At 35.1% G+C, this 60,948-nt stretch overlaps 8 protein-coding genes across 16 annotated transcripts; 3 read left to right on the forward strand and 5 right to left on the reverse strand.

Moving 5' to 3' along the window:
• Positions 1 to 6,744: 6,744 nt before the first annotated feature.
• On the reverse strand, positions 6,745 to 7,556 carry LOC109176185. Its single transcript, XM_019325629.1, has 3 exons — positions 7,405 to 7,556; positions 7,214 to 7,318; positions 6,745 to 7,141 (listed from the first exon to the last, which is right to left on the reverse strand). Exons 1-3 carry the CDS (start codon positions 7,501 to 7,503, stop codon positions 6,953 to 6,955), a joined length of 393 nt encoding a protein of 130 aa, XP_019181174.1. The 5' UTR covers positions 7,504 to 7,556; the 3' UTR covers positions 6,745 to 6,952.
• A 14,291-nt stretch (positions 7,557 to 21,847) lies between these two features.
• Positions 21,848 to 28,304, reverse strand: LOC109176187. Of its 2 annotated transcripts, XM_019325631.1 has the most exons (4): positions 28,242 to 28,304; positions 28,025 to 28,129; positions 27,771 to 27,921; positions 21,848 to 22,040 (listed from the first exon to the last, which is right to left on the reverse strand). In XM_019325631.1, exons 1-4 carry the CDS (start codon positions 28,278 to 28,280, stop codon positions 22,024 to 22,026), a joined length of 312 nt encoding a protein of 103 aa, XP_019181176.1. In that variant the 5' UTR covers positions 28,281 to 28,304; the 3' UTR covers positions 21,848 to 22,023. The 2 variants fall into 2 exon arrangements, with proteins under 2 accessions (XP_019181176.1, XP_019181175.1); XM_019325630.1 differs by lacking the exons at positions 27,771 to 27,921; positions 28,025 to 28,129; positions 28,242 to 28,304 and adding exons at positions 22,270 to 22,374; positions 22,488 to 22,621 and having other exon boundaries at positions 21,848 to 22,194.
• A 3,087-nt stretch (positions 28,305 to 31,391) lies between these two features.
• On the forward strand, positions 31,392 to 34,689 carry LOC109176195 (mitochondrial amidoxime reducing component 2-like). Of its 2 annotated transcripts, XM_019325644.1 has the most exons (9): positions 31,392 to 31,591; positions 32,614 to 32,763; positions 32,922 to 33,098; positions 33,190 to 33,278; positions 33,348 to 33,412; positions 33,571 to 33,673; positions 33,756 to 33,866; positions 33,970 to 34,133; positions 34,610 to 34,689. In XM_019325644.1, exons 1-8 carry the CDS (start codon positions 31,483 to 31,485, stop codon positions 34,087 to 34,089), a joined length of 924 nt encoding a protein of 307 aa, XP_019181189.1. In that variant the 5' UTR covers positions 31,392 to 31,482; the 3' UTR covers positions 34,090 to 34,133; positions 34,610 to 34,689. The 2 variants fall into 2 exon arrangements, with proteins under 2 accessions (XP_019181189.1, XP_019181188.1); XM_019325643.1 differs by lacking the exon at positions 34,610 to 34,689 and having other exon boundaries at positions 33,970 to 34,287.
• LOC109176194 (transcription factor TFIIIB component B'') lies at positions 34,421 to 39,238 on the reverse strand. Of its 4 annotated transcripts, XM_019325641.1 has the most exons (15): positions 39,107 to 39,238; positions 38,782 to 38,867; positions 38,600 to 38,655; positions 38,318 to 38,485; positions 38,033 to 38,106; positions 37,890 to 37,956; positions 36,914 to 37,113; positions 36,758 to 36,818; positions 36,200 to 36,676; positions 36,013 to 36,113; positions 35,784 to 35,830; positions 35,444 to 35,645; positions 35,160 to 35,304; positions 34,969 to 35,081; positions 34,421 to 34,757 (listed from the first exon to the last, which is right to left on the reverse strand). In XM_019325641.1, the coding sequence occupies exons 3-15, from the start codon at positions 38,643 to 38,645 to the stop codon at positions 34,611 to 34,613; spliced, it is 1,848 nt and encodes a 615-aa protein (XP_019181186.1). In that variant the 5' UTR covers positions 38,646 to 38,655; positions 38,782 to 38,867; positions 39,107 to 39,238; the 3' UTR covers positions 34,421 to 34,610. The 4 variants fall into 4 exon arrangements, with proteins under 4 accessions (XP_019181186.1, XP_019181187.1, XP_019181184.1 ...); XM_019325642.1 differs by having other exon boundaries at positions 34,975 to 35,081; positions 38,600 to 38,867; XM_019325639.1 differs by having other exon boundaries at positions 38,600 to 38,867.
• A 630-nt stretch (positions 39,239 to 39,868) lies between these two features.
• Positions 39,869 to 43,895, reverse strand: LOC109176249 (uncharacterized protein C57A7.06-like). 2 transcript variants are annotated; one of them, XM_019325709.1, is made up of 11 exons: positions 43,494 to 43,895; positions 43,228 to 43,369; positions 42,639 to 43,117; positions 42,306 to 42,524; positions 41,890 to 42,216; positions 41,416 to 41,766; positions 41,225 to 41,305; positions 41,051 to 41,131; positions 40,577 to 40,948; positions 40,282 to 40,413; positions 39,869 to 40,169 (listed from the first exon to the last, which is right to left on the reverse strand). In XM_019325709.1, exons 1-11 carry the CDS (start codon positions 43,809 to 43,811, stop codon positions 40,014 to 40,016), a joined length of 2,658 nt encoding a protein of 885 aa, XP_019181254.1. In that variant the 5' UTR covers positions 43,812 to 43,895; the 3' UTR covers positions 39,869 to 40,013. The 2 variants fall into 2 exon arrangements, with proteins under 2 accessions (XP_019181254.1, XP_019181253.1); XM_019325708.1 differs by having other exon boundaries at positions 41,051 to 41,134.
• A 1,397-nt stretch (positions 43,896 to 45,292) lies between these two features.
• LOC109176285 (choline/ethanolaminephosphotransferase 1) lies at positions 45,293 to 50,713 on the forward strand. Of its 3 annotated transcripts, XM_019325750.1 has the most exons (20): positions 45,297 to 45,446; positions 45,773 to 45,935; positions 46,362 to 46,371; positions 46,449 to 46,499; positions 47,246 to 47,323; positions 47,419 to 47,494; positions 47,600 to 47,622; positions 47,703 to 47,803; positions 47,894 to 47,988; positions 48,098 to 48,166; positions 48,387 to 48,456; positions 48,810 to 48,873; positions 48,955 to 48,995; positions 49,088 to 49,172; positions 49,481 to 49,543; positions 49,678 to 49,736; positions 49,832 to 49,884; positions 50,167 to 50,239; positions 50,344 to 50,379; positions 50,482 to 50,713. In XM_019325750.1, exons 2-19 carry the CDS (start codon positions 45,799 to 45,801, stop codon positions 50,363 to 50,365), a joined length of 1,170 nt encoding a protein of 389 aa, XP_019181295.1. In that variant the 5' UTR covers positions 45,297 to 45,446; positions 45,773 to 45,798; the 3' UTR covers positions 50,366 to 50,379; positions 50,482 to 50,713. The 3 variants fall into 3 exon arrangements, 2 of the variants coding, with proteins under 2 accessions (XP_019181296.1, XP_019181295.1); XM_019325751.1 differs by lacking the exon at positions 46,449 to 46,499 and having other exon boundaries at positions 45,295 to 45,446; XR_002053361.1 differs by lacking the exons at positions 49,832 to 49,884; positions 50,167 to 50,239; positions 50,344 to 50,379; positions 50,482 to 50,713 and having other exon boundaries at positions 45,293 to 45,446; positions 49,413 to 49,543.
• An 851-nt stretch (positions 50,714 to 51,564) lies between these two features.
• LOC109175523 (probable calcium-binding protein CML16) lies at positions 51,565 to 52,941 on the forward strand. Its single transcript, XM_019324790.1, has 2 exons — positions 51,565 to 52,212; positions 52,355 to 52,941. The coding sequence occupies exons 1-2, from the start codon at positions 51,955 to 51,957 to the stop codon at positions 52,580 to 52,582; spliced, it is 486 nt and encodes a 161-aa protein (XP_019180335.1). The 5' UTR covers positions 51,565 to 51,954; the 3' UTR covers positions 52,583 to 52,941.
• Positions 52,942 to 53,668: 727 nt separating this feature from the next.
• On the reverse strand, positions 53,669 to 59,807 carry LOC109176016 (putative phospholipid-transporting ATPase 9). Its single transcript, XM_019325417.1, has 12 exons — positions 58,447 to 59,807; positions 56,688 to 58,015; positions 56,493 to 56,603; positions 56,096 to 56,372; positions 55,930 to 56,018; positions 55,735 to 55,843; positions 55,442 to 55,645; positions 55,193 to 55,318; positions 54,866 to 54,964; positions 54,580 to 54,771; positions 53,768 to 54,473; positions 53,669 to 53,734 (listed from the first exon to the last, which is right to left on the reverse strand). Exons 1-11 carry the CDS (start codon positions 58,846 to 58,848, stop codon positions 53,769 to 53,771), a joined length of 3,642 nt encoding a protein of 1,213 aa, XP_019180962.1. The 5' UTR covers positions 58,849 to 59,807; the 3' UTR covers positions 53,669 to 53,734; position 53,768.
• Positions 59,808 to 60,948: the final 1,141 nt, after the last annotated feature.

The raw sequence follows: 60,948 nt of genomic DNA on the forward strand, positions 1-60,948 counted from the left end.
TGGAGCCCTCATAGAAGAACTCCTGCAGATCCTGAGGCTCAATCGACCTGCCCCACCCATCTTGGGAAATTCACCAGGACAATCATCAGTCCAAGGTCAGGTCCCTGAAGGTCGTGAGGGAAGACCAGACAAGGGCCCTATACAAGAAAGTGAAGCTGATGAGGCTGAGGGAGAAGCTGTAACACATGTGGCTGGAAATCCAGTGGCAGACTGCCTATGGACTATAATCCCAAAAGAAGACTGTTGGATGGAGTGAGGCAATGAATAGCTGGACAGAACCCTGAGTTCTTCCCAAGGTACAAAAGTGAATTTCCAACTTTTGACTATAATAATCCAAGGCAATGGGTGCTTAGGTGTGAAAAGTTTTTGGTATTATCTCATATCCCTAGAGGGGAGGTAGTCAATCTGTTATATGTGCATTTATCTGGGAAGGTTGGCATATGGTTTGAAGGGTATATGCATGAATTGAGGGGGGAATTCCATTGGGCTACTTTTGCAAATGCCTTGTGTAGAGGTTTAGAGATAGTGGAGTCTCCCTTATGGAGGACTTTGCTGCCTTCAAACAGTGGAGTGGAGTGGATGGATTCACTGATGGTTATGAGAGCTTTAAGAGTCTTTTGCTGCAAGCTCATCCCTGTTTGACTGGGGAGTATTTCCTGGAAAACTATGTTGCAAGGTTAAAGCAAAACTTAAGGTGTTTTGTCAGGACTACCAAACCTGCCATATTGGAGGATGCCATCTGGTTGGCTAGACAATATGAGAAGGGGCTGAAGGGTAGTGAAGACCCTAAGACTGCAAAGTGGACACCCAAAGCCACAAACCCTAATAGATCCTACAGTTCCAATTCTAACCAAACACCAACCCACAACCTAAGCCTTACCCAAAGACCTGCTATGTCAACCCAAACTACTGCATCCAAAACCCCAGAACTCACCCAATTCATGAATTAGTTAAGGGATAAAAAAAGGTGTTTCAAGTGCTTTGATCCATGGCAACCAGGGCACAAGTGCAGTGGCCCCACTTTCAACATCATAGAGGACTTGGAAGTGGGAGAACACTCTGAAATGCTGGAAACAGGAGGGTCTAAGGAGGTTCCTGAGGAGGTGGAGGTATCACTTTGTGCTGTGGTAGGTGGTGAGAGGTTAAACACTATTAAGTTGCTGGGATTTATCCAGAAACAGCCAGTGGTTATCTTAGTGGACAGTGGAAGCACACACAGCTTCCTAGACCCCAAACTGATGAACCAACTGAGGAAGCAACCTGAAAAAGCTAAACCCCTGGAAGTGACAGTGGCTAATGGGGAAAAGTTGATAAGTGACTCAATTTGCCAAAGCCTCCATTGGTAGATTCAACAGGAGAGTTTTACCAAGGACTTCAGGTTGTTGAAGCTTGGAGGGTGTGACATGGTGCTTGGTATGGATTGGGTGGACCTATTTGCCCCTATCCAATTACACACCAGGCCACCAGGAATCTCTTTTTATAAAGAAGGCAGAAGAGTAGTTCTGAAAGGGCTAACTAAAAAGGTGCTGCTTAAGGTAGCCTCTGAAAAGCAAATCAAGAGGTGGCATAAGGAAGGAGTACAAGGTTTCCTTGTTCAATGCAATGTTGTGACAAATCTTCCATTACCCTCAATCACTTACCCAAACACCCTTAAACCACAATCTTTAAAACCAGAATTAGATATCCTTCTCTCAGAATTTTCAGATCTTTTCCAAGAACCAAAAACCCTTCCACCTAAAAGAACCTTAGACCACACCATACCCCTTGCACCAATAATTGGGTATAATAGTCTGATAGTCGTTTTTTACGCATGAAATAATGCCCAATAATTATTTTTAAATAAGTATTTCAAAGTATATTAATGCAATATTATATAGGAGATGTTAATGCATAGGGAAATAAATGTTGAATTTGTTTTAATACCAATTTTATTCATCCACGACTATTGTTTTAATACCAATTTTAATCCACGACTATTGTTTTAATACCAAAATTCATTACGTCGGTTACCCATCTATTTAAAACATCCCGAGATCTAAAAATTTTAAGGGCATTTTTATTTTTTTCAACTTAAGATTCCAATTTGAGCATAAATAAATGAATTTAAGCCCTAAGATTGATCCCACTTAGCAGTTCTTCTCCTCATCCTACCTTAATTTTAGGAGAAAAACTACGAATTGAGATAGACCTTAGGCCTTAAATCCCTTTATTCATACTCAAATAGGGATCATAATTTGAAAAACACAAAACTACACTTAATAATTTTATATTTCGGCATGTCTTAAATGAAGTGGTGACCGGCATGATGAATTTTGGCACTAAAACAATAGTTATGGATGAAAATTGATACTAAAACAATAGTCGTGGATAAAAATTGATAATAATTAAACATGTGGACTAAAGCTGTCATTTTGATAATACTCGTAAAATCAAAATTGGTATTTGCTCATATAAATTGCCTATACTACATACCATTACCAATTATTTGATTTTTATTACTATTACCCTTCAAACACACCCTAATTTTTTAAACCGCCGTTATACGTTGCCGTATATATGATATAATTTATTTTTATTTTAAAATTTTTTTTAGAGTATATACGGAATCGCCATGTATACCGTTTCTTTTTCCCGTTCTTGAATTTGTAGTTGGACTCCTCCCTCGCTTTCGGCCCTGGTATTCTACCCGCACCGCTCGCCTTCAGCCCAGCGGCGGCCTCGCTCATCCCTTGCCCCCATTGCTCCAGTACAAACACAAGAGGTCACCCAACTGAGAGTTTACATCAGGTTTACATATTTACGTATTTTGTTCTCTTGATTTAGGTCTATGTATCTGTACATATTTAGGCAATACAATTTCATTATCAAGAACTGTAAATCTGATTATTATAGATATTCATAAAGGGAAAACATGCAAATTATATCCTCAAAGTATATAACTTTAGCAATTCAACATCATGTGCTTACTACTTTTCAAAGTTACATTCCAGATTTTTGCATGACACTTGTCTTGAAACTATGTAAGCATGCATATATCTTGCTTGTTTAAGTATTCATTATCTACTTGTTTTCTTGAAGATAATCCACCTTTCATCTTATGTTACTCTCTGCTTTTCTAGGGATGATATTATCTAGTATAGCTCATTTAAGAAATGGGACCAATTTGTTCCATTCAATTTCTGCATCTGTTAGTTAGCTCATCACCATCTCCTGCAACCTTAACTCTGATTCAGGATTATTGGATCATTTGTTTGACATTTAATTTGCATTGGTTGAATGGTCCAAGCTGGAAATTGCTGCAACAGCATTCTAGTTGTAAATTTGTGTAATCCATAGATCTAGGTCCTGTTTGCTAACATAGTAATTTTTTATTGCAAAGTTGCTTTTTAAAAATTTTAAGCAATGCTCAATCCATTGGCTTTCACGGTAGTGTGTGTATTTAAACTCATGCATTCTTGTAAAGCAATGTTGGTCGATTGCCTGTGACATAGGGTCCGTTAAGGTCCAGCATGTCAGGAGATCAGCGAACTGCGTGGCTCATGTCTTAGCCCGAGCAACCGGTTCTTTGTCTGTCTGTGGGTTGATACCCCTCCGGATTGTATTTCGAATCTTTTCAGTTTTTAATGAATGTCTTTAGTCTGGTTTTCAAAAAACTCATGCATTCTAATTTACAATAATGGTATACTATATTTCTGCAGTGTTTCTTTAGTGTCTAGAGCTCCATTTGATACAAAAGCTTTTAATTTTGTTTTGATGATTTCTTTGTATTTTTTGTGTATACCTGCAATATAAAGTTCTTTCCAATGCCTTGTGTATGATCATGGAATTCTACTCTGATTATTAGATATGCACATAAAAGGAAAACATACAAATTATAGCTTACTGATCATGTTGAGTAATAGTTAATTATATAGAAGTTTATGTATTTCTGCTAACATAAATTTCTTATTGTTATAGGATGAAATTTTGAGCAAGGCTGATCAACGATTTAAAGGAAAAAACTGGAAAAAGATAGGTATTCACTTCTTTACCTCTCGCCTACCACTGCCACAAAGCCTACATAAATGGCAGGAGCGGATGGTGTGAAATTGTTTTTTTTCGTAGCTTGTGTTTTTGGGCAGCTTTGTATGTGAGTATAATTGTAATCCATAAAATCATGGTTAACTTTCACTAAGCTTAGCTTTAGTATTAACTAACTTATACCTCATTTTAGGAGAGGACCTTACTTTACCCTTGCATCATTGTAGTATAATTTATGATATGACACAAGTCTACCTTTAATATAATAGGATATTTGATTTTTTTTCTTTTCAGGGAAAATGGCTTTTAAGGAAGTTCAAAATGTACAGGTAATATATTTCAGCGTACCCTCTTTAAAATTGTGTTTGTGCCAATACTTGAATTAATTTTTTATTTTTTTTTCAAATAGCAATTCTTTACTCATACAGAGAATTCCAACATAAAATTACTCGAGGTTATTAATCAAAAACATTGTGGTAAGATTTACATATATTTATGCATTTTTAAAAAGAATTACTAGTAATATACTCTTTCTAAAATACTAATTTGTTTTAATAAAAATTGTAGGGGGCTGTCTCGTGTTCCAATCCCGAGAGCTGATGGGGATCATGCTTGCCCTGGAACAGAACTACTCTAATCATATCAAACTCTCGGCACAGGAGCTTCTTGACCACTTACCAAAAAAATTTCCAGATAAGTTCAAGGGTATGGCTAACGAAGGCCCATTTGGATGTTCACCCAAAACGATTACAGATTACCTCACCGAGTATGGTATCTGCAAAGAAGTGGATTATCCCTTCCTTGGCCGGCGAAGCCAAGAACATGAAGTGAAAGGAGTTGAAACGGTTTGCATTCAAAATATAAATACATTTTTATTTATACTTTGATTTTTATTTATTTATTTAATTTTTTAATTTTTATTTGTTGCAGTTAGTAAAATATAAAGTTAGTACAGTTATCAACACAATTAACTCACCAGAGAAGGAAGGCTATATAATTGAAAAAATTCAAAAACACCCGTTAATTGCACTATTGCATTCCGATCCAAATTTGTCTAGTCTCAAAAAAGGGGTAACCTATCTAAACTCAACTCATAGTTAATAATTTCATTTCTTAGTTTATTTGATTAATTATTATGTTTGATTTTTTACATTTTCTTTTGATTATTTATTATATTTGATTTTTTATATTTAATAGGAAATTTACGATGTTAAAGATGGGTCAGGGAGACATGCAGTTTTGATTACGGGCTACGGTATAGTAAATGAAATCCCGTGCTATGAGTTCAAAAACACTTGGGGTGCTAAATGGGGACACAACGGCTACGGCTTAGTAAAAAGAAATGCAGTTTATTCATTTGTATCTTTTGGAGGAGTGAAAATTGAAGCTCCTGAATGATTTACTAGTAGTTTTTGACATTAATTGCCATGTATCCTCTAGTACTAGCTTTCTCTAGTATTAGAAAGCAACAAATGATTTACTTGTAGTTTTTGTTATTAATTGACATGCATCCTCTAGTACTAGCTTTCTCTAGTATTAATTGCCATGTATCCTCTAGTACTAGCTTTCTCTAGTATTAAAAAGCAACAATCATTTTGTTTAGCTACAATTTTTATCAACATCTTTATTTCTACCAAAGGATAAACATGTATCTTCAATCCCTACATAAATAAATGAATAAACATGTTACACAACTTACAAAATAAAATAAAATAAAATAAAAGCAATTTTCATATAACAAACCTAATAAACTTACAATTTCATTATACATAGGAATCCTAAGAAATAGAATTAAAAGACAAATACAATTCATAATTCCCAACTTAAACAACAAATCAATAATTCCTAATTTCAAAATGTAATCTGCAATTCATTCTGTAATTTTTTCTAATTTGCAATAATCCTAAATCATTCTGCAATTAATTCCTAAATCCTAACAATTAACCTAATCTGCAATAATTCATAAATCTGCAATAATTCGTTTGAGGCAGAGTGGCAAACGTAATCTGCAAATCATTCTGTAACGTTTTCTAATTTGCAATAATCCTAAATCATTCTGCAATTAATTCCTAAATCCTAACAATTAACCTAATCTGCAATAATTCCTAAATCTGCAACAATTAACCTAATCTATAATTCCTAAATCTGCAATAATTCCTGACCGGGAGAGTAGCGAAGAAGAGGTAGAGGGCGGCGAACTGAAGAGCGGTCCAGGCAAGGTAGAAGACTATTATTTGACTTCTGAGCTTTTAATAACTTCATTCTTACCGTTGAGAAGAATTGAAGGGTTGCTATGGACTGTAGTGTAGGTGTGACCTGCGAGAGAGGGAGCCGTCTCTTCTTCATATTCCCGTCTTTCCGTTTTCGCTCTCTGTTATTCAATTTTTAAAAAAATATATATATATGAAGTATTAAGTACGAAGTATTATAATATATATAATATATAATATATAATATATTACTATATTATAATATATATAATATAAAAATTCAGCAGCAAAGGGATATGGTTGATTTTGTTGCCAAAGTATCTGTAAAATGAACATTAGAAGCACTTGGTGGATTGGAAATTTTAATGTTGAGGAGCTTTCTATCCAAGAAGTGACTGTCTACTCCTACATTTTTGCTTCTAATTGTTACTCCAATTAGATCAATAACAAAATAGACCATAATATTCATGATTCAGTTCCATCAATAACAAATAGACCATAATATTCATGATTCAGTTCCATCAATAACAAAATAGACCATAATATTCATGATTCAGTTCCAGCTAGCGATAATACTGACTAGATTACACTGATATAGTCTGAAATACCAAGCAGCAGCGGAAATTACAGCAAAATCCAAACAAAAAAAAAAAAAAAAAAAAAGCACAGTAGTAGTGGTGGTGACATTCCTAAAAATCGAACAAACGGTTGTGCTAAATACCTTAGTATTTCAAAGTAATAGTCTCAATTTTCAACTCATCTTCCCCTATCAAATCATAACCAACAGCTTCAAATGTTTCAACCACGTCGTTCTTCAGATTTTTGGCACAAAATGTGACAGAATACATTATACCTGCAACTTGCCCGCACAGTACCTTCTGTAGGTTCACAAACTCGTAAGTTTCTCCGGGCTGTTAAAAATTAAAGGAATTAGGGGGTGAGCCAGGTGGAAAAAAAATGTCATAATTTGTATGTATACATACCTGGCTATTCTCGTAATGAGTAAGAGCCAATTTGCAGAGACGACGAATCACAGGGCCCTGTTTTTGAAGGCTTTCAGATGAAATTTCACGTAGTACGTTCGACCACTAAAACCACAATATTCAAACAAATTAATCAAATGGGTGGATGGATTTGAAATGAGAGGGAGGCCACTGTAATAACAAACGCATACCTCAGGGGAATCACTCAAAGGATCGCCTTCGTAATGCTCGCCATCCCGTTCCGGGTTCTTTGCCGTCGGATCGGAGACACCAGACGTGTTAGCGGCCATGGCTATGAATGAATTGCAGGCCTTAGGTTAGGTTTTACTTATAGGAGGCGGAGTGTTTGCTGGGCAGGGCACGCGGGCAGCCCAATTTTTACTTACGGACTAATTTTTATGCTGTTTGTTTTTTATTTCATCTAACAAAATAGTGAATTATTATTATTTTTTGACAAATTTATACTTTTGGTCCCACGAGTATAAGGTAATTTTCACATTTAGTCCTTGATTATTAGAATTTTCAAATTTGATCTGACAATTTTTAAATTCTTACCACATTTGGTTTTTCAGATCAAATTTTCGATCACCGATAACTATTTTTCCGACGAGTGAATTAACTTAAGGGTAAATTTGTCATTTTTTTTTAATTTAAAAAAAATCATTTTTTTTTCCCTCAAAACCCTTTCTTCTCCAACCCTCATTCTCGTATGGCCTCTGCGCAGCTCCAAACAAAAGCTCCAACAATCCTCTCATTCTCGTCTGGCCTCTGCGCAGCTCCTCTTTTTAAAATTGAAAACAGTATCAAAATTCCTGTCCGAAATTTCCACTTTTGTTGATTTTAAAATTTTGGAATATGGATCCATTGAATCCTCTTTTTCTTCCCCTTGTGGTGGGTGATTTTGAAGTCCTCTGTGAGGCCTGCAGTATGCCATGGCCCTATATTGGGAAAACCTCCCCTCATCTGAATTTTAATGTGTGCTAATTAGTCTTGTTTTATGATGATTGTGTGATTATATCTGCCTTTCAGCTACATGGTATAATAAGAAGTGGGAAAAAAATGAGAAGAAGGATGGGGGAAGAGAGCTGTGCAGAGGCCATACGAGAATGAGGGTCGGAGAAGAAAGGGTTTTGAGCGGAAAATTGATTTTTTTTTTTAAATGACAATTTTATCTTTAAGTTAATTCGCTCGCTGGAAAAATAATTACCGGTGATCGGAATTTTGATTTGAAAGATTAAATGTGGTAAGAATTTAAAAATCGTGGTATCAAATCTGAAAATTTTAATAGTCAGAGACTAAATGTGAGAATGATCTCATACTCGTGGGACCAAAAATAAAAATTTCTCTTGTTTTTATTATTCTCTTTCTCACACTTCACCATAAATTTACTGAATTGGCGTCCATAAATTTAATGTATTTATAATATTTCTTTAAATCTACAACTCAAGCATCCCGGGATTAATAGCAGTCGTTATATCGTGGATCGCAGTGCATAATCGATTTTGCACCGCGCTCAAAATGGCGTCGTTTCTGCAGTTATAACAGAGTGACATTACAGTATGTCTAAACCGACACTGTCTCAAGTATTATTTTTATATTATCAAATGGAACTTCAGTTATATCAAAATGATACTGTAGTTGTGGGGAAATGAAACTACATTATATATAAAATGAAACTGAATAACATTTCACATATTTGAGTGTATATTGTACAATGAATGTGTAATTATATTGAAATAATCATGTAGTTGCGTTTTAATGAAACTATAGTGTATATAAAATAAAATTAAATAACATTTTCACATATTTGAGTGTATAAATATTGAATGAAACTGTAGTTATATCGAAATGAAATTGTAACTGTGTTGCAGTGTATACAAGACTCACACACCTTAAGTACAAAACTCACGCACATTAACATTACACACGCACGCACATTAAGTACAAATCTCAGGCACATTAAGCACAAGACTCACGCACATTGAATACAAACCTCACGCACATTAATCAACCACACGGAAAGGTAAAAATTAGGTTAATTATTTTTTAACCAAAATATTTCAGTTCGGAGACTGGAAAATGGAGACCTTAAGCTTGGCAGGCAGAAGAGTTCTGGTTCAATCGGTTCTTGTTAGTGTGCCTGTTTACACTATGCAAACTCTGGCACTGCCCACAGGTACGTGTAACGATATAGATAAAATTTGCAGGGACTTTCTCTGGGGATCGACTGAGGCAAGAAGGAAAGTTCACCCCGTCAACTGGAATCTAGTTTGCAAACCTAGGGAGATGGGGGGCCTGGGTCTCAGAATGGCCAAAGATTTTAACCTGGCCCTTCTATCCAAGCTAGCATGGCAAATGCTAAATAACCCGGAAAAGTTATGGGTAAAAGCGTTAAGTCAAAAATATATACAGGATGACAACTTCTTCACCGCAACTGTGCCTAATCAAGCTTCTTGGGGTTGGCGTAGCATCATTAGAGGGCGGTCTGTTGTGGAACTTGGAGCGAGGTGGAGAGTAGGTAATGGAGAGTCTCTTGACTTTTGGTCTGATTGGTGGGTTAATGACAAGCCCCTCGGACTGGAATTGGACATTGACGTTCCAGAAAATCTGTACAACATCAAAGTTAAAAACTTCATCAAACCTAACCGGAGCTGGGACTTCGAGGCTCTTCTGAACCTTCTCCCGGAGTGTATCGTAAACAAAGTGCGTGCCCTCCCTATTCCATTAGAGGATGATACTGCCGACTCCCTCTTCTGGCCGGATAATGCGTCAGGTAAGTTTTCTGTAGCTTCTGCCTTCTCACTAATTGCAGGTACTGAACAGACGAACAAAAATTGGGACTGGATTTGGAAGATCAACTGCATTGAAAAAATCAAGATGTTCCTATGGCTGCTGCACAACAAGAAACTGATGACTAATGAAGAAAGATGGAGAAGAAAGTTGACCGACAACAACTCTTGTCCCCGGTGTGGCCTTGAGATCGAATCTGCGTCGCACATTCTCCGGGACTGCTCGTTTGCCAAGGACTGTTGGGATCTAGTCACAGGGGAAGGGTGCATGATGGGGCACCAGTTCACACCGTTTGAAGAATGGTTAACATCCAACTGTACCAGCAACAGGATGATGGCGGATGGTAGCACTTGGGGAACTTTTTTCGTCTACTCTTTATGGGAAATTTGGAAAGCAAGAAACAATTTGGTCTTCAACACTCATTACATCAACCCACATCAGACGATAGCTACAGCACGTAAAGGCTCCTTGGAAGCCTATCAGTTCTTGGCGAAACGTAAAGGGGTGGTTCATGGTAATTGGAAGTGGATCTCCTGGTTACCACCTGAACAGGGGTGGAGGAAGCTTAATACCGATGGTGCCATGAAGGGTACTACTGGGCTGGCTAGTGCGGGAGGGCTCATCAGAGACGAAACGGGAAGATGGATCAAGGGCTTTGTAACGAAAGTTGGCTTGACCGACAGTTTCTCCGCTGAGCTGTGGGGCCTAAGGGAGGGTCTACGGCTGTGTTGGAGAGAGGGGTACATCAAGGTTTGGGTGGAAATGGACTCGGCGGCCGTGGTCTCCGTGATTAACAGAGGCAGCACGGCAAATGAACCTATTGGTTCCCTTATTAAAGATTGTTTAGACTTGATCGGCAAGTTCACCAATATTCGGATTTCTCACATAGACCGAGAGGGGAACAAGTGCGCAGATAGGCTGGCCAACATGGGCCAAACAACTAGCTGGGGCACGAACATCCTTGACAACGCCCCGGAAGAGCTACATGGTTTGCTCTACGCTGACACTATGAGAATACCGAACCTTAGAGTCAGATAATCGCTCTCTTTGAGGGCTTCAAATGTACCCAAAAAAAAAAAATATTTCAGTTCGATTAATGATTAAGAATTTTTTAAAATTTTCAGTTAAGAGTTAATTCAATTTGAAAGTGTCAATTAACTGAATTACGTGTGTGTTTTTTAATTTGTTGTCATTCATAAATAATATTATTAAACTAATTTTTGTATCATTTATGTATTGTTATTAGGGCTATTTTGTGATGTGAAACTATTAATCTATAAATTCTATTTATTAATTTTAAAATTTTTTAAATCTCACTAAGATATTTCAGTTAATTAAAAAAACGATTTAGTTAATTGTTAAAACATTTTAGAAATTTTGGTAATTTGATTCGGAATTTCGGATATTAACTAAATAAACATCCCTAGATTTCACAAGTTTTGTTTAGTCATTTACATAATCTTTTTTCTCCTCCAGAATGTTTTAGTCATTTTTTTTCAACTAAAAACAGTGTAAGAATATGTTAACGGAAGGCAATAAGATAATTTTTTTCCCTTTTATATTTTGTTATTAATCCATTAATTTAAATTCCTATCAAAATTCAAAAAGTCGCAAAATATAGTGAAAACTAAAAAACTAATTAGGATGTGATCACATCCTGGAGGCTATGGTTGAGTGGAAGGGACTCATTCACCCTTAACCAAAGGTCAGGGTTTGATCCTTGGCTTTGAAAATGGAGCAGTCTTAAATCTCCAGGTTAACTGTCCCACCCAAAGAGGTACCTACAATTCATCGATGAGATTAGTCACTGTGTCCGACGGTGAAAATCTTGGGTATACCGCAAAAAATTAGGATGTGATGATGTGATCACTTAAATATGAAACACAATTACTTCGTATTATTCTACATAGAAATTTGTACACGTACTAAAACGTGCGAAATTTGAGATTTTACAGAGTGGAATGGGCCCCACCCGAAAACCAAGACCTATAAACACAATTACTCCGTATTATTCTACATAGAAATTTGTACACGTAATAAAACGTGCGAAATCTGAGATTTTACAGAGTGGACTCATCATAATTCGTATTATTCAGGAATGGGCCCCACCCGACAACCAAGACTTATAAACACAATTACTCCGTATTATTTTACATAGAAATTTGTACACATAATAAAACATGTGAATCTGAGATTTTACGGCAAATTATGTTGTGCATCCGTATGCACCATCCATGGTGCATACGAATTCAAAAACGACATCGTTTTGCATCAAAACGTGCGTCCTACTTTTAAAAAAAAAAACAGTTTCGATTCCCAGCAACAACATTATGTTGTTCATTTTTTAGTTCATTCATTCTGAATTTTTAGTTATGAAATTATGGATATGTAGTTATGCAATTCTGGATTTATAGTTATGAAGTTATGGATGTGTAATTATGCATGGTGTAGTTATGCAATTCTGGATTTTATAGTTATGAAGTTATGGATGTATAGTTATGCAATTCTGGATATATAGTTATGAAGTTATGGATGTGTAGTTATGAAGTTATGGATGTGTAGTTATGCAATTCTGGATGTATAGTTATGAAGTTATGGATGTGTAGTTATGCAATTCTGGATGTATAGTTATGAAGTAATGGATGTGTAGTTGTGCAATTCTGGATTTATAGTTATGAAATTATGGATGTGTAGTTATGTAATTCTGGATGTATAGTTATGAAATTATAGATGTGTAGTTATGCAATTCTATTTTTTTTTTATTTTATTAAGTTAGACGTCAATACGACGTCGTTTTTGCATCCGTATGCACCATGCATGGTGCATACGGATGCACAACATAACGATTGGTATTATTCTACATTGAAATTTGTACACAAAATTAAACGTACAAAATCTAAGATTTTACAGAGTGGATTCATCATAATCCGTATTATTCAGGAATGGGCCCACCCGACAACCAAGACTTATAAACACAATTACTCCGTATTATTCGAATCGTTATACCCTACACCACGGCGCACATATTACTGTGCGCCGCGCGCCTCTCAAAACGACGTCGTTTTGGAATCGTTTTGGGAGGCGCGGTAAGAAGTTGCTGGGATTATGTGTATTTGTTCATACAATTATGTGTATTTGTTCATACAGTTATGTACATTTTTTATACAATTATGTACTTTCTTTTTATACAATTATGTACATCCGAATCAGAAAATTTGTGTGTACTATGTTAAGAGTTGATGTGTATTATGTTAAAAGTTTATGTTTATTATGTATTATGTTAGATTATGTGTATTATCGTTTAAAAAGAGTATGTATATTTTGTTATATAATTATGTACGTTCATGTATACAATTATGTGTATTCTAGTATAACATTATGTACATTTTTGAACAGGGGTTTTTTTTTAAAGAACAAATAACTGCCATTCACTGGGGCGGGAAATTTCAAAAAAATAAAATAAAATTAAAATGACGTCGTTTTGCATCTGGGCGCACAGTGCAACGCGTGCCGTGGTGTAGGATATAAATTGCCGTATTATTCTACATAGAAATTTGTACATGTAATAGAACGTGCGAAATTTGAGATTGTACAGAGTGGATTCATCATAATCCGTATCAATCAGGAATTGGCCCCACCCGACACCCAAAACTTATAAACACAATTACTTCGTATTATTCTACATAGAAATTTATACACATTAAACGTGCGAAATATGAGATTTTACAAAGTGGATTCATCATAATCCGTATTATTCAGGAATGGGCCCCACCCGACAACACAATTACTTCGTATTATTCTACATAAAAATTTGTACACGTACGTGGGAAATCTGAGAGTTTACAGAGTGGATTCATCATTATTATTCAGGAATGGGCCCACCCGACAACCAAGACTTATAAACTCCCCAGTTGAGCAAGCAACTCTGGTGTTTTTCTCGTATTTTAATTAGAGAGAGAGAGAGAGAGAGCGTGTGAGATGGCAGAGTTGAATGAAGGAGCTGCTGCTGAGGTAACATCAATCTTCATAAAAGCACCAATGACGGTAAATATGTTACCGGAGTATATTTATATAAGTATTGTCAAGTATTTCAGTACAAAATGTGTCCCCCTTTCCTTATCCATGGACCCTCTATTTATACTAAGTCCACATGGTACGTAACAGCGGGGAGACATTTCCACAGCATAATGTTATCCTTGAATTATAACTTTACAAGGTGGACACATTAAAAAATAAATTTTGAAAGAAAATTTGAACTAATAGTTCAAAATAAAAATCAAACCGTGGTCATATATACATAAATGTGAGAATCATAATAAATGAGAAAAAGAAAATACACTATTTGTAAATATTGTAATTCTAATTTTAAACTAATGTTAGTAGTTCTGATTTGAATTGCTGGTTCAATAATATTGGGTTCTAATTCTGAATCATAACCAAAAGCTTTCAATTAATGCAAATGTTATATATATATATATATATATATATGGGTCGTTTACTTCATTTCTCTGTTTTTTCATTTTCAGTTTTCTATTTCTTTATTTTTTTAGTTTTCTTTCTCCAATTCTCCAGTTTTCTAATTTTCATTCCATATTCCTCCAATTATTATTATTATTATTATACGCCAATAAAAACCTTTTCAAGAATCAACCCCAAGACCTCACGCATTGTTCATCTGTGATACTATTCACCTGTGTCATTCCTTCTCTCCATTTGGAGAATGTTGTTTTTATCCCTCCAAAATTGTATAAGAAGTGAAAGAATGGAGATGAGATTAAAATTGGAAGAAGAAATTTAGTAAACAACTTCTCCACTTTTTATTTTTTCCACTTCTCAATTTCTCCAATTTTTTGGAAAATCATCCATTTTTCCAAGTTAGTAAACGACCCCATAATGTCTGGTTTAGTAATAATTTGTTGAAAGAAGAAAAATAAATAAAATGGTTACTTTAAGAGTAAAAATGTTCATTTAATATATTGGGGGTGAGGTTAGAATAATTGAGGGGACTAATATGTATACATGGATAATTCAAGGATCAGAGGAAATGTGTTATAAACATATAAATTAAGGGAAAAAGTGCCATTTTCCATAAGTAAATATATAATGTTTTTTGTGTCGTATTAAATTCTGTACCTTACGAGTATGAATTCTGTACCTTATCGTTTTAAATTTTTAATCCAATGTTCATAATGCTATGTGTCCTGTGTTGTGATTTTGTGTTACCAAATTATGTATCTTGTTTCAATGTAAGATTTCCTTCTTGTTTTTGTAACAAGCTTTCTCCTTTTTGTTCTTGTAACAAGCTTTCTCCTTCTTGTTCCTGTAACAAGTTACTTCTTGTTTTTGTTATCTCCTTCCGTTGACTATTTCCCTTCCATCTTCATTCTTCATTGATTTCTTTTTGCGTATCTCCAGTTTGTTTTTATGATAGCAGCGCAGCCCTCATTTACTACCGTCTCCTGCCTCCTACTTTTATGAAACTCAAACTCACTCATTTATCACAACTACCCACCCTCATAAATGTCTATACCCTTAAGCTATTCAAACAATCTTCACAACACCCCTCCGGCCTCCCCACAGAGTACTAGGTTTCGCTGTGAAAACTCATTTTTACCACCTTTCACTCCCGAAAAACTAATGGAGTAATAGGACATGCTGAGAGATACTGTCAGATCACAAACAGTTCGAAGCTTCATTAGAGGATCTTGATCGACCGCTTGGGCCGGAGTTACGTGCCACCGGACGGCGACCTCAACCGGCCACAGGTCAACGCTGGTTACTTTCACATCCTCGCAAAAGGAGGATATGCACAGTAACTTTTAGTGGTGCAGAGCCTACTGCAAACAAGACTTCTCAGTTTTAGGAACCACCCAGCAGCTTTTCAGGTTATACAGAAGAGAACATTAATGAGCTTAATTTTAATGCATGGGGAACACCTGTAAGTCTGTAACCGGAGGACAACACACAAGTACGCTCTTTTAATGCATGGCCCAGCTGTTCTGATACAAATCTTTCTATAACCATGTTACTCCTTTATTTTTAAACTATAGAATCAAAAAGTCATTGAATATGGATTAAATATGAAATTTTAATACTTATAAAACTGTAGAGACTGTTATAAATATATATTATGCCGACATTATGAACTTTCAATGCGAAATGAAGGTAACGGTCATGACGATTATTGTTTGGTGTTACATATTATATTTATATATATGTTGGTATCATTGTATTAAGATGTTGTTGGTACTTGGTATAATGGAATCCTTACTCCTCTTTGACCACTATCTCTTGTACTATATTTTACTTTTATCTTTATGTTATCAACAGAAATGCTACAACCCATCGGTTAGGAATTAAAGGTCATCGGACATAATCTCCTACAACAAAGATCATTGACTTACATAACTATAGGGACCATTTTCTGTATCTCGTTATTTCAATCTAAAATTTATAATGCTACGTGGATCAATCCATGATATAAATTGCCTAAACAATGGGCTCTATCCATCCAACAACCAAAAATATCTTAAGGCTCCTATGTTGTTATGATCGAACAAGAAGAGCAATAAATATAAGGTAGTGTTTGGTTGGGGACTTTTAAGTTTTGATATCTATTATCATGTTTGTGGTAAATTATGATGCGGAAATGTGCCCACCTTGTAAAGTTAGCACGTTTTATGTCCATAATTTCTATACTGTAGATTCATGATTATAGAGCTATATGTTCATATAGAAGGAAAGATGGAAGGCTGACAAGAGGTATGCATTGATATCTCAACAAAAGATGGAAGCTAATAAGTGAATTGATTTTACTGAATTACTAACTCTTATTTGATATATTTTTTTGAATCAAACGCTCCCTCACAGAATTTGCATACGTGATTGAGTTGAGTTGAGTGTTGAGGTGAGCAAACAATGAATGGGGTTGTTGGAGCTGAGCGAGCTGAGGGTGGTTGATCATAGCTCTCTGCCATTGAAAATTCAACATGTACAGTTCAGTACATCACCTTATTACCTTCTGATCTATTAATTTGAAATGATATATATTAATTTTCCCTCATCAGTGCAAATATATATATAGATTATATTGATCTTCTTTGTCCTTCCATTGAATTCTCAATCCCCAGCTAGCTAGCTAGGTTGGGATTATTTTTTTCCCTGGACCAGCTAGTTAGGATAGCTAGCCACTTTTCTTTCCATTTTAATGATATATACATAATCTGCCTTCAAGATAGAAAAGATTTAAATTGAAGATCGAGTCCTGATACAAATCTTTCCATTATATTGATATCTTTTTAAATTACCCCAATCCTCATGACTGCATGCATTGATGACATCTTTAGCAGCAACTCCTTCAACTTTAACTCACTCTGCCCATGCAGCTCCGCCATCTCGATTCGATCTATATAATAAGAAAAGAAAACGTGATCATATTTAGGGTGTGTTTGCTCGTTCTAGTATTAGAATTGGATTGTAATGAGAATTAAATAATTCGTAATTATTTTTTTAAAAAACAATTAAAAATTAATTATTTTTAAATTAAAAAAAAAAAACTGCACTCCGGCCGGAGATGACCGTCTCCACGACCGGAGATGAAGAGTTTCTTCGTCTACGGCCATGGAGACGAAGCGTTTCTTCGTCTCCAGCCATGGAGAAGAAGAAACTTTTCATCTCCATGGCTGGGGACGGTCGTCTCCGGCCGGAGTCTTTTTTTTTTTTTTTTTTTTTTTAAATAATTAATTTGGAAGGATGAGTTGTTGGAAACCTTCGAATGGTTTGAAATTGGTTAGTTTAGGTACCCAATTATTGGTTTTTTTTTTAGGTTCAGTGGCCTAATTGAATTATCGTGTGCAGTTAGATATCCTATTTGACCCTTAATCTTTTTTTCTTACCCAACAAATTATTGTTTATATGTACGGATGATTATGGTTCGGTTCGAACAATTTTTTATTTTATTGCCAATTCAAAATTTATTTATTTATTATAAATTCTATTTCTTATTTTTAAAATAATACAAATTCAATAATTATTTTATTTTATTTTATTTCATTTTTTCGATTCTGAATGGTAAGTAAAAGAAATTAAAGTTGTGTTGTGCCTTCACAATTAGATATATTTGTTCTATATTTTCTTAAACATTTTTAACCCTAAGAATCTAAACTCCACTCCCAAGGTTCGGACCTATGACCATTTATTTGAAATGGCAATTGAATTGTCATCATATTACATGATAATTGGCTTAATCATATTATATATAATAATCATATAAAAACCAATTGCTGTTAAATCAAAGTAATTGTAGATTACTAGTATATATGTCCTCTAATGAAGGTGTGCATTCCTCAAAAAGAGAAATCAAATATAATCTTAGATATAAAATTACATTCCAAAATGTCATTGAAACGTAATGGATTGTCAACTTCAATATGACTGCGAAAGCCTAAGAAATCAATACTTTCCCCCACTTTTTTACTGAAATGAAGTTCGAAAGAGTAATATATAACACGTGTGATTGCAAATTAAAACAAACTCCCTTTGGCTTTGCTTACGATTCAGAACCGAAAAAATAAAATAATTATTAAATTTATTTTAAAAAAATAAGAAATAAAATTTATAATAAATAAATAAATGTTGCACGGGCAATAAAATAATAAAAAAAAATTGTTTGAACTAAATTGTGACCATCCATACATATAAATGGAGAAGAAAAAATAAATGAAATATTTAGTTTTAAGGGTAAAAATGTCTATCAAACATAAAAGGAATAAAACATGTCACTTTTAATATAACTAGGTGGTAAATGTGGATACATGAATAATTAGGAGGGAAAAGGTGTTAAAAGCATATACCTAAGGGGGAAAAAGTGTAATTTATAATAAATATTTGTTAAAAAAAATAATGTTTGACTAAAATTAATGAAGATGGTGCAAATAGCAATTTTCTATTTACATCACCTATAAAATTATCACACCTATTAAATAGGTTGTGTAAATAGTAATTAGGGTAATGCAAATAGAATTCCCCTTTTTTTATTTTTACTCCCTTATTTTTGATTATATATATAATTTAAAAGTAAAGGAGTAAAATAGTTATGGGTTTTGTAATTTTAAAAAGATCTGATTTCAAGACAAACATGATAATGGATATCAATAAGATGTAAAAGTCCCTAACCAAACACTACCTTATATTTATTGCTCTTCTTCCTCGATCATATAACAACATAGGAACGTTAAGATATTTATGGTTGTAATCCTTCATTGTTGCCTTGTTGGATGGATAGAGCCCATTGTTTAGGCAATTTATATCATGGATCAGGGTCCACATAGTATTATAAATTCTAGATTGAAACGACGAGGTACAGAACTTTATAGCATAAAATACACAAAATCACAACACAGGACACATAACATTATGGACCTTGGCTTGAAACGACGAGATACAGAATTTATACTCATAAGGTACAAAATGTCATAACATAAGACACAAAATATCATAACACAAGACACATTATATATTTACTTATGGGAAAATGACATTTTTTCCATTGAATTACGTAGTATATGTTTATAACACATTTTCTCCCTGAATTATTCATGTATTTACATTAGTCCTATCAATTATTTAAAAAGTGACGATTTTTCCCCATGATATATTAAAGAGTGAATTCCATTTTTGGTCCTACTGTTATAGTGGCGTTTCTAATTTTAGTCCACCTTAATTTTTTTTGCCACTTTATAACCACTATTATTGAATGTGTTCCACTTTTAGTCCCACAGTTAGTATTTCCATCAAGAGGCCGTGTAATCTAGGTGTATTTTAACCTTTCTTCTCATCCAAGATTATGTTTGACTAAAGAAATGAGAACATTAAACCTAAAACCTAAGAAACCTCGCCGGCCCATGTTGGAACGAACGAAACGATGTAGCTTTGGCTTCCCATTCTCGTTGTTCGAAGAGCCATCTTCAAATATCGGAGGAGGAGGACGAAGCACCTGGATTAAAAGAGAAGAGACAAACATAAAAAGACCAAAATACCCTTTGATTATATGGCCTCTTGACGGAAATATTAACGGTGGACTAAAAGTGGAACACATTCAATAACAGTGGTTGTAAAGTGGCAAAAAAAATTAAAGTGGACTGAAATTGGAAACGCCCCTATAACAGTAGGACCAAAAATGTAATTCACTCTATATTAAATGGATATTTCTATCCTTAAAGTAAACATTTTATTTTATTTATTTTTCTTTCTCCAACAAATTATTGATTATACGTAGGCATGCTCACAGTTTGGTTCAGTTAGTTTAAAAACTGGATCCTGAACCGTGAATCAGCGATTCAAATCAGATCATTAGCTTAAAATTAGAAGGAAAAATGTACAAATAGCTCATTGAACTACTTGGGAGATAGCAATTAAGCCACCGAACTCGAATAAGCTCCAAATTCATCCCTGAACCTAGAAAAAAGTACAATTAGCATTTTTAGCAGGTTAAGAACAAGTTTGTGTTGACATATGTATATTTTTATTATCCTACTAAGCATTTGACCCTCTTTGGATACCATTTTTTTTTTTATTTCTTGATGTGTCGGGTACTGTATTTAAAAATAATTTTTTAAATTTATTTTAATAATTTTATATAAAATAATTGTTATCAAAAAAAAATATCTAAAATAATTATTTTGAATTAATAATAATAATAATAATAAATAAAGCCTCCATGAATGGCCGGAGACGAGGCGGTCCCCACCACTTTGTCTCCAGTTGGCCAGGGAGAAGAAAGGGGACCCCTTCGTCTCCCGCTAGTCACAGAGATGAAGGGCCGGCCATGGAGACGAATGGATCCCCTTCGTCTCTGGCAGCGCTTTTTTTTTTGAAAAAAAAATTCAAAATAATTATTTTATTTATTTATTAACACAATTATTTTGTTTAAAATGATTAAAATAAATTTAAAAATTATTTATAAATACATTAGCCGACATGTTAGGAAATAAAATGAAAACATGACATCCAGAAATAGGGTCAAATGCTTGGTAGGATAATAAAAATAATAAAATATACACATGGCAACCCAAACATGTTGTTGAATTTGGAGCTTATTCGAGTTCGTTGCTGAATTGCTATCCCCAAATAGTTCAATGACCTAAAATTAGAATTACAATATGTCAATATTTACAAATAGTGCTATTTTCCCTTTACTTATTTTTCAAATCTGATTTAGATACATAATTTGTGTTCATAGACACAAAATTTCGCAACATAAGACATATAAGTTCGTAACATAAAACACAATTACTAATTTGTTCTAAATACAAAATTTATACTATTAAGATATATAAATTTCATAATTCAAGACAAAAAAAAAAACAGCTAATATTGCTGATAATGTTAATTGATTCGAGACAAATTAAAGTAACTAATATTGATGATAATGTTAATTGATTCGACTCAAATCTGATTGAGAATTCAACTAGGAGGTGGTAAATGAGGTGAGGAAGCCCCTAGTGATTTAACCCGACCATATGAAGTTAGGGAAGCTCGGTGAGTGGTGAAAGTCAGGATACACTAATGATAATACAACTATACAAGGGAGTCGTTCAATTTTCGGTCAAAAAAATTCAGCAGCAAAGGATATTGTTGATTTTCGTACAATGTAAAATGAACATTAGCACTTGGTGGATTGGAAATTTTAATGTTGAGGAGCTTTCTATCCAAAAAGTGGAGATCTACTCCTACATTTTTGCTTCAAATTGTTACTCCAATTATTAGATCAAAACGGGTGTCTGCCAATTTGCTCGCCAAGGTGAAGTTTAAAAAAAAAAAATAAAAAAAAAAAGTAGCAAAGAGAAACAATAACAAAATAGACCATAATATTCATGATTCAGTTACATACTAGATTAGATTGATTAGCGGAAATTACAGCAAGATTCAAAAAAAAAAAACAAAAAAAAAAAACAGAGAAGTGCTGACATTCCTAAAAACAAACCGTCGTGCTAAATACCCTATTATTTCAGGGTGCAACTCTAAATTTTCAACTCATCTCCTCCTATAAAATCATAACCACGAGCTTCAAATGTTTCAACCACATCGTTCTTCATATTTTTGGGGGAAAATGTAACGGAATACTCTATACCCGAAACAAGCCCGCACAGTACATTCTGTAGGCTCACAAACTCATAAGTTTCTCCTGCCTGCTCAACATTAAAGGAATTAGTAAGTAAAACAGAGAAAAAAAAAAAAAGAGTGGCATAATTTGTATGTATACATACATGGCTATTCTGGTAATCAGTTAAAGCCAATTTGCAGAGACGACGGATCACAGGACCCTCTTTTCTAAGCCCGTCAGATGAAATTTCACGTAGTACGTACTCCCACTAAAACCACAATATTCAAACAAATTAATCAAATGAGTGGATGAATTTGAAATGAGATGAGAGCAAATCGGAAGGGAGGCCAAATAAGTAGTACTGTAATAACAAAGGCATACCCCATCATCGCTCCAAACATCGTCTTCTTCATCCATATCATCAAACTCATCATCCAGTTTCGGATCCTTCGCCGTCGGATTGGAGACACCAGACCTGTTAGCAGCCATGGCTATTCCTCAAATCCAAACAAATACTCTACCCCTTTATTGAATTGAATTGCAGCCCATAGGTTAGGTTTTACTTATAGGCGGAGTCTTTGGAGTCTTTGCCGGGCAGGGCAAGCGGGCAGCCCAATTTTTACTTACTCCGTATTTTTTATGCTGTTTGTTTTGATTTCATCATCTAACAAAAGAGTGAATTATTATTTTTAGGGAAAATTGTAAAAAATGCACATCTATAATATGTCAATTATCAATGTCACCCTGAATTATGAGTGGTGTAAATGTTGCCCCTCAATTATCAAAATGATGAACATATAGTCCCTCTCGTAACGGACATGTGGTTTCACACCGTTGTCCATCGCTAGTACTTCAAATCGAGGGAGGAAAAAAAGAACTAAATTACATATTTACTCCGACTTAACGGTGTTGTACACTAACGGAGAACCACATGTCCGTTACGGGAGGGACTATATATGCACCGTTTTGATAATTGAGGGGCAACATTTACACCACTTATAATTCAGGAGTGCAATTGATAATTGGCATATTATAGAGAAGCATTTTTTACAATTTTCCCTTATTTTTATTATTCTCTTTCACACACTTCACTAGGGTCAGGGATGGGAATATGCTAGACCCCTTGTAGGGTCTATGTCCTGGCCTAATTAAGATTTAGTTAGGCTTAGCTCGTTTAGTAAAAAGGTTAGGCTTAAATCAATTCTAAAGCCTAAACTAAACAGGTTATGAGTTATATATATCAAGCTTGGCCTTTCAGGCATGTATATTTTATTTTATATCTAATATATTTTTATATTTACAATATAACCTCAAATATATATAATTATGACCAAACCTTAATCCTCCACCTCCAAAATCTCAATCTAAATTATGATTCAACTATAAACATTGCTGCTAATCCTACTATAAGTGTTCTTTTTTTTTTTTTTTTTTTTTTATTAATTGTTCTTACTATCATAATATTTAAGGCAATGTCGCAACTTAATTATGTGAGTTAATTGTTAATTATTTATGAGATTATATAGGATAACAATACAATTGAATTTATTTCTAAACAAGTTTACGAGCATGCTGAATTCGTGACTTGTTTTATTTTATTTTATATTTTAATGTTGTTTGCATTATGGTAATATACTTATGTAATTATGTATTAATTTTGCATTAGGTATATTTCTTAAATTATTTAGACATACTAAAGTTTTTAAAAAGTTTTAACATGTTGGTTTTAAATAGGCTCAAAATTTACATACTTTGAAACCTTTTTAATGACCTAAATATTAAACAGACTTTTAAAAAGGCTCCAGGACATGTTAGCCAATTGTAGGCTCAAACTTGAGTCTAACAAAAAACCTATATATAAGGTCAGGTCGAGGCCTAGACTTTTGATTTTCAATCGTTATGTTGCGCATCCGTATGCACCGTGCATGGTGCATACAGATGCAAAAATGATGTTGTTTTGACGTCTAATTTTAAAATAAAAATAAAAATCAGAACTGCATAACTACATATCCATAATTTCATAACTATACATCCAGAATTACATAACTACACATCCATAATTTCATAACTATAAATCCAGAATTGCATAACTACACATCCATAACTTCATAACTATACATCCAGAATTGCATAACTACACACCCATAACTTCATAACTATAAAATCCAGAATTGCATAACTACACCATGCATAATTACATATTCATAATTTCATAACTATTAAATCCAGAATTGCATACCTACACATCCATAATTTCATAACTAAAAATTCAGAATGAATGAACTAAAAAATGAACAACATAATGTTATTGCTGGGAATCAAAACTGATTTTTTTTTTATAAGTAGGACGCGCGTTTTGATGCAAAACGACGTCGTTTTTGTATTTGTATGCACCATGCATGGTGCATACGGATGCACAGCATAATTTGTCTATTGTAATAGTTCCACACCTAATTTTATTAAGCTTGGCTCGACTTGGCATATTTTCCCCTACACTTCACCATAAATTTACTCAATTGACAATTGGAGTCCATATATCATTTTTTTTTCTTAATGTATTTATAATATTTCCTTTTATCTACGACTCAAGCATCCAGGGATTAATAGCCATGATAACAAAGAAAACGAAATTGATTTTTCCTCATACAAAGTTGCTGGTATTGCTCTTTTAAAGGTAAACTAGGTTAACTAGCGTTGGATGGTTGTAATCCTCGGTTGTTGGATGGATAGAACCCATTTTTTAGGCAATTTATATTATGGACCAAGTTCCATGGCATTATAAACTCTAGAATGAAACAACAAAGTACAAAATTCATATTCGTAATGTCTAGAATTTTCATAACACATAATCACAACAAAGACACAGCATTATGAACCTTGGATTAAAACAAAAAAGTACAAAATTCATACTCGTAATTTACAGAATTTTTATAACATAAAATCATAACACAATATATATAGCATTATGGACCTTGGATTGAAACGACGAGGTACATAATTCATAATTGTAAGACACATAATTTCATAACACAAAATACAAAAAATCATAGCACAGACACATTATATATTTATTTATTTTTCAAATCCGATTTAGATACATAATTTGTGTTCATAGACACAAAATTTCACAACATAAACCACAATTACTAATTTGTTTCAAATACAAAAGAGTCAATACCATCTGGAGTCCTCCGAGTATAGTGATTTTGTCATGTTTGGTCCTAAACTTTTAAATTGACCACTTATGGTCATTCGACTTTCAAATTTTTACCATCCATGGTCCAAGTTAACCACCTATGGTCCTTTAACTATCAGGTTTTAACCACTCATGATCCTTCTAAGATATCGCGGCTGGTTAAATTTTGAAAGTTGAAGGACCATGAATGGTTAACTTGGACCACACGGATGGTAACAATTTGAAAGTCGAAGGATCACGAGTTGTCAATTTAAAAGTTTAAGACTAAACGTGACAAAATTACTATACTCGAATGACCCCATATAGCATTAACTCATAAAATTTATACTCTTAAGATACAAAATTTCATAATACAAAACAAATACACAAGGTACACATTGTAGTGGGAACCCTGATCTATGAAATAAGGATTGCATTTTTTATACCAACCTCATATTTGCACTTGGCTTTCATACTCCGAAGAGATATACATAAAACCATAAAATAATAGGGAGGCATGAAGACAAGACTTACTATACACGGTAGACAGTGCAAGGATCGGACTTCAGATCAATGTTCAGCGTTTAGGGTTTAAAATATCTATATCTATTGTAGTTTTTTGTTCAATTTTTTGTAAACCCCAACATCTACTTCATAATCTACTATCTCACTCAATCACAAAATTTTATTCTTTTTCATATTAGTTTGTGAACTTACCATTTTCTATACTATATTTTACTTATTTCTTTATTTATTTAAATTATGAAAATTAATTAAAATAAACATATTTACATTTAATTAAAATGATAATTCTAAACATTTAAATTAATTTTTGTTATTACTCTATTTATTTTAATAATTTTAATTTTAATTGTAATTAAATCATTCAAAAATATATATTACATAATTGAAATTTGTGAAAATTTTAAAATATAAATAATAAAATAATAAAAACAAACAAATTAAATGTTAAAAAAATTGTTGTGTTACTGCAAACAGATACGAATTTTTTTTTTTTTAAATAAGAAATATTGAAAGTGTCCGTCAGCTGGTGACCACTACCAGTAATACACGCACAAGATCAGCAGATTCTATAGATTTTCTCTCTTCCGGAGCTTACAAAAAACAATTACTCCAACTTCTCCTCTCTCTTCCAAATCATCACTCTCACTTTCAACTCATATTTAAAAAAGAAAATGAGAAAATCACTAGTGTGAATGCTCTTATCCTAAAGCTGCAAAAGTCATCAAATATAATTTTTACTTATTTTTTATTCTATTAATGCCGACACAAAGAGTTGCACATTATTTTTATTTTGTTTTATTTTTTTCTTATTAATAAAATTATCAGACGTGATCAAAGATTTACTTCATAGGAGTTTATAATCATTTTCCTTAGTATTTAAAATATTACTTTCTATCTACTCAAGCATCCAATAATTAATAGTCATGGTTCTTTCTATCTACTCAAGCATCCAGGGATTAATAGTCATGGTAACGAAGAAACCAAAATGAAATTTTCCCTCCGACAAATTAAAGTAGCTAATATTGTTGATAATGTTAATTGATTCAGGATATGATCGAGAATGCAACTAGGAGGTGGTAAATTGACTATTAAAATTTTTAATTTTAGTGTATCACTATTCAATTTGTATCACATTTAGTCCTTAACTATAAACATTTTTAAATTAGGTTCATGACTATTCAACTAATATCACATTTTGTCATGCCGTTAAATTTTTCGGTCAAAATTTCAATTATTTTTGTGTCTCTAGCAATCTCAAAGTTTCTTTTTTGATCCGATCAAATAATGAAAAAATCGTGACTTACATATTCTTAAGTACCCCTTGGCATGAAAACAAAAAAGGTTTGTGACGCTGAACTCAACTCCCGATAGATGAAAATCGGAAATACCTTTGAGTTCATACTCCTCCTCGATACATAATCGAATGTTTTTGTTTTGAAAAACAATAAAAAAAAAATTAAATATCAAATTCGAAGTGCCATGCTATTATTACTTAATATTATATTGACATTCATATATTCATATAACGAAGGCATAGTCTTTTTTTTTTGTCAAATAAAAACCTCATGGGCGCCAAGCGTGAGGGAATGCTGCACGTAGCGGCTAATAATCCTAAGTCACGGGTGAAGGGCTAATTTATTTAATTTTTATTTAAATAAATTTTATTTTATTTTATTTATAAATTTATTGATTTAAAATAAAAATTAAATAAATTAATCGATCACTTAGTCAGAATTTTGACCAAAAAATTTAACAATAGGACCAAATATGATACAAGTTGAATAATCATGCACCTAATTTGAAAATGTTAATAATCAAGGATCAAATATGATACAAATTGAATAGTTATGTATCAAAATTGAAAATTTTAATAGTCAAGGATTAAAACTGATACATATATTATAGTCGAGGGACTAAAAAGGATATTTTCTCCTTCAGGGCGCAACTCTCAATTTTCAACTCACCTTCTCCTATCAAATCAAAACCAAGAGCTTCAAATGTTTCAACCACATCGTTCTTCAGATTTTTGGCGCAAAATGTGACGGAATACGCCATACCCGCAACAGGCTCGCACAGTACCTTCTGTAGGCTCACAAACTCGTAAGTTTCTCCAGACTGTTAAAAATTAAAGGAATTAAGGACTGAGCCAAAGTAATTAATAAGTAATTATATATTAAAACAGAAAAAAAAAAACTGGCATAATTGTATGTATACATACCTGACTATTCTCGTAATGAGTAAGAGCCAATTTGCAGAGACGACGGATCACAGGGCCCTCTTTTTTAAGACCTTCAGATGAAATTTCTCGCATTACGTTCACCCACTAAGACCACAATATTCAAACAAATTAATGAAATTGGTGGATGGATTTGAAATGAGATGAGCAAATCGGGAGGGAGACCAAAAAAGTAGTACTATAATAACAAACGCCATACCGCATCATCATCACTCCAAACATCGTCTTCTTCATCCATCTCGTAATGCTCGCCATCCCGTTTCGGATCGGAGACACCAGACGTTTTAGCTGCCATGGCTATTCCTCAAATAATTGAATTGAATTGCAGCCCTGAGGTTTTACTTATAGGCAGAGTGTTTTCCGAGCAGCCCAATTTTTACTTAATTTTTACGATATTTGTTTTGATTTCATCTGACAAATGAGTGAATTATTATGGGATAAGGGTCAAATAGGCCCTCCAAGTACATACCAAAATTCAATTAGACCCTCGAACTAAAAAAACATTCAATTGAACCCTTATACTTGTTAAAAATGTGCAATTAACTAATTTGACCTATAATAACAAGTTACCTTCAAGTCACATGCCACATGGATGCCAAGTAAGATGACACATAGATTATTAATATTTTAAAACATTATTAAAATAATAAATCAAAATAATTGTATTTAAAAAAAAAAAAAAAAAAAAAAACACAGACTGCCATGGCTTCTTCGTCTTCTTCGTCCAGTTCCACATGGACGAAATAGCTTGCGGTTTTCTCCGTCCAGATTGGACGGAAAAACCCATCAGCTTCTCCGTCCGATAACAATACAGGCTGCGGTTGCTACTTTCTACTCGAGCTTGGCTGCTGCGTGGAGGTCACAGGTTGAAGCGGGTCTCGAGAAAGAAACTCCACGGATTGCCCGGAGCTAATTGGCTGCTGTTTTGGACTACCAAAGAATATTTGTTGTTGCTCTCTGCTGGAGTTGGGGAAGACATTAAACGCATTGGGCTGCTGCACAGAAGATACCGTGTTCGGGGCAGAAGGAACTGGGTCTGAGTTGAAGTTTAAGAGCAACGACCACACATTGACGACGAGGCAGAAAGCTTGATCGGCAAAGGAGAGCGTGTTCTTCTGGGGGGTTGAGCAGGAGAGCGAGGTGGCGATACTGATTGGCGATGAACTCGCAATCAAGGCTCTGGTTGGGAGCCACTTGGAGGATGCCGTACCAGTCCAAGTGGTGGTTGTTGATCCATTTCTCGCCGGCGAGGAGAGTGTCGACGATGGCTAGGAGTCCGAATCTCGGTCCAGGGTCGCAAACGATTTGCACCCTATTAGATCACGATTGTTCAATAGCTTCTCCGTGATTGACAGCCATCGGATTGCCTCCGCCCAGGGTTAATGAAGACCAGGTGCTCCATTTTCCGTCGGAATTTCGCGTTTTCCTCTTTGATTTACGGGAAGCTGGCAATTTTTTTTTTTTTTAATTTTAACTTATTTTTATTTTTAAATGGGATGCCAAACAATCAAAATTAACATGTTACCTGTTGGTAACCTGTTAAATATGTTAATTGCACAATTTTAATCAATTTAAGGGCTTAATTGAAGCTTTGTTTAGTTCGAGGGTCTAATTGAATTTTAACATATAGTTGGGGGGCTTATTTGACCCTTATCCCAATTATTATTGTTTTTATTATTCTCTTTCTCACACTTCACCATAAATTTACTGAATTAGAGTCCACATATCATTTTTTTCTTAATGTATTTATTTTTAATATTTCTTTAAATCTACGACTCAAGCATCCAAGGATTAATAGCCACTAGGTTTTAGTGATATGAGGAGTCTTTGGATCAAGGTACATGTTGCAACATACACCCAATATATACCAAATTTAGATAACTCGATAAAAAAATCAGTCACAGATAAAAATTTTAAGTTAATTATTTTTTAACTAAAATATTTCAGTTCAATTAATGATTAATTTTTTTTTTAATTTAAATTAAAAGTTAATTCAGTTTGAAAGTGACAATTAATTGGATTGCGTGTGTGTTTTTAAATTTGTTGTCATTCATAAATAATATTATTAAACTAATTTTTGCATCATTTATGTAATGTTATTAGGACTATTTTGTGATGTGAAACTATTAATTTATATAAATTCTATTTGTTAATTTTAAAAAATTTTAAATTTGACTAAGATATTTCAGTTAATTAAAAAAAACGATTTAGTTAATTGTTAAAACATTTTAGAAATTTTGGTAATTTGATTCGGATATTAACTAAATAAACATCCCTAAATTTCACAAGTTTTTTTTAGTCATTTACATCATATTTTTTTCTCATCCAGAATGTTTTAGTCACTTTTTTTTCAACTAAAAAAAGTGTAAGAATATGTTAAGACGGAAGGCAATAAGATAATTTTTTCCCCTTTTATATTTTGTTATTAATCCATTAATTTAATCATATATCAAAAAAGTCCGAAAATATCATTTAAGTGAAAACTAAAAAACTAATTAGGATGTAATCACAACCTGGAGGGTGTGGTTGAATGGAATGGCCTCATTCACGTTTAACCTTGATCTTTGATTTTGGAAATGGAGCAGTTTTAAATCTGTATTATTCAAGAATGGGCCCCACTCGACAACCAAGACTTATAAACACAATTATTTCCGTATTATTCGAAATCTAAGATTTTACAGAGTGGATGCATCCAAGACTTATAAACACAATTACTCTGTATTATTCGAAATCTGAGATTTTACAAAGGCCCACTCGACAACCAAGACTTATAAACACAATTACTTCCGTATTATTCGAAATCTGAGATTTTACAGAGTGGATTCATCCAAGACTTATAAACACAATTACTCAGTATTATTCGAAATCTGAGATTTTACAGAGTGGATTCATCATAATCTGTATTATTCAGGAATAGACCACACATGAACAACCAAAACTTATAAACACAATTACTCCGTATTATTCGAAATCTCAATAGGCCCCGCCCGACAACCAAGACTTATAAACACAATTACTCCGTATTATTTGAAATATGAGATTTTACAGAGTGGATTCATCATAATCCGTATTATTCAAGAATGGGCCCCACTTGACAACCAAACACAATTATTCCGTATTATTCTACATAAAAATTTGTACATGTAATAAAGCGTGAGAAAACTGAGATTTTATAGAGTGGATTCATCATAATCTGTATTATTCCATAATGGGCCCCACCCAACAACCAAGACTTATAAACACAATTACTCCATATTATTCTACATAGAAATTTGTACACCTAATAAAACGTGCGAAATTTGAGATTTTACAAATTGGATTCATCATAATCTGTGTTATTTAGGAATGAGCCCCACCCGACAACCAAGACTTATAAACTCCCCAGTTGAGCAAGCAACTCTGGTGTTTTTCTCGTATTTTAATTAGAGAAAGAGAGAGAGATGGCAGAGTTGAATGAAGGAGCTGCTGCTGAGGTAACATCAATCTTCATATATCCAATCAAATCTTGCCGTGGAATCTCCGTTTCTCAGGCACCCATCTCCCCCACTGGTACATAACTCATCACCCCCTCATTAAAGTTTCAATCTTTTTCCAATTTCACTTCATCTTGTGCTCTTGCTGTATATGAATATATATATATATAGAGAGAGAGAGAGAGAGGGAGGAAAAAAAAAAAAAAAAAAGCTTCAACTGAAGTTTCACATGTCTTGGTGTTATATTTGGCATGTTTCTGATTTTATTTTATTTTTTGGTTGCAATTTTTTGCTTGGAAAGATTTGTTGGAATTTTCCATTACACATTTAGGTTCTGTTTGAAAAATTAGAATCACAATGCTGGGCTGAGCCTTTGGCCAGGTGGAATTGAATTAATGTTGTTTAATCCATGTTTATTTGCTTCAAAGAAAATCCATTTTGATTCTTCTTGCATTGGAATCACTATTTCTTTCACTTAGTTAAGCAAAAAAGTTTGTATGAATTGAAATGGAAGGATATATGATTCTTCTTGTGTACCAAATGGAGTCTTAATTCTGTGGCTGAAAAGGGAAAGGTATTTCAGAATAGTTTCTTTAGAATTGGTATGAAGATGTAAATTAAACCAGAAAATATGGAGAGGGGGAGGGGCCAAACTTTCTGAATTTCTGCAAGAAAAAGTGGGAAATGCAGAAGGGTTTTGATGAATCTATGAGGGAAAACAGCAAAAGAATGGCAACACCAAGATTGCATGTTTACTTTATAATCATAATTTTTCGGGGTAACTCAAAATACTCGTTAAAGCAGCCTAACCTCCTAGCCCCGATTTCTTGGATAAAATGCAGCACCATTGTAGGGTGCTACATTGTTGTGAGTAATAAAAGGTTCGATTATAATCATGTAAGCTTAATAAAAGGTTCAATTTTGGCTTGGGTGAATTGTATATGCCTGTTTGGCACAACATGTTTCGAATGTTAATTCGATGAACTGGCTAGCTTCATGCTTTTCTCTTGTTTTTATTCTAACATCCTTAACAATGAACTGTCAATACACTATGTTGTTGCAACAAAAACAAAACATAATATTTGAAATCTTGAGCAGGATTTCGCTGGGATCGACAATGGATGGTTGTGAATTCCAAAGGCCGAGCCCGTACCCAAAGAGTTGATCCAAAGCTAGCTCTAGTTGAAACAGAATTGCCTAACGAGGCTATGTCTGAGGGCTGGGAACCAAATAAGAACTCGTATTTAGGTAATTCAGTCATTTCTTTTCTCCTCCTCTCATTAGAAGTGAAAGCTTGCACCATCCAAGAAGAGGGAGGATAATTGTTAGCGATTTTAGGTTTAAGAGGAGATGCAAACACTCCTTTATAAAAACCTCGAAATAACAATGGGTTCTCACTTGTACAGTTATAAGGGCGCCTGGTATGCAAGCTCTGAAAGTTCCGTTAACTAAGCCTTCTCTCACAACAGAGGGTATCTCGGTGTGGGAATGGTCTGGCTCCGCATTTGATGAGGGAGATGAAGCAGCAACGTGGTTCTCCAATTATCTTGGAAAACCCAATCGACTAGTGCGCTTTAATGAAGGTAGAGCTGAGTATGCACATCCTATGTATAGTATCTTTTGTTATTTGCCGTCTATAAATTTTGATCTAGTTTATTCTTTCTCACCGGGCAGCCTCAGAAACGAGGGTCGTAGACCCTGAATATGCCCGTGGATACAAGGTTAAATTTTCCGATGGATATCCATTTCTCATCCTATCCCAGGTTAGTCGGGTTACTATTCGATTGCAAGGAACCAATCCACCGAATAGATCACAATGTTTCGTGTTGCAGGGATCATTAAACACGTTAAATACCCTTCTCAAGGAGCCCATTCCAGTGAATCGTTTTAGACCCAAGTATATGCTTCTTGACCTCTTCTTTTATTTCTTTTGTGACACAAACTGCTATTTCATTGCCTAACTTCATCTTAGTGGTTATTTGGTTCCATGCTTGGAACATTTTTAACCCTGCAAATCTGCCATTTCTTAAAGTTGTGATATTTTCTTGTCCTCAGTATACTCGTTGATGGATGCCAGCAATATGCAGAGGATTTGTGGAAGGAGATCCTGATAAACAAGTCGACGTTTTATGGTGTTAAATTATGCAGTCGCTGCAAGGTAAAAACTATATTCTCCCTCGACAAATTTCCTGTGCCATAACATTACACTGTTACTTTTCTTAACCGGCTTATCGTATTAGATACCCACAATCAATCAAGAAACTGCAGAAATGGGGTCTGAACCAACTCAAACTCTCAAGCAGTTCCGTTCGGATCAAGTGTTGCTTCCAAATAAGAAACAACAGGGAAGTGTAAGCATCTATCTGGTACCTTGGAAACATTGGTTTAATGATATCTTCCCTACAACCTATTTGCTGCTAATCTAATTGTAATCACTTAATTTTCAATTTTCAGGTGTTTTTTGGGCAGAATATGGTTTGTGCTGACTCCCTTGGCCAGGTTAAGATAATCAAAGTTGGTGATCCTGTTCATGTCATCAAAGCAGTGCCCTCCTGCACTGAAGCAGCTGCTTGAACTCTTGCTTCTAGAATGATCTAGTTAATCTCTTCTTAATCTAAATTATGGAAATAAATCATAGTCTATCTATCTAGAGTATAACATACCATAATACCAATTATAATTATAATATCAATAACTATGGTTTATGATGCATGAAAACTTTCAAGTCTTAATGTTTTCATGTTTCAGAGATCATTTCTCTACTGTTGTGTATCTTGTTTCTCTGTTTCTATGATACCTACGATTGTCTGCCAATAAGACTCGATTTCTTCTATGTTATTGTCATATTCGATTAATAAGATTTAACTTTATCACAACAGTAATATCAAGACATATTCTAGCTTTGAAACAAAATTTCTTGTATATACAACTTATGAGAAGGATAAAAGAAATGGTTGTTCTTGGACTACAGGAGAAGATAATGAAACAAAACTAAAGTTACCATAGTTCCAAAAAAAAAAAAAGGATGTTCAACTTGCAAGCATTTGAAATGGGCAAAACTATACTATAGCAGCTGATTTTATTTGCAATTTGGATCAAAACTCACTCTTGTATTGGCTCCATATGTCCTCGTCTTCCTCATCCTCCTCAACCACAGAACTGTTAACTTGTGTAACATCTTGCTCCACATCCTGGACCTCTGCTTCCTCGTTATGCTCCGAGTTTGGTTCTTCCTTCTGCCCCTGACAAAATGCAGCAAAGGGGTGAATCTAGGCATCGCTCAAAGAGACAATCCTTAGAAATATACCAAATGTTTAGTTACTACTGAGTGTGACGAATTGCATGTTAAAAACTAACTTAGGTGATCCAAAGAAATTTCCTACATGCTGCAGGTGATATGAAAATATAAAAACATGTAAAATGACCAAAAGATAAGGTTCTCTTTGAAGTCACCTCAACCTCTTCGCCAGTCAAGTCAATTGACTCATCTATGCCGTCATCATTTTGGACTTCCTCTGCTGCAATTTGCCTCAAGTGTGCAATCACTTGCTCAAAGCGGGAATGATCTAAAAGATAATGTTTATTGTCAATTGTCATGTAAAACTTGTAAAAGTTAATTCTATAACAATCTGATTAACATTTACCTTTGGAACGATTAGTTAGAGCATCATGAACTCTTGATGGATGTCGCCGCTCTTCTTTCTTATACTTCAGTCTTATCTGAGCGCGTGTCCGGCCCGGAAAGAGTTGTTGTATCATGGAAAAGTCTGAGCCAAATTGCCGAATGGCCTACAGATGAAACAAATGCCAAACTCGCATTGGTCAAATAATTGGAAAGTTCTCTTTCAGATACATTATAACAATCATATAACATAAATGGCTCTATTATCTCCAACTATTTGAACAGATGCAAAGTAGAGTGATGTACCTCATAGAACACTTCTGTGTCCTCTTTTGACCATCGGACTCGGGGTGTTTTTTCCATGTAAGTTTGATAATTAAAGTAGACGGTACTATCTTCCACCTCATTAGTTGTTTGTTCCTCAAACGCTTCTCCATTTTCATTTTCATCTTCATCAAAAGTAAACCTCTCCTCTTCATTGTTCAATTCAGAAGAGTTATCAACATTGCTGAAATCAAATTTTACTATCAGAATCATGTTATCTAAACCAATTTAAAAGCAAAGAATCTAAAAGCACAACAGAACTGGATCTTGGTTCAGAAGGGGAATGACACATTACAATAACACTTAACACCACATAAAATACCTTGGGTTTACTTGTGGTTGTGGGTTCTGTAATGCTGCCTCCTTTTTCTGCATGGAAGAAACAACAATTTTTAGGTGGGGAACTAGAATCTTTATCCATCTCAATGTCCAAAAATGAATTGACAAAAATCTTGCTTTTTCAACCAGGGAGAGAGTTTCTCGAATAACCATCAGTTGATTTAGAAAAAGCAAAGCAAAAATGCCAAGAAGCAGAAATAAAAATATTGTACCGCCAACCGCTCCTTGTGCTCTGCAAGCAAAATTAGATCCTTGATTCGCACTCTTTGGAAGTCGATCTCATCCTCGGGAGTATCCAATAAAGCCTTGTCCACTGCAAAACTAAAGAATTTTTCTAAACAAAGTACTCATCAAATTTAACCTACCCTCCACACTCACAAAATTCAACTATAACCTTACCCATCCTTCTCTTCTGCCGAGTTGTGTGAGAAAACTTTTTAGGTTTCTCTTTAGTTGCCTGCTCAGTTTTATCTGCTTTTTTACGCTTTCTAGCAGGCTTTTCTTCACCACCAGCCTTTTTCTTTGCCTTTTTTCGTCCTTTTTTCTTTTGGGTTTCATTTTCCACCTGAAACTCTGCATCAATATTTTCATCCGCATTTATACCAGAGCTGCCAGGCTGTTCAGCTGGAAAATTCACATCAACATTTGGCATTTCCTCATTAACCGGAACTTCAGGTGTAGATTCTGTGGGGGGAGCATGATCAAATCCTAAAGATGACAAATCAAGAACATCATCGGAAAGTGCAGGAAGTCTTTCTTTATCCACAAAGTCAGTAGACAGTGACTCTTGTGCACAGGAATTAGGAATGCCAGTATCACAGCTCTCTTTGAACACATGTGCTTTGGGCTTGGGTTGGAATTTTCCAGTATGCCGCCCTAAACAAAAAACATTTGATTAGAAACCTGCAGTAAATTTTGACTTACTGATAAAATGAAAAGCCTAAGAAGTCATTCTACCAGATATAGTAGCTAGCTCAGGCCCATCTGGAGTTTCCAAGCAAGGATATGTCTCAATTCCCTGCAACCAAAAATATTCAAGTTATAATTGTTAAAGAGTGAAAAAATTAAGGAAACGGCTAGAAATTCTTACTTCCCAGGGATATGGATAATCACCTCTATTTCCAGGTCTATACTATCAATCTGCGAGACCCCCTCATGAGTAGCAACAACAGGTTCTCCACAAGTCAATGGACCTTGAGCAGCAGATACTTCAGAATTCTGAGCACCGGGGATATTTGATACAGGAGTTGGATCATCAACAGGTGAAGTAGTTGTAATAGCAAGTTGCTCCTCAGATGATGGAATGGTAGTCTCTGCAGAATTATTTGAAGAGCAAAACTATGTCAGCAGAAGACAACCTACTTCCAACATTAGCTGCTAATATGATACAATAAGACTGAGAGACACTTAGAGTTTTAGTATCTAAAGTTTGACACTTGTGTCACTTTATTCCTTAAAGTTTGCAGATACATATAACCCTAAAATTTAGCTTGTGTGATATAAGATGTCCCAAAAATAGCTCCTGTTAGCTTTTAACAAACAACCTTCACCGACTTCAGCAGAAAATGGAGAAAACATTCTTCTTTCTCCATTTGAACAGAAAATGAACAAAACCATTAAAGTGTTAAACAGAAATTAATTTTAAAAACAAAACAAAAAAAATAAAGAAAACTTGTCAAATCACCATTGGAACCTTTGCCTGACACTTTCTTCTATATTTTCTACTCTCCCTGTTTAGAGAATGGGAGAAGTATGTCTTATGATCTTCTGGTAAGCCACCCAAGTAACTGTTTGGGAGAGAAAATAATAAGAATGTATCCATTTGTCTGCAAAAGTCATGTGGAAATACAGGCTATAGTAATTTTAATTCGGATGAAAGGTTTCTTCCTTCCTCGAAAATTAGATGGAGTTATTTCATGGAACAATTTATGTCACAAAAAGCTACTCCGTAATATTTATAGTCATATGATTCATCCAATAACTTTTCAGAAGTAAAGAAATATAATTTAATTTTCCACCAATAAGAGCTAACTCTAAAGGTAATTGAAAGAAAAAATCCCATAAGTAATTAAGGCAAATGATTCCTCACCCGTAGCATTCGTATCATGCGGAAGAAAATCATCAAGTGATTCCAACTCAGGAAATAAATCAGCACTCTGAAAGTTTAAAAAATAATAATAATAAAAGCCAATGCACCAAGCCAGTAACATGATCAAGGGAGAAAAAGTTCACCTCTCCTACTGATTTCTCTAAGCAACATTGCAAGTCTCTATTGTTTTCAGGAACAATAAGTTCACTTGAGCCATCTGTAAAGACATATCAATCAGTAAAAAAAATGACAAAACAAAGGGATTTAAAAAGCACCACATTGTGTTCATTTCAGGCTGAGTAATATATTTGAACTGAAAATTTAGCATGTTTTTTCAATGCTGAAAAGATGAGAACTTTATTGAAAATAAATACAAAGTATGAAACTTTATGTCCAAAAACAAAAACACACATTAAGAAAAAACTAACCTTTTGTGGATAACTGTCCAGCCTTGAGAACCTCAGTCCCTTCACGTTTATCAGCACCACCCAACTGGTTAGATTGTGATGGAGGAGCAGAAGAAGTGGCCGCGGCGACGGGTCCTTTTTTTACGGGACGGCCCTTTGCCTTAGGTTGAAATTTACCAACTGCCCTTGCTGCAATCAAACACATCAAAACACATTACTACTCAACCTGAATTGTAAAACTGAATGTGAAAAAAAAAAATAAAAAAATAAAAAATAAAAAAATAAAAATCTTTGAATACTAACAAGTCTTAGCTGCACCATCGGAAAATAAGTCATCTAAAGAATCCATCTAAGCTTTCCTGAACCAAAACAATTAACGCGGTGTTAAAGGGTTTTTGACTGAAATTTTCTCCGCTTTGTAAATATTCCAAACTGAAGTGTGGATTCATCAATTGCGATGGTGCATTCTAGCCTTAAATCCTTACTAAAATTTCCGATTGCGACCCGCGACGTTGCTATTTCATCGCTGAATTCTTCCTTCTGCTGGCACCACTGTAGCCGCCTGCTCAATCTTTTGGACTCACAAACAAAGCAAAACCGACGAGTTCAAGGAATTAAGGATAATGCGACAGAAAAACAGCCCCACCCCCAAAAAATACAACGTGTAAATCATTCATTGCCCAAACAAAATACAAAAAAGGCGATCCCCAAAGAAGCAACGTGTCTATTAGCATGGCGTTTTTTTGCAGAAATTACCACAGTTTATATAGAACCCTAAATCCCTAATTTTGGTATGCTCAAATTTAATACCTCAATTTTTAGCCGTTGAGGACTAATGGGCGGTGCGAACGGCTACTCTTGAGAATCCAATCCTTTGCTATGACTCGGCGGTATGGGCGAGACAGTCAGGAAGCTGCGTCGTTGAGTTCGCCTCCGGCTTCGACTTTGAAGAACAGAGAAAATGGAATGTTTTTTTTTTTCTTTTAAATATATATATCACGGGCCTCTCTTTGAAATGGGCTTAGCAATTTAATCTTCACAGGCTTGATCTTAAGTTATAAGAGGGCCCATCAATACACTTAATTAAAATAAATAAATAAGATAATAGTATGTGTATTGACTCTTTGTGCTTCAATGGAAGTAGTTATGAACAGATGCTACATTTTAAGAGAGTCAGTAGCACATATATAATTATATAAAAATAATAATTAAATATGATACATATAATAAGTTCATATAAAATATATATTTTATAATAATTAGAATTAAAATGACAAAATTTGTAAATATCTATGGTAATCATAGATAACTCAAGAATTGTAAGGAAATCATAATCCTTTCAAAATTCTATGTAAATGGTATATTGCATTTCTTAAAGAATATTATATTCCCTTGAAAAAGTAAGATAACATGAACCAATATTAGGAATGTAAACTTTGAAATATCACATTTTCTTGATTATGTTGTATAACTTGAACCAAAAACTCGGTATGATTAGAAATGTAAATAGTCATAACATTCAACTTACATTACAAATTCTTACAAGAGTAATGCTAAAAGAGTAAACATTAGAAAGTAACATTTTGGTGTATGAGGAACAAAATTGGATTAAAATCATACAGGCTGATTATTCCCTCATAATCATTACAAAATTTTGTAAAAAAGAAAAGAATAAGAAATTATACAGAAAACAATTTTGGAATTCAGCCTAAAAGTTTTAGTTGGTCTTGGCACTCTTCCTTGAGGCTCTCCCACCACCACTCTTGCCTCTCTTCCGTTTCTGTTCACCATGCTTATGCTCCTCACCTCTTTCATGAGGATTCAAATCCTCAAATTTAATAGGTTTTATGATCACACCAGCTTTCTTCACCACCTGTGGGAAATAAAGACGAGGAAAGTAGTTATGTATATAACACCCTTGACAAGAATGAAAGGAAAACGAAGCTTGTATGAAAGGAGAAAAGTGGCGTGTTTGAGAATTATACCTCTGGACGATTAAGAGCTCCGATTGCTGTTACAGGGTTGAACTCTGGTCCGATGGGCATCCGAATGCTCTGTTCAAATACTTCTGTGGATGTGTAGGGGTAAGGCAATGTCTTGGTATGTAGTTTTTCAGCCTGACAGAACATAAAGACATTCATTGAATAGAGAATACTTGTAGAAGCCAGTCTAAATATATCTACCACCAATTTCCACGGATCGAAATCTTCTATGGAATAAAATACTGAATAGTTGGGGAAGTTTGAAAATAAGAGAATGAAATGCATTATTGAGAAAGACCTTTTTATCCCACTTCTCGTAGATTATAACATGATTAAGACGGGCATCCTTCCTCTTCTTGAGGGCTTCTTCCCTTTTAATTCTCGCATTCTCATGTTGCTCAAGCATCCAAGAGGGTGGACCTTTCTTTTTCTGTATATTCGTCCATTGACCCCAGCCAGGAAGTAAAGCTGGCTTTTCAGGTTCTGGATTTTCATCGTTCAAGATATCCTGTTTTTCTTTCTCAAAGACTTCTTCAACATCGTCGCCTGCAAAAGCACGCCGGATAAGTTCTTCCTGAGATGGGAGTTCATAACTTGACTTAACCCCAGAAGACAACATCCCATCAATCATTTGTCCTCCACTATCTGAATCACTGACATCATCCATTTCCTACATGTAAGACAGTTCAAAGAAATGAAGAAACAATCCCACAATAATATTTTACAATCTAAATCACACAAGGCACATGTCAAACACAAAAAGGATATTTACCTCTGCATCACTGTCATGCACTTCAGCAACAGAGGCACTCTCGGTGATTCTCTTCTCATTATTATCTGATAAGTGTTTCATCTGCTAAGAATCCGGAAAAAGTGGTCGCTGTGAGTGCTAATGTTTGTTTAAAAAATAACAAAAATCTAAGCAAATTAAGGCAACAAGGTTGACCTTTTTCTTTTCCTTAGGTGCCATAATAGCAACTTCATATGTTGTCTTGGGCCCAGGGTCTTTAGCAATGTCCTCAAAACTCTGAGAGCTCATAAAAGTTAAAATTAACATCACCCCTCAAATAAATAATACAAATGACCAACATAAAAAAGATTATATCACTATCCTGCACGTATCAGAAATCCAATCACCTTAAAAATGGAATAATGATCAATCTCAGACTCTTCGCGAAGTACATTAGGATCAAAAGAAACTTCCACTTGAGAAGTCTTATTTTTGCCAAACCCCTCATCTTGTGCTTCTTCAGCATCCACGCCTTCACTATCACTGTCACCATAATAATTGTCTGACTTCGTCTTAGCACTAGACGGTTGAACCTGTTTCTTGGAAGCCCCAAAGACCCTCCTACCACTCAACACATTCTTTTCTTGAGTTTCAGCAACATTTTTGTCCTTCAACTCATTCAGTGATACTTCATACTGCTGAAGAGCAACCTTTGCTTCTTCATCAGCTTCCTCCTTCCTCTTTTTTAAGCTGCGGGCCTACCCCAATGAAATCAATATAATGATAAGTTAAACCTATAGTCCAAAGTGATATTTGCACGATGGCAAGGGGCCAACCACAAAAAGTTAAAGAAGATAGAAAAAATGTACAAAAAAACCTACCATAAAAGGTAAAGACAACACTCCTGTAGTAGGCAATTCTTCATCCTCTTCAAGTACTTTAAGTGTCTTGTCCTTGGCTTTATTCAACAATTTAGTCGCAACATCCCCATCCGAATCAGCTGAAATCTCATCAATGTCATCTTCATCACTGCTCTCGTCACTACTAGCACCCTCTTTCATAGAGTTCATCTTCCTAGTTAAAAGAGCATGTTGATTCAGTTGCTCAGCCAAAGCAGCACGAGTTCCTTCATCTTGGACATCCAAACCACGTTTTAAGATGCGTTGTGCCCATTTGGATTTATTCTTGTGTTTCAAAGTCATCCGTTCCTGCATAAAGTTAAAATTCGAAAAAAGCATTTTGAGCCCCAAAAATCAAGACCAAAATGATGTCCTCCATGACAAGTAACAAAAGTCACCTCAGCCCTTTTGAATTCTTGTTTCATTGCCAATTCTTTAGCAGCTTCAGGATCTGTTTCAGCAAAAGTTGTTGCTTTCAATCTGTCTTTCTTCAACAATCGGTGATATGTTTTGGACTTTATATTTTTAAGTCGTTTTGCTTTCATTTCATGGCGAAAAAGAAGGCTGCGCATTTTAGCTAGTTGATTTTGGCGGTCCTTTACATCTTCAATGCTTATCTGTCAAATAAAATAACACAGGGTTTCTATATTTGCTTACTTTTCTTACACAGGGTTATAAAATAGAAGTAGAGAATTGAAAACCATAAAAGGATCTATAACCAACACCCATACCTCATTTAGTTCAAGAAGTCTTGCACCATCTTTTCTATGAGCATCCACTATTTCACTATCACCAACCAAAGAAGCAATTTTCTTTTCAAATTCTGTTCTTGGTTCAAATTCAGCAGCTAATGCACCTACAGTAGAAAATCCCAAGTCTATATCTTCATCAAAATAGATAGTTGATGCTTCTCTGTTTCTCTTGACCAATGGTTCCCACTTTGTAATATCCTTTTTGGATTGTTCATAAGCAGCTTTTCGTTCCAATCTCTCTTGATCTGGTCTAGGGAGAGGTGCATTAATGGACATGGACTTGTTCTCCATTCTTTGTATGTTCTTCCTAAGTTTGCTGAAGCCTGACTTCCCCTGGAGTGGGTCCAGAAGATCTTGAATACTAATGCGGCCATCACCCTCCAGAATATCCCGACTGGGATTATATTCGGACTCTGGATATGCCTCAGATACTATAGCATCACTTCTCTTCTTCTTACCTAACAAAATTTCATATTTTCAATGTCAACTGATTTAAGTCTCTTATATGAAACAAGGCTTAATTTTGGATCAAAATAGTTAATGCAAATTTTGAAGCTAAAAATATTACCTACAAAAGCATCACCGGGCAGGCCAGTTATTTCCTGCAACATCCGTGAATGTCTTTCATCAGCATCCTCCTCAAAATCATCTCTGTCTTGATTATTTTCATCATCTTCATAGTCTTCATCCTCAGATGTCACATTCTCATCCTACATAGAACAGAAAACTCAATGACTAAATAATTCAGGCAGCTCATAGCAGCAAAATTCCAGGCCAAAATGGCTGGTATCAGTAACAATAACTAAATTTGAAACAATCAAATCAGTAAGATACCTTGAAGTCTTCAGGAAGCTCATGTAGCTCACTTAGGTAATTCTTCACAGGATCATATCGTTTGTTCTTCTTAGATTCCTCCTGGGCAACACCTTGTTCGTACTCGTACACATCACCGGCGGCGACATCAGAGTCGGAAGCATCAGAGTCCGGCGCGTCTTGAAGAGCAATCTGCTTTCGGAGAACATTGGGCAAGCCAGGCCCGCGCCTTCTCTTTCCCCTCTCGTCTTTGTTAGAATCCTTCCCACGACTGAACTTCCTCCTCTTGCCTCTGCCTCCATTGGCTCCCTCCTTGCCTCTGCTCTTCAAATCCGCCATGCTTTCCTCTTCCGGAGAGCTTTTCGCGCCTGTTCTCAGTTCTTTTGTTAGGTTTACGGAAGAAGATTATTTTGGGCCGGACGTGGATATATCAATTGTTGGGCTAATAATAAAGGAAGCAAAAAATGTTAAAAGAAATCATTTGAGTTTAATTGGTCCGACCAATCTAAAGTCTTATTTCAGTCACTAAAACTCCCATCTAGTTTTAGGATGCATTTCTTTCTCTCTTTTTTAACAAAAATAATTTCAACAATTTTTTAAATGATAGTGACTCTATTATAATATCTGTTGCACAAAGAGCCAATAACGCAGGTTCGAACTCACAATCTCCTATATAGGAGTCCAACCAGAGTGCCATCTGTAATAAGTGCTTGGCTAATTTCAACAATTTTTTAGAATGCGATTTTGCTTCAGAATTCATAAAAATACAAATAAACCAGCAAATATTTAGTGGTTTCTGGCGGAAACCAGAGTTGCTCTAGTTTATTAATGGAAATAAGTAATATTGGTTTTCACACATAAACCAAGGTTGTGAGTGATTGTTGTCGTTTTTGGTATGTGAAAAATGACTTCCACCAATATTTAAAAGAATCGTTTTCCTTCAAAACAGTCATATTTTCTTCCGTCAATATAAATAATTTCTATTGGCTTGATTTTTCAGAAACATTCGAACATTGAAAACTCAAAAAATAATTTTCAAAATTATTTTTTGAAATTTTAAAGACACTTTAGATGTATATTTTAAGTGAAACTCGTATTATACCTTTAATTGACAAATAAAATTATAAATAAATTTAAGTTATCAATATGCAATAGACTCAAATTGATGAGCCCAACCCATAACTTAACATAGAATTTATGGATTTTCATTTGTTCATTTGCTTTTTCGATGATTGGGCATTTGGGCTAGCAAGTAGCAACACTATGTTTTATTTGCTTAACACGAATGGTTCATTGGCCCAATCCGACATATTAATATATGGTCAACGTGGGAATCCTCGTTTATTGGAGTTTGACTGGCTTGGTTTTCGTGCCTATTAATTTTATACTATATACTCCATATTTACAACGTCAATATATTATTATATTATATAAAGATACAAATTTATTTAGTGCACAAATCAAATAGTAGTTACTCCATCGTTATTGTCATTCAAAAACATGATTTAAGTAGCATTTTTTCAATAATATACAACGAATTAATTAACTTGTGAATATTAAATTATACAGAATAAATTTAATCATAAACCTAAACTCTTATATATGTATCAATATCTTTAAAAGAGATGGAGTTAAAAGTGGACTAGATTAGTCTTATATAATATATATATATACATTTATAACAAAAAAATGTAATGAAATTATGTAATTTGTAATAGTTTCAAATCAAATCAAATTATATATAAAGATGGATTAAAAGTTGGTTAGAATATTGATTTATTTCTATTTATATATTTTTAACTTTTTTATTGGTGAGAGGGCGGGAGAGAAATTCCTACTTTTATCTTGTACGCACAATTACAAAAAGCTTGAGTATCTCACTATCTTGTATAACTCGTGCGCGCTCTTCCTCTCATAGATCTCGATCTCGGCATTAATTGCTCTCTCTAAATCTCTGCTTGCAGTTCAATACAGGTAGATTAACACTCTCTAATAGATATTCCCAGCAAATTGGTATTCTGCACATGTTTGAATATGCGATTTCTTTTCCTGCTTAGATTTAAAGCTGATTAATTTATTGAAATTTCATTTATGGCAAGCTTGGTTATTTTGGGAACTAAGAAAATTTTCAGTATCTTCAAAAATTGTTCAGCTACTTATATATGTAGGTGATATTTTCTGCTTAGACTTGATGCTGGATATTTTATTGATTGTTTAAAAACTTCATTTCTGGCAAATCTGTTTCATTTTTGCTTGTTTGGAACTTTGAATTGATTTCAATTATATGTATGTGTATATAGCTGTGAGTTTGTAGAAGGGAGAGGAAATGGGGTACATAGGAGCTCATGGAGTGGCGGCGCTGCATAGGTACAAGTACAGTGGAGAAGATCACTCTTATGTAGCAAAGTATATCCTGCAGCCCTTCTGGAGACGATGTGTTAACTTCTTCCCTCTTTGGATGCCGTGAGTATATGCATTTCTAGTTTGCTTTCTCTTTTATTTTATTATATTTATGGTTTATTGATACATATATGCTCAAAAGGTAATCTTTCATGTAGTAAAAATTCTAGAATTGGGGTTTTCCCCTTTGCTTGTGAGCTAATATGGCCATATGAAGTATCAGTCTCTATAGTTGAGAATTAGTAAAATGGAATTAGTATTGGGATTTGGGAACTCTCTTCTGGTAAAAGATGGCCTTTCGCTTTTTCTCGAAGCAAATCCTCTTCCAATTTGAAACAATAGCCATACCTGGGGGGAGTGTAAACATTTCCGAGGAAACACTGATGTGGGAAAACATTGTACAGTATTTTATTCATTGCTATTTTCCAACATTAACTAACTGTTCTCTCTTTTTCTTTTGTGTTTGTGCATGTACTTGTACCTGACTAGACCCAATATGGTAAACACTCCCTATATTTCATCCTTGATTGTTCAAGTATTACTTTAATATTTGCATTGACTTATTACTTTTTTCAGATTACACTCACTGGGTTCATGTTTTTGGTCACTTCTGCATTACTCGGATATGTATGTAAGCTGGACTCTCTCATCCCCTCCCCCCTAAACAAAAGTTTAAATCTTTATGGTCTGTACTACAGTACTAGTTGTTAGTAATAGTTTTATATCTTCTAGATAAGATTATAGCTGCTAAAAGCTTATTTTTGTAGAATTATTTGTCTATCTTTCCTCTAACACTTTAGCACATTGTACACTTGAAATTCTGTACATACCATCCCATGCATTGTTGATTTCATTTTAGGGAGAAAAGTATGGGAAAACAGCAGGCTAATGTGTCAAAAATTAGGGAAATGAAAGAAAAATATGGCTGACAAAGATGTGCCCATACTGTGAATTCTTCTGTTATATGAGCAAGACTGGTCTCAAACTATTTATAATTTTATACATTGAATTGCTTGATCATATTATGGTTATTAGAGCTACTTGATTCATCGAAGAGGATGTAAGATCTCTGGTTTCATAATCTAGTGAGTAGTAGAGGTGCACGGGTTTTTAAACTTGCAAATGGCAAGTAGTATAGGTACTTTCCTTTGCTTGCTTCTGGCCCATAATTTATTAGTTTTGGATTTAGAAAGAGACCTCAACTCTAGGAAGAAACAAACTGTTCCTTGGTTTTTCTAATCATCAAAATATTTAACACAAGTGCTAACTGCTGAATGCACCTAGGTAATGTTTCAAACAAGTGTATGTTTTGTTTGAAAGCATATATATATCTGAGTATCATTTTCTGTATGTTTCTGATTTCTTTTTCCTAGATATATTCTCCCCAATTAGACTCTCCTCCTCCAAGATGGGTAAATTTTGCACATGGGTTGCTTCTCTTCCTCTATCAGGTTTGCATGCGTCTTCATGCTATTATGATCAAGATGTTGTTTCTCATAATTTTTCTCTTTATAATTTGTACTTACCCTTATTTAATTCATTACAGACATTTGACGCTGTTGATGGAAAACAAGCCAGACGAACAAATTCATCCAGTCCGTTAGGGGAGCTTTTTGATCATGGTGATTGTTTTCAAACTGTTCATTGTTATTTTCTGTTTTCCATCTTCATAACAAACAGTAGCTGACTGCTTCCTTTGATAAATGTCAATTCTCTAAATAATGCAGGATGTGATGCACTTGCTTGTACGGTATGTTATGCTTTCTACTTTTTGTTTCATTGCCATGGAAGTTGTACTGTCTTACAAATTTTTTGTACTTGATGTATCAGTTTGAATCCATAGCCTTTGGGAGCACTTCTATGTGTGGAGGAGATGCTTTCTGGTTTTGGGTTATATCAGCTGTTCCTTTCTACTGTGCAACTTGGGAAAAGTGAGTTCTCCATACTATGATTGCTTTTTACATTTATTCCTGATTATGCATCCTTATTTAAGAAACTTATAATATCCCTCCTTTTTGCAGCTACTTTACCAACACTCTTATCCTTCCTGTAATAAATGGACCTACAGAGGGTCTCATGTTGATATATTTCAGTCACTTCTTCACAGCTTTAGTTGGTATGGTTGTTTTTCCCCTCAAGCACTCCAATTGATACCTATTTCAATTGTTTGTCAAATTTCCAGCTAGTTATGCTATGTAATTGGTTTCAATTTTTTCTTCTTTCAGGTGCTGAGTGGTGGGCTCAACAGTTTGGGAAGTCTATGCCATTCTTAAGTTGGGTTCCAATTATAAATGGTGAGATTACACAACTCGAATGGGTTGCACCAATAATATATCTTGAGTTACTCTTATATGGATATTCTTTGGTTGCTTAAGTTGGGGGAGGATAAGATGCATTTTTAATGTATATATGCACTATTTCATATGCTTTTGATCTTCGTAGTGTTGTATTCCCTTCTACAGTTATTTGTATTCCCGATGTTCTCACTTATTCTTTGTGTTTCATTGACTCCAGAAATCGCAACATCTAAAGCAGTGTTGTTTCTAATGATAGCCTTTGGAGTCATACCAACCGTCTCATTCAAGTTAGTGTACCTTTTTTTAAAATTTTTTTTTATTATTTTTTATCAAACTTACATGTTTTCTGTGGAAACCTCATCATTTTCAGAGAGGTTTTGATGGGTTCTCAGAACAACATTTCTCTTATAAATTACTATTAAACCCATGATAAATTGATTTCAATCCACAATCACTATTCTTTCCCCATGGTTTATTTTTCCTTCCTAACAATTTTACTGTAACAGTTGATATATTGTTGGGTATTTTATTTGAACAACTATCAATCAGAAACTGCTGACATCTTAATCTGATATGTTACTTTGCGTAGTGTGATATATTGGTGATGTGAGTTTTATTTTAAAATCAATCCTTCTTTCAGCGTGCACAATGTGTACAAGGTTGTTCAGGCAAGAAGAGGAAGTATGCTGCTTGCACTGGCCATGGTATGGGTGATTCGTAGATTATTAAAGTACTTTGAATTAATTTTCCAGTGACTTATAGGTTTTGACCCAATTTCATGGCAGCTATACCCATTTACGGTGCTGTTGGGAGGAGTCCTTGTCTGGTACTCTCTTTCTTGTTTCTTATTGCTCTTTCCTTTAAATACTAAGTTTCTGAATGATATTCTTAAGAAATTTGTTATTACGTATTATGCAGGGATTATATTTCTCCTAATGATTTAATGGGAAATTATCCTCATTTGGTTATTGTGGGGACTGGGCTGGCATTTGGTTTCCTTGTGGTAATTTCCTTCTCTTGGCTGCTTGAATATGAAGTGATTTGTGAATTTACCGAAAGCTTTACCACAATTGAATGATTGTGTTCTTAAGTGAAATTAGACTCTATTACAAAGACGATATCCATCTTGAAAGTAAAGTTTGATCACATATTTTTCAGTATCAAAATTTTATTGGCATGCATCTTGATCTCGGTTCATGTACATTTTGTCTTGTGCAACTTTATGGTCTTTCTTGTTTTACAAAATGCTATTCTCAATTTTAATTTTAACATGAACTTGATGCTGAAGCTGAAGAAACGCTTATTCTGCAGGGAAGGTTGATTCTATCTCACTTGTGTGATGAACCAAAGGGCTTGAAAACAAGCATGTGCATGGTACCCCCCTCCCTTCCCCCCCCCCCCCCCCCCCCCCCCCCCCCCCCCCCCCCCCGAATCCTGGTTATCGATAAATGTGAAACCATCTCAAACTCTGTTCCACTAACCAAAATTTCTTACATTACATTTTGTAGTCACTGCTGTATCTGCCTTTTGCCATTGCGAATACACTCACTGCCAGAATTAATGGCGGGTATGTAGTAGAACCCACATTCAGATTCTTGAATATAAAATTTCTTCTCCATTTTTCCTCATTTAGACGTGTTTCTTTACTTGTACTTATGGCAGCATTCCATTAGTTGATGAATTCTGGGTCCTCCTTGGATATTGTGTGTACTCAGGTACTTCTTATTTGCTTCATTGGATGCAGATTTTGAGTATATTGCTTTCATTTCAGCTGTGTTTTCTTTCTAATGCTTTTATTGGCCCCTTCCGTGCATTTGAAAAACAAGAAAGTGCAAATATAGATGGTTATAATGCTTATTGTCCCCTATATATGCTGAGACATCATGACTTTGGAAAAGCTCCTTTCACAAAGAAAGTTTCTTTACATTTTTTTTTCTTTCGTTTTCCACTCTACCACGGTTTCTGAGACATTACGACCACTTTCTTTGCGTATGTAGTGTCGTTGTATATGCATTTTGCAACATCCGTCATTCATGAAATAACAACAGCACTGGGAATCTACTGCTTCAGGTAAAAGATTCGGTGTTAAAACTTTAACAGATTTCATTGATTTTAGAATTCCATCGAGGCAAGGTCTAATGTTAAGTAATCGGTTTATTACTGCCTTTCACCAGGATAACGAGGAAAGAAGCATAGCCGTGTCTATTGTGGTACCATACATGCACTGATAAACTTGCACATCACGAGTTTGTTATGGTGTTTTACCGACCAGTATATGATTTCGTCTCTCTTTTCTTCTCATTTGTTCGTAGGATACAATTCGCGATTTGAAGCCTTTCGGCTACCATTGATTTGGCGTGGCATTGTTGACATTATTCAGTAGGTAATGAGGCTTAGTTATATTGATAATGTAATTCTTGTTTAGAATTTTCTAACTATTGTGCCATTCAAAACAATGCCATTTGAAGATGTCCATTGAAATGCTGTATTATAAATATTATTTTAGTTTTGATTGGTGAAGATCTTTTGGTTTATTTTTATCAAGAGACAGAAAATTTATCATGCCATGCCAACAAGTAGTTTTTTTTTTTTTTTTTTTTTTTTTTTTTTAAATGCTACTGACTCTATTATATTGTAGTATCGGTTCAAATATACTTTCTCAACTTAATGAAGCACAAGAGCTAACAACGCCTTCACTGAGGTTTGATCTCATGACCTCTCTCACATGGGGAGGTCACTACATGTCATTTGTATGTCATTTGAGTACATGGTGCTTGAGAAGTAGTTAGTGATTCTGAGTTATTTTTTGTTTTGTTTTGTTTTTTTTTTTTTTGTTATAAAAATTAAAATACCATACTCTCAATAATGGCAAATTATGCCGTGCATCCATATGCACCATGTATGGTGCATACGGATGCAAAAACGACGTCGTTTTAATAAAACACGCGTCTCCCCTTAAAAAAAAATCAGGTTCTATTCCCAGCAACAACATATGAACTAAAATTCCATAATCGATGAACTATAATTCCATAATTGATGAACTATAATTCCATAATCTAATCTATGAACTAAAAATTCCAGAATGAATGAACTAAAATTCCATAATCTATAAACTAAAATTTCAGAATCGATAAACTACAATTCCATAATCGATGAACTATAATTCCATAATCAATGAACTAAAATTCCAGAATGAATGAACAATATAATGTTGTTGCTGAAAATCGAACCTGAATTTTTTTAAAAGGGGAGACGCGCGTTTTTTAATAAAACGACGTCGTTTTGGCATCCGTATGCACCATGCATGGTGGATACGGATGCACAGCATAACTATTCTTCAATAATATAACAATAATAATATTTATTCTAATATTTTGTTTTTATAGACTCAACATTCATAACACGTGTATAATTGAACCCAACGATTATTGGGAATGACTTTCCTCCGCTAACTAATAAATCACATATTTACCAAATGAAATAAATATACTATTCCTTGTCTCTTTGATAATTTAGCCTTTGAAATAATTTATTTATACAGAATTGTCATTATATAAATAAATTATAAGCCTCATTTCTCCCCTAGTCTCCAAACCATAACCCCACATATTCTACAAGACTACAACCCTCTCCCCACCCCAACTTTGACCCATAGAGAAAAAGAAAAAGAAGAAACAAAAGAGAGAAAAAACAAATTCTCTCTTTTATCTTATCATCTTTTATCTTTCTTTTTTTTTTGAAATCTTGTCTTCTTCTTCTTTTTCTTTCTCAATTAACCATCTTTGATGATGGCGCAAGCACAACCCGATCTGCAGATCGACCAACTGAGGCATATCTTCATGCATTTCGACATGGATCGAGACGGCAGCCTAACGCAGCTAGAACTCGCCGCCCTCCTCCGCTCCCTCGGCCTCAAAACCAGCTGCGATCAAATCCACGCCTTGACGGCGCACATGGATTCTAACGGCAATGGCTCCATCGAATTCGACGAGCTCGTTAGCGCTATCTTGCCCGACGTTAACAGAGATGTGCTACTCAATCAGGTTTTTTTTTTTTTTTTTTTTTTTTTTAATAAAATTGATCGATTAACGTTGTCGTTTTTGAATCGGTTTAAATTTATCCGATGTTGAATCGGGTGGATTATATATTATATATTATATATTATATATATATATATACGTACAGGAACAGCTGATGGAAGTTTTCCGGTCGTTCGATAAGGACGGAAACGGGTACATAACGGCGGCGGAGATGGCGGGGCAGATGGCGAAAATGGGGCACCCCTTGACGTACCATCAATTGACGGAGTTGATGCGCGAGGCGGACGTTAACGGCGACGGCGTCTTAAGTTTCAGCGAGTTCGCCAGCATTCTGGGAAAATCCGCGGCGGAGCTTCTCGCCCTCACCGCTTAGCCGCGCCGCCGTCATCTTCGTCGTCCAATTAACGTGCCGCCATGCATTATTGTCGTTACATACATCTAATGTATAGTTAACGGCCTTTAGGGTTGGGATTCAACCTTTTGGAAAGAATGTATAGTTAAGTAGTTAACGGCCGATCATGGATGATAATCTTCACCAAGTCTAACTTAACGGCAAGACAGTCGTTGCATGCATGATAAGATAGGATTTGTACGTCTTATGTCTCATCTCATGCACGTACGATATTGTTTTTTTTTTTTTCCCAATATTCCATTTCATATAGAAATTTAATGTTTTTGTAATTACTTAAAACAATGTACAAAATTTATGGTGGGGTGAATTACTTAAGACTTTAATTGTATGTGATTCAAGGAGAAAAACATTAAAAAAAATAAGTAGTTGTAATTGTTCTCTATTAATTTATTCAGGTATATTTCACAGGAACAAAGAAAAATTGTAATTTATGACACTCTATAATATACCAGTAATTTCTGAATTATTAGTGATGTAAATGTTGTCCATTAATTTTTAAAATGATCCATATATTACCCTTCCTGTATTGTACGAGTGAAAAATTGAGGGCAACATTTACACTAGGGGAGGACAATATAGGTATCATTTTGAAAATTGATGGACAACATTTACCACACTAATAATTAAGAGTGATATTGATAATTGACATATTATGAATGAATATAAATTACAATTTTCCCTGTGATCAAATTAGTCTTTTAATGCTTCGTTCCCGTTTAATGAGACAATGATGAGTAGTTAGCTTGGTAAACACAAATTTAATTCTCGGTGGAAGTTGCTTATTGTCTTTCTTGATTTAAGCCGGTCAATAATGAGTAACTTAGGCAGGTTTACTTCTTTGTGTTCTTTTGCCGGCTAGAGTCACGAGACGAGTTTTATCTGAACCGCCCAACTTAATTAGTCCACATTTAGTATGTTAGAATCAGAATAAGAGGCCTCAATAAAACGAATTGAGAATCAATATATTATTGATCAAAACTAATTGTTTCTTCCCTCCCACTTCTAATCTAGTGTTGTATACCCCCCAGTAATTCTATAGAATGCATATTTGAATAAACAAATTTATACCTCTTGGCACTGTAATCTCTATGTATGTATATATCTACTTACATGCAGACCTGCAGAATTGCAGGCCCTCAGATCATCATCAGCTATCTACAAATGAGCAGAGCTCCAGTTTAGCCTGTAATGTTTTGGATGCACATTCTGTTTGCTCACTCAAACAAGATAAAGAGTGAAGCTGCAGATGTTCACCCGACCTCGCCATGGAGCGAGCAGTGAACCCGACGGTTGTGTGCCTGATAGACCTCTGTCGAATCATGTCACAGTACTCGGGGTCCTCCAGCTTCCCCTCATAGCGAATCCACTGAATCATTTCATGGTACGTTGGGAAAACGCGCATCTGAACCGCGTTGTATGCAAAGTAAGGAACGAGGGCGGTAACCACCACGAAGAGGGTGGCGATCCAGTAGGACGGGGCGGGGGCGAGGGCCTCCAGGAATACACGATAAGCGTTAGTGGAATATTGTGCAGGTAGTGCTCCATATATGAGCAGGAAAATGTACCATAGGGCTATCCCACCCCAGATGAAGAGGTGTTGGATTAAGGTGAAGTAGCTTATGGCAAGGGCCATTTGGCAGTTCACAACCCAAACTACACAAGTGTACATAGTCGCCCCTACTATTGCATATCCCGCGATTTTCCCGTCCTCCATGTAGGCCTGGGGGTCGAGAACGGTTGTGCAGATGAAGAATATGATAAGAGCACTGCAAACCCCATTCAGCATCCATCCAATTATACGACGCCAGTTGAAAAGGACGTTCTCAATGCCTTCTTGATAAAGTAAAGGGAACTGCCGAAGAAATTAGGATCAAACGTTTACCACTATAGCAGACAATATAGTAATTGCCAGAAATTAAATATTGGTCTAACATGACCATAAGTTTAATGTAACGTACCTTAAGGCAAAAACGAGCAGACACATCCTGATCAAAAACGCCCAAAGCAAGCACCGGGAGTGATGTGAAGAAGACGTTGTAAAGTCCGAGGAACCAATCGTTGTATGCTGGTTGCCCAGAAAACGATGTGTATATCTCATACAAGAATAAAGTGAAACCGAAGGTGATATTTTTGTAGAAGAAATAGCATATCTGCAACGAAAAACAGATGCAGGGCTTCAATGTAACAAGTCAAGGGGCAAATTAACATCGCAAAATTTTTAAAATTTACTCTAAAATCGATTACCATTGTAGCGATTCTTCTGTAACACCAATGGCCGTGCACTAAAAGCAACCGTTCCAAATATTGGAACTGAGCAATTGCAACATCGCTTGACATGACAGCCTGCACATTTGTAACCGGGCGAGGTAAGAAGAAATGTGGCATTTTTATCATTATAAGATGTAAAACGTTGCCACGAAGTGACAAGATAAAGCTTCTGGTTAGAAATAATTTATTCCTAACGTTGATTCATATAATTATTTCTAATAGTCTCCCACTTGATTCATATAAGCGTGACACCTTTATTATATGAATCAACGTTACGAATAAATTATTTCCAACAGTTTTCACCTGCATGCCTTCAACGCCACTGATTCCAATTCCAATATCGGCTTCTTGAAGCATTCCAACATCATTCGCCCCGTCACCAATTGCCAATGTTGTTTTTCCAGTCCCCGTTTTAACAAGCCTCGTTACCTTAACATTCGAGAAAATTTTCATAAGATCAGATATACAAGTACTAGAAGAGGATATATATATATATATATATATATATATATATATATATAGCATTGCATAACCGAGAATATTTGATCTTACCAAAGCCTTCTGCTTTGGCGATGAGCGGCAGCATATAACAGAAGCGCACCTAATTGCAACATCGAGGAATAAGTTCTTTACATCGTCCTTCAATGCATATGTAAGAGATTTTCCATCAATGATCAAGGCAAACGCCTCGGTGCTGGAAGAAGTAACCTGAGCCTTCGCATCGTTGATTTGCTTGAGAACATTTTTCTTCGAGGCCTATTGACGTTATTGTTAAAACGATATATATATACATCAATAAGACACTTCACCTAGTGCTATAACTGGAACATCATCGATTCGATTACCTTAGCAATTGCATCTTTGTCTCCACTTTTCTCGAGTGCTATGATTTCGGGGGTATCCAAGTTTACGATGATCTGCTCCATTCCTTGTCTAAGCAAACTACAGGCATAACTGCAGAATTTTCGTTGTCAGAAACGTGTAGGACGAATGGTAATAACATAAAACGACTAAACGAGTAATAAGAAATACAATAATACCCAATATTTATTGCAGTTTCCATCTTGTCACCTGTCAAAACCCATATCTTTATGCCTGCTTGGGCGAGTTTATCAATGCAATCGGGAACCTAAACGGGATAGCCAAGTATAAGTAAATCTTGAATTTTGATCAATCGAAACGAGCTGAGATATCCTTAAATCTTACCCCTTGTTGGAGTTTGTCCTCGACAGCAGTAGCACCGAGAAGAGTTAAGCCCTTTTCGATCTTCTCTGTTACTTCATTCATCCTCGAATCTCGTTCTGCACTGACTAGATTCTTCGCCTCCGAAAACTTTTTATTGAACACCTCGTATTCTTCCTCACTGAGCTCACGATAAGCGAGAATCAACGTCCTCAAGCCTGCATCAGCGTACTCGTTCACGTGTTCCCTCGTTTCCTCTTCAAACTCCCTACCATTCATCGCGAGCCTTTCGAACATAACACTGCATTCATCCCAAACACGATAGAATAAACAAGTTCATGATAGCTCAGATAGAAGGAAAAGAAATGAATCCAAGAAAGCGTATAAGAACAGTTACTAACTAACTAACTAACTAACTAACCTGTCAGCGCCTTTGCAAAGTAGTAGAATCTTTCCATCTTCATCTCTCACGATCACGGACATCCTTTTTCTCGTGCTGTTGAATTCCAGAACATCCAAAAGCTTATACACCCTGCACACGGGAATTTTTTAAGAGACTCGAAAAGAAGTGAATAAGTGGGCTTATATAGAGAAATGTTTTGTTATTTGTGCCAACCTTTCAACTCTTTTGCCAGATTCGAGATCCAATTCGTTCACCGAGACACTTGTTTGAGTTCTCTTAGAGAATTCAAACCCGATCTCTCGTGCTGCAATCACGAAAGCAGCCTCATCTGGAGACTCGGCTTCGTATGAAACTTTGCCAGTAGCATCATCCACGTCGGGTATGACAGTGTGACAAACTGCCAGTAAACGAAAGAATCTTTGTATCACGCCCGATCGAGGCTCGGTTATCCAATTCCCGTTCATGATCCGTTCATCGCTAAAGTTAAAGCCTTTCACATGTGTTTTCGCCACAATAATCTCTCCACAATGTGCCCCTTTTCTTTTAGCCATTGCCCTTTCGACTTCTGTGATACCATGGCCATAAGCCACACCCCCCACCGAGCACTTAACGAACTCCATCGAGTTGCAAGTCAACGTGCCAGTCTTGTCAGAAAGTATCGTCTCGACCTGACCAAGCTCCTCTGTCAAATTCGAGGTTCGGGCATTTGCTGGCTTGTCAGTTTCTTCATAGTACATATGAATGTCTTGATTGATGAAGGTACTCTGAAGAACTTTGGTGATTTCGATAGATACATACAAGGAAATCGGGATCAAGTTGCTAAACAGAAGCAGAGCAGTCAGGAAGTGATAAACAGCAGCAGCTGCAGCCCGATTAGGATCGAAGAAAATCTCAGAATTGTCCGGTCTCAAATACCATCTTTTCATCTTCATCTTTTCACCATCCAAATCCTCCTTAGTTACAACCCCAAAGTAGACCGATCCAACAAAGCCAAAAACGAACAGGACGCCAAATAAAAAGTAGACGATATTATCCATTTTCCTCTCGATTCTGCTCCTCTTTGAAGGGGGCTCGGTTGAATTCTGCATAACCTTTGTGTCATGACCAGTGAAGATAACAGCCCCATACACATACTCCGTGTTTCGTAACTTCGAGTCTCTCAAAAGCAAATGTTGAGGTGAAAGAGGATGCTGTTTTCCTTCACACTCCAAACTCCCAACAAAAGTATACAAATTGGCATTAGGATCTTCACACTTAACCGTCGCCTTAAAACCTTGGAACTGAGAATCGTCGTGCAAGGATGAAGAAGTGACCTCCAATGCTTGTTTACACTTGAGATTAGTCTCACCGTCGAGATTCATGGTCTCAACATAGCAGACCGCATCATCATAGCTCGACGAAAGCAAAAGAAGGTCAGCTGGGAAAAAGTCATCTTTCTGCACCTTAACTATGTCACCTACTCTCAAATTTTTCCATTCAGTTTGCTTGAACACTCCATTACTTTGATGCACATTAACCTTTCTATTGTTCATCTCAATATCCTGAGAGAAAAATATCATTTTGTACTCAATTTTTTTCAAAGCTAATTGGCAATTAACCCCAAATTATAAAAAGAAAAGTATAGAGAATCTATATTTGAAATCATCAATCAAATATCATATCCCCAAAATCACTTTATGATATCATTTAAGACCTACAAAGTGATCTTAGCTTCCACAAACAAATTAAAACATATCCCTAAACTCAAAATGGATAAGCTACATGAGCAATCCCAGCTAAGTTGATCTGATCAGGTTAAATTGGTAACCAGAAGGTTACAAGTTTGACTCCCAGTGGGAGCAGTCTATTGGTCTTCTTGGTTTAAGCTGAGCTGATCAGCTATGACCCTTTGACAGCTAGGCCACAAGGCGGGATTTATCCCACAAACCCGGATTCTGATCACCTAAAAATGACAGAAAAATTTTAAAAATACCTGTTGTTTTCTATGCCAATCTTCTATAGCTTCTTTGACCATGGATGCTCCAATGACAAAGATAAGAGGAATAATGGCAGTGGAAGCCCGGAAAGGAGCCAGGGGAGTGAAGGACAAGATGCCAACAACCAAGAAGTAGAAGTTGGCCACTCTTCTGAACTGCTCAAACAAGGATTTGGGCAAGAAAGTTGCAGCAGTGTACTTTGTAGTCCTAACATAATTCCCAGAATAGTTGTTCTTGATTTCTTCACCCTCAAAAACCTCTGTCTCATTGCAATATACCACCCTTGAAAACCCTGGCCCACCTATCTGGGATTGCTCCTCCTTGCTGAATGCTGACATCCCACATCTGAATGAGTAGATCTTGCTGAAATGCAGCTTCTTCCTCCTCCCTGTCCCCATTTTCTCCACTTTCTTTCTATCCCAATCCCAATCCCAATCCAAAAAATCACTGTAAATGTAGTTTATTCAAGAGAAAACCCAATTTTCTCCAATACCAAGAGCTCAAAGCTCTCTAAAAAGGGTTCAAAAAATGATGTCAAGAACAAAGGACTGAAGAACTTCACCCAAAAATATATATATATATATATATATATATATAAAGTTTTTGTGTTTGTGTGAGGGGATGGTAAGGGATAGGTATTGGGTTGGATGAGAGTGTAGAAAGGGGGGGTCTTGGTCTTCCAAATAGAGACAAAGCCACATTACTTGGTACCCACAATTCCAACGTGGTCAATCCACCTCAAAAACACCGAAAGCTTCCATCTTTGCTGCATATTAACACTTAAGAGACCAAAGGGTTCAATTCTTAGCTCAAGACTTGGTCAAAGAGAGATGCAGAGAGAGACAGAGAGAGAGAGAGAGAGGGCGGATACAAGAAGCCTGTTAATATACAGATTATCTATGATTCTATGTTGTCATATATATACATATTTGTCCCATATTACACCTCCATATAGTGAAAAACAAGGAAAATCTGGAAAATTTTCTCTTTTGCCCAAAGGAATTGAACTAACATTGACTTGGATCTCTCTTTCTCTCTCTCTCTCTTTCCCAGTTTCCCCCTGTGTTTGACTTGCAGTACTTCGGATTTCTAAATGCTTAGATGCCTTCTTTAAAAATCTATTCTTTCGTATAAATACCAAACATGCATAAACAAGTAATTAAATTTACATTTTTGATCTTAAAGAACAAAAAGGGTGATTACAAAATGGGCCAGATGTGACGAAGAAAGCATTTTGATCTTCTGTAATTTCCACTTTGAGTGTGAAAATAAAAAACCGGGGAATTTTTCAAAGATTTCCACTTTTTCCCTTTTTGCGTAATCTTTCTCTTCTTGGATTTCTGGGTTTGGCCTACTCTTTACTGTCAGAAAGCTTCAGAGAAAAAAAAGAACACAGAAAGAAATAAATTAATTTTTTTTTTTTAAAGATTAAGTCTGTACTGTGTACGTACATAAATAAACAGAATAAACAGGAAGTGTCCACCTGGCGCAACGGCGGCAAGTCTGCCAAGTGTAGAAAAGACAAAGCGACTAGTCAAATACATTGGTATATTGGTATACCGTATTTATACCGTATACCATATTTATAAAGTCGTTAAAAAAACTTATGGTAGGTTTGGAAACTAAAAATGATTTTTGAAAATTATTTTTTTAATTTTCAGTTGGACGTGTCTGGAAAATTAAGTCAATAGAAAATGACTTTCGTCAAAATTTGGCGGAAGTCATTTTTCACAGGTTGACAACAATCGTGTCCAGTGGAAATTATAGGTTTGATTTTCGTCGAAAGCCATAGCTCTGGTTTCCACCGCCAACCGGACCAGCTTTGATATTGGTTTCTGTCAGAAATTAAAGAGAATTTTTTTTTCCTTCCAATTTTTAATAAATAATATTATTATAAATATTTTTATATTCTAAATAAAACAATTAAAATGTTTAATTATACAATTCTACTCATTTTTTTAGAAAATGAACCAAACACACCAAGACAGTTTTCTAGAATGCAACCAAACACTGAAAATGAAACTATTTTCTGAAAAATTACTCATTTTTCATAAAATATTTTTCATAAATCAATTCCTGATTTCAAAGCACACCCTTAATCCATCGTACTAGTCCGCCTTGTTTCGCATAAAGGGCGGGATCGACTCTAAGTTTTATGATTTGTTAAATTGGTGGGATGGGTTAGCCCTTGTTAGGCCCTTCAAATTAGCAGACTTTGGCAACCTTGTCCCGCCAATTTGTTTTGACGATTCTACATATTTATATATGTATACTGATGATATAAATAAGATATACATTCGTATGTCGGATCGGAGTGTGAGGGGCTTTAGGGTTGGGATTCAGCCTTTTAGAAGAAGATATACATTCGTATGTGATGACATCATTATTGAGCTCAACTCATTTTACCATAAGTTGATTAATATTAATGGTGATTAGTTTCAATCATTAAACATAGCAAATGTAATAATTAACTCGTAAATTATGAATAAATGATTAAT

Source organism: Ipomoea nil, unplaced genomic scaffold, assembly GCF_001879475.1.
Source record: "Ipomoea nil cultivar Tokyo-kokei standard unplaced genomic scaffold, Asagao_1.1 scaffold0688, whole genome shotgun sequence".
Lineage (NCBI taxonomy): Eukaryota > Viridiplantae > Streptophyta > Magnoliopsida > Solanales > Convolvulaceae > Ipomoea > Ipomoea nil.

What these genes read in the sequence shown, in the direction of transcription:
- LOC109176185 (XM_019325629.1), bottom strand. Translation starts at nt 7,503, where the DNA reads ATGGCCGCTAACACGTCTGGTGTCTCCGATCCGACGGCAAAGAACCCG. An exon ending in CTTTGAGTGATTCCCCTGAG is followed by an intron (nt 7,319 to 7,404) that starts GTATGCGTTTGT and finishes TTGTGGTTTTAG; the next exon opens with TGGTCGAACGTACTACGTGA. An exon ending in CTCATTACGAGAATAGCCAG is followed by an intron (nt 7,142 to 7,213) that starts GTATGTATACAT and finishes AATTTTTAACAG; the next exon opens with CCCGGAGAAACTTACGAGTT.
- LOC109176187 (XM_019325630.1), bottom strand. Translation starts at nt 22,595, where the DNA reads ATGGCTGCTAACAGGTCTGGTGTCTCCAATCCGACGGCGAAGGATCCG. An exon ending in ATGTTTGGAGCGATGATGGG is followed by an intron (nt 22,375 to 22,487) that starts GTATGCCTTTGT and finishes TTGTGGTTTTAG; the next exon opens with TGGGAGTACGTACTACGTGA. An exon ending in CTGATTACCAGAATAGCCAT is followed by an intron (nt 22,195 to 22,269) that starts GTATGTATACAT and finishes TTTAATGTTGAG; the next exon opens with CAGGCAGGAGAAACTTATGA.
- LOC109176195 (XM_019325644.1), top strand. Translation starts at nt 31,483, where the DNA reads ATGGCAGAGTTGAATGAAGGAGCTGCTGCTGAGGTAACATCAATCTTC. An exon ending in GGCACCCATCTCCCCCACTG is followed by an intron (nt 31,592 to 32,613) that starts GTACATAACTCA and finishes AATCTTGAGCAG; the next exon opens with GATTTCGCTGGGATCGACAA. An exon ending in CATTTCTCATCCTATCCCAG is followed by an intron (nt 33,279 to 33,347) that starts GTTAGTCGGGTT and finishes TTCGTGTTGCAG; the next exon opens with GGATCATTAAACACGTTAAA.
- LOC109176194 (XM_019325641.1), bottom strand. Translation starts at nt 38,645, where the DNA reads ATGGATTCTTTAGATGACTTATTTTCCGATGGTGCAGCTAAGACTT. An exon ending in AGCACAAGGAGCGGTTGGCG is followed by an intron (nt 35,831 to 36,012) that starts GTACAATATTTT and finishes TCTTCCATGCAG; the next exon opens with AAAAAGGAGGCAGCATTACA. An exon ending in TGACTGGCGAAGAGGTTGAG is followed by an intron (nt 34,758 to 34,968) that starts GTGACTTCAAAG and finishes GCATTTTGTCAG; the next exon opens with GGGCAGAAGGAAGAACCAAA.
- LOC109176249 (XM_019325708.1), bottom strand. Translation starts at nt 43,811, where the DNA reads ATGGCGGATTTGAAGAGCAGAGGCAAGGAGGGAGCCAATGGAGGCAGA. An exon ending in AGCTTCCTGAAGACTTCAAG is followed by an intron (nt 43,370 to 43,493) that starts GTATCTTACTGA and finishes TGTTCTATGTAG; the next exon opens with GATGAGAATGTGACATCTGA. An exon ending in GAGCTCTTAATCGTCCAGAG is followed by an intron (nt 40,170 to 40,281) that starts GTATAATTCTCA and finishes TATTTCCCACAG; the next exon opens with GTGGTGAAGAAAGCTGGTGT.
- LOC109176285 (XM_019325750.1), top strand. Translation starts at nt 45,799, where the DNA reads ATGGGGTACATAGGAGCTCATGGAGTGGCGGCGCTGCATAGGTACAAG. An exon ending in TGAAAACAAGCATGTGCATG is followed by an intron (nt 49,544 to 49,677) that starts GTACCCCCCTCC and finishes TACATTTTGTAG; the next exon opens with TCACTGCTGTATCTGCCTTT. An exon ending in CTGGGAATCTACTGCTTCAG is followed by an intron (nt 50,240 to 50,343) that starts GTAAAAGATTCG and finishes GCCTTTCACCAG; the next exon opens with GATAACGAGGAAAGAAGCAT.
- LOC109175523 (XM_019324790.1), top strand. Translation starts at nt 51,955, where the DNA reads ATGATGGCGCAAGCACAACCCGATCTGCAGATCGACCAACTGAGGCAT. An exon ending in GAGATGTGCTACTCAATCAG is followed by an intron (nt 52,213 to 52,354) that starts GTTTTTTTTTTT and finishes ATATACGTACAG; the next exon opens with GAACAGCTGATGGAAGTTTT.
- LOC109176016 (XM_019325417.1), bottom strand. Translation starts at nt 58,848, where the DNA reads ATGGGGACAGGGAGGAGGAAGAAGCTGCATTTCAGCAAGATCTACTCA. An exon ending in AGGACAAACTCCAACAAGGG is followed by an intron (nt 56,019 to 56,095) that starts GTAAGATTTAAG and finishes TATCCCGTTTAG; the next exon opens with GTTCCCGATTGCATTGATAA. An exon ending in ACAAAGATGCAATTGCTAAG is followed by an intron (nt 55,646 to 55,734) that starts GTAATCGAATCG and finishes TAACGTCAATAG; the next exon opens with GCCTCGAAGAAAAATGTTCT.